Here is a 67,436-nt window from a genome sequence, read left to right as displayed (position 1 = left end):
CCCCCCCCCCCCCCCCCCCCCCCCCCGTTCCCATTCCTAGGCACCTGCTAACCTGCTTTCTGTTTTTACAGGTTGGTCTCTTCTGACAGTTTCACATAAAAGAAATCGCACAATGTGTAGCCATTGGTGATTGGCTTCTTTTACTTGGCATCATGTTTTCAACCTTCGTCGATGTGTAGCATGACCTCTGTTATCTCTTGCCACTGCCCTTTTATCTTGTCAACTTACACTTTCTCTAGTTGCAGCTTTCCTGCTTCTGACTTCACCACTGCCTATTTCTGTTAACCAGTTCCAGATTCTTTAGAGCAGTGTTCTGTGCCATAGAATTTTCTGTGATGATAAAAATGTTCTCTGCCTCTGCTATCCTGTACAGTAGCCAGTGGCCAGTCTTACTGACTTGCTCTGTGTAGCCGTAAGGAACTTGATTGGCCTGTCCTGTCCTTCTGTTTTAGGAATAGGTCTTAGATTTCTGGCTAGCCAGTAGATTAGTTTGCTGGGTTAAGATCCACCCCCTGGTCTAGTTAGCTGGGGCCAAGGGATAGGAGAAGGAGGCAGAACATCAACTCTGCCCTCCTCAGCTGGGCCTGGGGCCAGAAAGTTTTGAGCGAGCGATAGGAGAAAGAAGAGAGGGTTCAAGAATTCTGAACAAATGTGTACTTTAGAAATAAAGCTCTTTGTTTTCTCTCTCCTGTCTCCCATCTCCCAAATCGTTTCGCTCTTTTCCTGTGGCGTGTTCCATCAAGAATCAGGGTAGACAGGGCAGCCTCTGGTCCTGATCTTTCATAATTTCTCATTCTTAAATAATTTGCCAGTTGCTGCCAGGAGCAGAAACGTAAAAAGAGCTATGTTGGTGCTGTGCCTGTCCTCTAAAACACTTGCTGCCTCCTCCTCTCCCTACTTACCTCACTGCTACAGGCCCCGCTTTTCCGCTCTTCCATTCTGCTCTCAGGTCAGTACTTTCACAAAGGATAAGAGTTTCCATAGACTTGCCTCTTAGGAGTGATGGGGACAGGATAGATATTTCTCCAGAGGGCTGAATTCGTGGTTCTTGAATACGCATAATAAATACCAGTAATTGATGACCACTGACTCTGTAGAGCTCTCCATCAATGGGGAGATAAGGCACACATTTGAAAGTATTTTTAGTGACATATAGACTAAATGCCGTACATGGGTGTTGTGGGCTCCTTGCCATATCACACTGAGAGTCTTGTCCCCAGGTGACTTTTTTGTGCAATGGTGACTTTTAACTAAGGACAACATGCATACTGGAGTTATGTGTGGAAGGTTGAGGATAGGACATTGTTCTCTGACACAGTAACAGTTGATTACCCACATTTTCCTTACTCACCAATACATACACATTTCACACAGTGTCTGGCTTATATAACTAAGTGCCCAGTATTTGTTAGAGGAAGGAATAAGTCAGTGCAAAAACTCTAGTTACCTGATAGCCACGACTCTTCAACCTGGCCTAATTTGCTGTGCACTAGAAGTGTTTCTCAGATTGGTGAAGGACAGTGTTCTATGCCTGCTACCACCCAACTTATAAACCACAGTTCAAAACAGTTCAGTAGAAAAACAAACTAATAAGGTGTAAGCTTGCATTTTGTATCTTATTTATTTATTTATTTTATTTTTTTTTAAGATTTTATGTATTTATTTGACAGAGATCACAAGTAGAGAGAGGCAGGCAGAGAGAGAGGAGGAAGCAGGCTCCCTACTGAACAGAGAGCCCGATGCGGCTTGATCCCAGGACCCTGGGATCATGACCTGTGCCCAAGGCAGAGGCTTTAACCCACTGAGCCACCCAGGTGCCCCAGCATTTTGTATCTTTTTATTATCACTAGATTGAATATATATAAAATTACTTAGCTCAGTTGCTGTAGAAGTTTCTAAAAGGTTAAGTGTGAAGATTTCCCCTGGTCCTTGGGCACTTTGAATAGCCCTGGTCTAGGGGATTCTTCCAGCTAATGAAACAGTACACACGCTGAGGGGGGGAAAGGGGGGTACATGGAGTGGGTGGACATGAAGAAACGGGGAAGGATTTGGAGAGTAAAGCGAGAAAGGGAGGGCATTTATCTAGAATGCCAAGTCTCTACGATACTTTTGGATAAACCATAATTCATATATATTAACTCTGCTTATGCTTTGGCACTAAACTGAGATGTAGAAAATTTAGAAATGGCACACAAATGCAGAAGAAAGGGACAGACAGAGCTGTTGCCTCCAGTGTAATTATGAATTGATAAACCTCCACCTCTTTTCAAAAATAGTGTCAACATCATTATCATCAAAACATATTCTGAGCACCATTTGGGTTCTCAGTTAACCCTCCTTTAGAACAGAAATATGATTAAAGACCGGCAGCATTTTAATAAAATCATATTAAAGCTGGTAATTGAACTTGTTGGAGGCAAATTGTAGGGAGCGAACACCATTGTTTCATTAGTTATGGGACTTTTTTTTTTTTTTAATCATAGTAGCATGAGTTCTGTTAGAATATTGTGATTAAGCTTCTAAAAGCAACTACAAGTATATTTTTACAAAAACTTGCCTCACACAGTTTTGAATCAGTAAAGGAAAGCCAGTAAAACAGTGCATTTCAAAACACTTGGGCAAAAAAGAATATTGATCCTGCGAGAACCAAATAATCACAGGCGATACTAGCTGCTCTTTAATTTGTGAGCCCTCTTTGTGCACAACATTCATTTTTATCAGGATTAGTTGCTTAAATTCAGTGGGGAGTTATTGAGAACACGAAATTGCTCCTATGGCACATCTGAGTACTTCTTTGAACTAGGTGCTATGCCAGGGGTGGCTGCAAGAATGAATCGCAAATAAAACACTTTCTGCCTTCAAGGAACTGTCAGTCTAGTTGGGAGAGGGAGATAGCTGCCAGATGATGCTAAAAGATGGGAATATTATAATGAAGGTGGAAATGGAGTACTCTCTGAGTCCTGACGAAGCTGACTAACCTGAAAGCCGTGATAAGAGTTGCTCTATCTATGCCATTTGTCTTAGACTTTTGATATTTAGTGCTAGATTCAGTCAAGGTGTTGTGTAAATAGCCCCTGTGGGTTTTCAGTTATGAGACATTTAGGAATTAACAGGGCTCCTGGGTGGCTCAGTCATTAAGCACCTGACTTGATTTCCAGTCAGGTCGTGATCTCAGGGTAATGGGATAGAGCCCTGGGGCTCCACACTCAGTGGACAGTTTGCCCGAATTTCTCCCCTGCTTCCTCTGCCCCTCCCCCAGCACTTGGGGACGCGCTTGCCGAGTGCTCCCTCCCTCCGGCAGTCAAATCTTTTTAAAAAAGAAATACAGGAGTTAAAATATGGAGGTTGGACCCCCTGCGGAGATTCAGCCTTTTCAGGGGTTCAGATAGAGTTCAGAAGCTAGCCGTGGTGGGAGGCCGCCTGGGTGGCTCAGTTGGGTAAGCAACTGTCTTCAGCTCAGGTCACGGGATCCAGTCCCACACTGGACTCCCTGCTCAGTGGGGAGTCTGCTGCTTCCTCTAACCTTCCCCTGTCTCATGCTCTCTCTCTTTCTCAAATAAATTTTAAAAAAGAAGATAGTGGTGGAAAAGCTATTGTTTTGCTAGAAAACTAGTGTTTTATTTAGTGTTGATATTAGGACATGGCAAATTTGAATATGATGAAGCGATTTCTGGATTAAGCACACACTAACAGAATAGTTAACCATGCTGGTTGTTCGGAATTTAAGTTCCAAACTTAAATTAGTGGTTGAGATGAATGCTAAGAGTAAGATCTTGGGCAGTGGTAGGAGAAGGACTTTGATTCATTCTGGAAATATTTGTAGTCCAGGAAGGACTCTCCCTAGGTTTTTGGCAGTGGAGGGATAAAAATGAAGGTATTTTAGTAGGATCATTACAAGTTTGATGTGATAGGATTGTGACAGTCTAAAAGGCAAAGCTTTTCTTGCTTTCCTCCCTCTTCCTACTCCCCTCCCCCATTGGGTGGGGCTCAAACTCACAGCCCTGAGATCAAGAGTCACATGGTCTACTGTCGAGCCAGCCAGACGCCCCAGGCCAACATTGTTTTACTCTTTTCTTAGCTCAGGCCTTGGAAATCAAGTGCTTCTCTTCCAAAATCTACTAAAAGAAAACTTTTACCTGTCACGTATATATCGGGAGTCCTGAATCTTATCCATAATCAATAGTCCTTTCTGATTTTTATGTATATTTTAAAAAGTTTTCTTAACTGTGCTTCAAAACAATGAAAACTTGCATAGAAACTTTACCTCTTAAGTTCTGAGAATTCTCATGCTAGACAAGGAATGAGTGCTGCTTAGTTCTTTAGTTAAAACCCAGATTTCCTGATCAGAATGTGACTTTAGTTTGGGATCTAATGGAAGGCGTGGCCATGGGTGAAGGTGAGGATGGGGGAACTCTGGTATATTGAATGGAAATAGTAAAAAGGAGTAGAATTCTTTCCCCCTACTTTTTCAGAAAGTAGTTGAGATGTTTAAAGAAAAGTAACATCCCCCTGGAGAGCACTGTGAATACGTAAAAGAAGCTCTATTTTGTTTCATGCAGCTCAAAGAAAATGAACGGCACCCTGGACCACCCAGACCAACCGGATCTTGATGCTATCAAGATGTTTGTGGGCCAGGTTCCGAGGACCTGGTCTGAGAAGGATTTGAGGGAACTCTTTGAACAGTATGGTGCTGTCTATGAAATCAATGTCCTAAGGGATAGGAGCCAAAACCCTCCTCAGAGCAAAGGTAAGGGCTTTGGGTTTTATAGGTAGTTTTTTTCTTGTGCGTGCTGTCACTCATTGCCAGAATGCTCCTCTGTTCACATTCTAAAGGGAGGAAATATGTCCTTTTATAGTAGTTACATTTTCCAGACCAAACACATTTAATGGCATAAAAATAAAAAGTTAAGGTGACGTCATGAAGATAATTTGTAAATTGGATTGTAGGTGGTCCTTTGTGAGAGCTCTAAATTCAAGAGACAGACTCGTGAGTGTGTGCATGTCTCTCCTTTTTTTTTTTTTTTAATGTGAGTGTCTCTTAATCTTGGGAATGGAATGACAAAGTTGAAATAAATAACTGCGTAAGGTTTTGTTTGGTGTTTTGGCTAGACTAAGCTGAAAGAAAAGGACTGTCTACACCATACCTGTGGATTTCTGTTAGTGTTACAGAGGCCTTGCAGGATGGCTTAGCAACCAGGACGGACCTGTTTGTAGGTAACCTGTTTGTTGTAGCCTACACGATGAATGGAAAAAAGACGGAGCTACTTCCAGAAATACCTACCAGAGTGGAAGCTTTATGAAAGCAGTGGTAGAAAAGCCATTAGCTTTGCCCTGTACATGCACCTACAGTATTCCTTCCAAATAACCGATTTCAGAATAATAATCTGGGGAAGCTGTTCTGCAGTGCAGATGGGAGCAAGAAGGATTGCTATGTTTGAAGCCAGCTTAGTAACAGGATCTAGGAGCAGAGAAATTATTTTCTTTTTGTGGCATAGTTAACCGAAAATAAAAAGAATTGTAGTTTCTGAAAATGACTGGTGATATAACATGCAGTGATTTAGAATCTTAATTGCAGTGATTTTGAAAGGAATCAGTATTGTGTATCGTGGGACTAGGAACCCATATTTATAAGACGCACTTCTCCCTTCCTGTCCCTAATAAAGATACAAAGCACAAAATCTGCAGATCTCCTCAGTCCGGGCCATGTGCTGTTAGAAGCTTAATTATATTTGATTAAAACCAAGGGTCCAAAAAAGGATATTAAGAGTTTCTTGCCCTTTAGTCATTTTATAACTTAATAAATGATAATTATGTTTGAGGCATATGGTAGAAATTGGCTACAATGTAAGGAGGGATTTATTCTGAGAAAGAATGAGTTCCTGGTAGACTACAAGTCACAGGAATGCAGGGCCCTGTCTCTTTTGTTTGTTCCTGCATGTCTTGCCCAGCACACTTACCTGGTGCTCCAAGTAGGGTGGGTTGGATGACATGGTACTATGACATTGGTAAGGGAAGTTGTCTTTCCCAGAGAAGTTAGAGGAGCAGCTAAAGAATTTTAGTAGAACTCACAGACTGTAACATAAAGAAAATGCACAGAGAGTAATATAAGGGTTTTTCTGCTTCTCTCCCTCTCCCCCTTCTCTCTCTTGGAAGCAGTTGGCGGGGGGTTGCTAATTTTAATAAACCTAGCTTTCTCTTTGAAGTTCCAGCATATCCACGGAGGGGGGAGTATTCCAGGAATTGCCTGCTTTCAAAGGTGATTTGTTGAAATTTTATTTATTTCAGGGTGCTGTTTTGTTACATTTTACACCCGCAAAGCTGCATTAGAAGCGCAGAATGCTCTTCACAACATGAAGGTCCTCCCAGGGGTAAGAATTCTCCTACCAGTAAGTGGAACTGTGGAGGTTTTGACATCCGGAACATAACTTACACATGTCAGGCACATACTGAAGAACCATTTTGAGGAAAAGGTGACTGCCAGAGTCATTGATACAGAGGAGAACATAAAGGGAACATTTCAAAGAAGATAGGCTGAAAGTGGTTTAGTTCTCTCTTAGCCAAGAGAATTTTGACTTCTTGATTCTCATTCTGTCTATTTTGATATTTTGGGAAGAAATGATCATGAGGCAGATGTAAGGCCAGAGAAGATTCTTAAGGCTCTAGTTTCAGTATTGCCTTTAGAGTCCTCATTTATGTTTCTGTGCCTTCAGTGTGTACAGTGATGATATGTATGTGTTTTCCTTTTTAGATGCACCACCCTATACAGATGAAACCTGCTGACAGTGAGAAGAACAATGGTAAGCAGTTGTGTAAAGCCCTCCCCTGATTAGGTTTTTTCTAGTTTACTATTCGTTCTGATGGTATCTGGATTGTATTTGCTTTAAGCAATCATTTGTTTTTGTTTTTTTTTTTAACTGACATCTAAGTGACAAAATGTGTGCAGCATAATGATTCAGTCCTTGTTTATATTAGAAATGATCTCCCATGGTAAGTCTGGTCAGTATCTGTCACCATACAAAGTTCTAAAAATGTTTTTCTTTTGATAAGAATTTTTAAGATCTACTTTTTTTTTTTTTTAAGATTTTATTTATTTATTTGTCAGAGAGAGAGAGGAGCGAGAGCGAGCACAGGCAGACAGAGTGGCAGGCAGAGGCAGAGGGAGAAGCAGGCTCCCCGCCAAGCAAGGAGCCCAATGTGGGTCTCAATCCCAGGACGCTGGGATCATGACCTGAGCCGAAGGCAGCCGCTTAACCAACTGAGCCACCCAGGCGTCCCTAAGATCTACTTTCTAAGCAACTTTTTTTTTTTTTAATTTTTTTTTTTTTAAGATTTTATTTATTTATTTGCCAGAGAGAGAGAGCGAGCGAGCACAGGCAGACAGAATGGCAGGCAGAGGCAGAGGGAGAAGCAGGCTCCCTGATGAGCAAGGAGCCTGATGTGGGTCTCAATCCCAGGACGCTGGGATCATGACCTGAGCCAAAGGCAGCTGCTTAACCAACTGAGCCACCCAGGCGTCCCTTTCTAAGCAACTTTTAAATATACAATACAGTACTGTTAACTAGTGACCATGTTAAATTATTTTATAATGGGAAGTTTGTACCTTTTGATCCATTTTGCCCTTTTTCCCCAGTCCCTTATGCCCGAACTTTGGCAACCACTAGTCCTGTTCTGTGTATCTGTGAACTTCCGGATGTGTGTGTGTGTGTGTGTGTGTGTGTGTGTGTGTGTGTGTGTTTTGTTTTTTAAGGTTTTACTTGTAAGTGAGAGCATACAGTATCTTTCTCTGACTTATTTCATTTAGCATCATGCCCTCAGGGTCCATCCACATTGTCACAAATGACAAGATTCCATGCTTTTTTATGGCTGAATAGTATCTGCAGTGTGTGTATGTGTGTACACACATTTTCTTTATCTGTTCATCTGTTGATGGACACATTTCCATTTCTTGGCTCTTGAAAGTAATGCTGCAGTGAACATGGGTGTACAGCTTTTTTGGGTAAGATTTTATTTTTACATAATCTCTACAACCAGTGGGAGACTTGAACTCCCAACCCCACGATGGAGAGTCGCACACTCCACTGACTCGGCCAGCTAGGCGCCCTGGGGGTGCAGCTTTTTGAGTTAGTGTTTTCATTCTCTTCTATTTCTGTTCTTGTTTGCACTCGCTTTCTCCCTCTCTCAAATATTTATCTTTTTTAAAGATTTCATTTATTTAAGAGAGTGAGAGAAACAGAACGAGCAGGGGGAAAGACAGAGGGAGAGGGAGAAGCATACTCTTTGCTGACCAGGGAACCCAACCTGGGGCTTGATTTCAGGACTCCGGGATCATGACCTGAGTTGAAGGCAAATACTTAACTGATTGAGCCACCCAGGTGCCCCTAAATAAAATCTTTAAAAATGATAATAATAAATTGTTTTTTTTTTCCTTAAATACGGTAAATAATGAGATAAATAGAGTTGATAGGTAAACAGTATAAGAACATTTTAGGGTAAAATGGGATGTCTTTGATCAACATAATTTCTTAGGGACAGAAATGGGGGTGGGAGGATGGACAGACTAAGGAGGAGAACTTAGTCCTTAAGAGATGAATCAAAAAAAGAAAAATGACAATTACACTCACTGAAAGGTGTGTTGTGTTTCTCTTGTCATATTAGGTCAGTGTGAAAACTTGTCCTTTGGTGCAGTAGTACTGCTAGTAAGAACAAACATCACTAAGTGCTACACAAGATGCTGAGTGCTTTGCATTTAAAACCTAAAGCTGCCTTTTTTTCTTTTTGGTTTTTTTTTTTTTTTTTTTAAGATTTTAACTATTTATTTGACAGAGGTCACAAGTAGGCAGAGAGGCAGGCAGAGACAGAGAGAGAAGGGGAAGCAGGCCCCCTGCTGAGCAGAGAGCCCAATGCGGGGCTGGATCCCAGGACGCTGGGATCATGACCTGAGCTGAAGGCAGAGGCTTTGAGCACTGAGCCACCCAGGCACCCCTACAGCTACCTTTGAGATGAACGTCATTATCCCTATTAATCAGGTGACAATCATGGAATGGCTAAGTAACTTTGACAAGATGACAGAACTACTGTATGTCATCTAAATGCTTCCTGTTTAAATTTTAAGGTACAATTGATTATAAGAGGAGGTGCTAAATGATGAAAAAATGCTTATCTTAGAATCCAGGGAATATGATATATAGGCATAGAGCCAGGATTCAAATATAGACAGTCTGACCCCAGAGTCTGTGCTACACTACGTCTTGTAGTTATAATGTTCAAGCCTTTCGTGTTTTACTCTCTTAGCAGTGGAAGACAGGAAGCTGTTTATTGGTATGATTTCCAAGAAGTGCACTGAAAATGACATCCGAGTCATGTTCTCTTCATTTGGACAGATTGAAGAATGCCGGATATTACGAGGACCTGATGGACTGAGCCGAGGTAGGTATATTTCTAGCTTTTAAAGATACTTAAATTTGGAGTCTCTTTTAGTTGGAGCAGTGGAAACCAATGATCCCTACCCAACATGGCCTTGTCTTGATGGAGAGGTTGGGCTTGGTGTTGTAAGTCTAGGTCCCATCATGGCTCCTCCTACCAGTTGATTCCTTTAGAATTGTCCCAGCCCCCTAAAGAGTCTACATTCTGCACTATAGTTTCATGTGTTAAAATTTTCTCTTTTTGTGCTTGGAGAGGTCCTTAATGCCAAAGTGGAACACTTTCTTCTCAAGAGGAACTAGAGGATTGTGATTCCTCCTTTATCCCTTTATCGAGTTCGTTCTTTCCTGTTGTGCTTCGCAGGTTATTCATGAAAGCACATAGCACTGTTATGATGTGTCTGTCTCCTCCACTAGATCTTAAGCCCCTTGAAGGCAGGAACCATATCTGTATTGCTAGCATAGTACTTGGCACATAATAGGTGCTCACTAAATGTCTATCAGATAATTAATAAGCAAATGAATGAATGAGTTATTGACACTTCTCTTACCAGGTTGTGCATTTGTGACTTTTACAACAAGAGCCATGGCACAGACGGCTATCAAGGCAATGCACCAAGCACAGACCATGGAGGTAGGGAGCAGATGACTGAAAAGGGAAAGTTCCTTAGCCTGAGAGTACTAGGACAGTTGGCCATCAAAGCTCTGCAGCATGTACAGCATCCGATTGCCCTAAAGGTTAAGCAGGCTAAACATCTTAAATGAAAAAAAAAAAAATAATAATAATGCTCTCTTTGAAATTAACGTACTTGAAGTAGCCCTTTTAAATTTGTCTTTTGCCACTTGTGTCTATCAGGAAGAGAGTCATTTGGCAGTGAGTGAAATTAGAATGCATCCTGTGTGTCACTACAAAGGAGGATTTTTTTTTTCCTTCATGCAGAAGGAGGAATTTGACCCTTTGGCTTTGGTGTTTTCATAGGGTTGCTCATCTCCTATGGTGGTAAAATTTGCTGATACGCAGAAGGACAAGGAACAGAAGAGAATGGCCCAGCAGCTCCAGCAGCAGATGCAGCAAATCAGCGCAGCATCTGTGTGGGGAAACCTTGCTGGTCTAAATACTCTTGGACCCCAGTATTTAGCAGTGAGTCTTTGTGGTTTGCTTTCTGCAGACTGTGCAAGCTCTCAGCTGTTTCTTCTTGTGCTGTCCCTAGCTAATAATGTCAAATTTTTTCGTAAAACTTCAGGCAGTGCAATATTCTTTATGTTAGTATATCTGTTTCACCATCTCTCTCTTTTCTCTCATTACACATCTTGGGTTATATCTTGAGACTTTGCTACTATTAAAGTGAAATCCTGATTTCCTGATATAAAGATTTAGAAATACCTTGTATGTCCCTGTCCCTTTAGTTTTTTTAAAAGAAGATCTTGAGGAAATTTTAACTGCCAAATATCTTTCTCCATAGTTCTTTCTCCCAGATGTAGAGGCATCTTTAAAGTCCTTATCGAGTCCTCCCTGAAGAGTATGATAAATGTTTCTTTCCACTGACTAAGAGGTCAAGATATTGACATGGACATTATTAAATGAGTATTACAGGTGTCTATTTGAGTTGTAGACAGCATTGTAAATAGGTAGATCCTTTAATTTGATCTTGCTTTTGTTAGTTTGAGTCGTGTAGTCCAAAGGCTCCAGTTTGTTATTTAGATTCTCTAGATCTACGGTACATATTACAGGGGATCACCACTGCTTTAACCCTTAAAAGAATAGCAGACAGTGCAAGACGCTTAAAACTGTCTCATCTGTGAAGCTGTCACCGAAGGAAAATCGGTGGTGAAACCATTAGATGTGTATGTATAGTCCCAAAAATATACACATAAGAATAATTACAGTCTTTCATTCCTCATCCTTTAAAACGTTCTGTATAGGAACAGAAGAAAGGTAATGATTTCTGTTGCTAAGTACTGAGTTTTGGCTAATTTGATACCAAATAATGGCCTTCATATCTCTAAAATGTTAGAAGAAATCCCAGCTAGTATTTCTCTGAAGTCAAAAAGTGTAGGTGGGGAGGTGCCTGGATGGCTCAGTTGGTTAAGCGTCTGCCTTCAGCTCAGGTCATGATCCTTGAGTCCCAGGATCAAGTCCTGCATCAGGCTTCCTGCCCAGCGGGTGATCTGCTGCTCCCTCTGATCCTCCCCGCCCCGCCATGCTCTCTCTGACTCTCACTCTCTCATTCTCTCTCAAGTAAATAAAATCTTCTTTGAAAAAAATCACACATCTTTTTTTTTAAATGAAGATGCTTAGTATATCTCAACAGATTAAATTGTTTCTTAATGCAAGAACATAGCTTGTAAGTTCAGAAAATTCAGAGAGATTTTTAGTCTTTTGCCAAAATGATAATATGTTTAAAATTATCTCCATGATATGCATTTGCTTTTCTTAGAGAGTTTTGAAGCTCTTTTTAGGGAAGACCCCCTTTTTATTGCCATTGCCACACCCAATAGTGCGTGGTGGTGTTTGTTGAGAGCTGTGGTCTCTTTATTTTAGTTAGACATGATCCCTGTCCTCAGAGCTGTTCTCATTTAGGGAGGAAATGAAGGTGCCAGGTATAGTATGCACAGTCCACCAGCTGGAATTGAGCACATTGCCTGAGGTATTTCAGACAAAAATAAAGACATATGGGTATATAAATGGTATATTATCATTAATTATGAGGTTCTTTGTGGAATAGGTGGACTTGAACCTGATCTCTTTTGGACTAGAGCAATAGTTCTTAAACTTTGTGGGGTGTGGACCCCTCTGAAAGGCTGATAAAAATTATGTGCGTGTACATTTTTTCATTCTATGTTGGAGGTTTGCGGACCTCCTGAAACCTTTCTGGACTAATGGGGTTCATGATGACAGAGGAACTAGGTCAGGTGTTTATGGGAATGAGCAACCAGGTTGAATACAGGATCCAGAAACAGGAATATCCGTTGTCCATAAGGAAAAGTGATTGGCTTTGAATGGATCAGAGGTTTTCAGCAGGTTTGTTAGACAAAGGTTGCTGTATCCTAAGATAGTGAATAAGGTCACGAAGATCCATAAGCTCATGGACAGGCCCTCTTGTTGTATTTGTTAGGTGACAACCATTGTAAGAATATACACTGAACTGATTGATCTGTCAGTCATTTGGTTATCTGCAACAGTGGAGACCAATTTGGGATGGAGGAGATAAGTGGGGCTGGAGGGATGTGTGGAGAGCCTGGAAAGACTGATTAGTCATGGGTCTGTTGTGATCAGCAAAGAATGACTCCAAGAAAGAACCCTAAAATGGTTAGACTTGATATTTAAAATATTTGAAGTAGGAATTGGGTATTTAGATGGAAATAGTCTGCAAGATAAGATGTGAGGCCCAGACTAAGGAGAGCTTGGGAGAGAGGTACTAGAAGTGGCAGTCATCCATGTGCAGATGCTCATTGCAGTGGATTGCACAGCTGCTTGAGTTGAGCTTAGTTCTCTGCCCTCCTCCTGTCCTTTGCTGTGCTGCCTTCTGTTTCCCAGGGACTGGAGCCTGGCTCAGTACTCAGTGAATGGAACTGTCTTCTGGGCCAGGGCTTTAGCTCTTGTCGTATTGTCCCGTGCTGTCATAAGCCTCATGTTTCTGTTGTGTTGGCTTGGGTTCTTGTCTTCAACTCTCTTCTCTCTGGGGTCCTCTGCACTCTCGCTTTGCTGTGCTGTAGAGTTATCCCAGATGCAGAACCAGCCCTCACTCTCACTCTTGTTCTGTTTTTTGGTGTAATGTCTAGCTTTATTTGCAGCTCCTTCAGCAGACTGCCTCCTCTGGGAACCTCAACACCCTGAGCAGCCTCCATCCAATGGGAGGTAAGTGTTTCACGGCTGTGGAGGAGCAGCAGCAACCAGGCCACCAGACCCAGCTAACAACAGTCTGAGAGTTTTGCACCGTTTGTACAGAAAACAAATTTTTCCCACCTGTTCATAAACCTGACGTAAGATGAACATCCCACGTCTCAACTGCTTTGTCTCTGGAAGGTGGTTCTTCTAGTTGCTATGCAGGATAGCTCTGGGGTTGTCTGGTCCCCACCCCTTTAAATCTCTGTTGAGGAGGAAAATGGAGAAGAGTTGTTAGCATGAGTAGACTATCTGAGGCCATTTTGATAAGGAGGAAATTGCAGGAACTCTTTTTATTTCCCCAGTAAAGTGATTTTTCCAGTGACTCTTTGAAGCCTAAGAAGGCATCCATGCAAAATGGCCAGAAGCTGCTAGAAACTAGGCAGTTTTTCTGTGTGTCTTATGCATGTTATCTCTTAGGTGAATTACCTTTTATTGCTGTTAATGCTGTTAACATACATGGAAAACTTGGGGCACCTGGGTGGCTCAGTGGGTTAAAGCCTCTGCCTTCGGCTCAGGTCACGATCCCAGCATCCTGGGATCGAGCCCTTCATAGGGCTCTCTGTTCAGCAGGGAGCCTGCTTCCCTCTCTCTCTGTCTCTCTGCCTGCCTCTCTGCCTACTTGTGATCTCTCTCTCTGTGTCAAATAAATTAAATAAAATCTTTAAAAAAAAATACATGGAAAACTTAATTGAAAGATACTTGAGTGATGACAAAATGGGGCTCCACAGACAAATTTGAAGGTGGGGCCATCAGACAAGTTAGTGGAGGTGGGGAATGAAGTATTTCCAGAGTCCCTTGCTGCTTCCCCTTCTGCAGTGGATAAAGGCTCAGCAGGTACATTTGAGAAAGGGGTAGTTAGTGTCAGGTGAACTGCATTTTGGTATTTGAAAATTTTTGATAGTGGTTCACTTTGTATCAGGTACTTGGAGTTTGCTGTGTTTTTGGAAATTTGCTAGATTATAAATCTGTGTTGTAGTTCAGTTTTTATTTTCGCTAACTCTCCCCTGAACCACCACCACCCATCTGCTTTTCCATCATCCGGCAAATGGTTTGCAACAGTCAGTGCAGTTCAGATTCTTGCTCCTTTTAACTGTTGCTTGGAGGTTTTTCCCCTCAGTGTTTTTTTTCTGCTCCTTCTGATGAGTAATCTGTTCAAGGAGTGGTTTTTCTTTAGTCTTTCTCCTTACTGCTTTTCTCACATGCATCCTCCTCTGTTACAACCCCCCTCGGTCACCTGGATCCTGCTGTGTTTTCTGCCTGTAAACCTCCACTGGAAGGAGCAAATCCCCTATGCAGTAGGAGTGAGGGGCTCAGATACAGTTCTGTGCCACGAGTTTTGTCGTTTGTTCTCTTGGTCGCTTGGCTTCGTGGTGGACCACAGATCTAACCCTCTCTTGGTTTCCTAATTGCCAGTCCCTGTTAGGAATATTCACTTGGGGTGGCATGCTGTTGGATTATATATCTCTTCTCTTGAGGAAATGATGTCAAGTTTCTTGAGGAGTTGAGTGATATCTGAATCTTTTTAGAGCCTTGTAGTGTTGCTTGTAAGGCTTATCGAGAATAGTTCCTCTTTGGGACCAGCCTTTACCAGTGTGTGCTGTCATTGCTGGAACGGATACAAGGAACCCGTATGTGCTGGCTGATCTCTTGCTTTGGATGTTGCAGGGTTAAATGCAATGCAGTTACAGAATCTGGCTGCTCTAGCCGCTGCAGCTAGTGCAGCTCAGAACACACCAAGTGGTACCAATGCTCTTACTACATCCAGCAGTCCCCTCAGCGTACTCACCAGTTCAGGTAAGTGTGTCATTAGAACTAGTATTCCCTTGTGTGCCTTGGGCAGAATCCCCAGAGAGGGTTCTGTCATTCTGGAGAGTAGTTAACGTCTATTTCCAAAGGGGTCAGACTGTGAACAATTAATTTTCAAATGTCATCTTCTGACTTAAGAGAAATCTCATAATTTTTAGTTTGTTACAACTGTCTTTGACTCTGTGTCCTACAGCGACAATTATTGGAGTCAGTAACTGAAAACCTCTTTACGAAGAGAATGCTTGAGTAGTATCAGTCTCGTGTTTTGGTTCCTGTTGACATGCGAAGCATGTGTTGGCTCGAGTTTTAACCCTGGCTTTCTGATCACAGGGTCCTCACCGAGCTCCAGCAGCAGCAGCTCTGTCAACCCCATCGCCTCCCTTGGAGCCCTGCAGACGTTAGCTGGAGCCACGGCAGGCCTCAATGTCAGCTCTTTGGCAGGTGAGGGACAGCTCCTGATGTGATCGGGCTGTTCATTGTGCAGGTAGCACCTTTAAACAACCCTGGTAGGTCACCATTAGACTGAATGGGGTGGCCTGGTAAAGTTAGAAATAATCATGAGATTTCAAGTTAGACCTGAGTTAAATCCCACCTCTCCCCCTTAGCTAGCTGTAACATAATACCACCTTTCTAAGGTCATTTTTTCATCTGCGAAGTGGGAAGAGGACACTTTAAGGGTTGTTAAGTAAATGAGAACATAGGTAAAGTGCTGAGCACATGACTTAGTACGGTGTCAGGCATGTAGAATGTGTTTAAATAAATATTAGCTGTTATTTTGACGATAGGGTTTACTCACATCTTGTCTGAGACCACACACGCACCTTTTCAGCACCCAAACCTGGGATGCTTATTTTACCACATTCCATCTCTAAGTGAGAAAGTGACAGAAAAGTCAGAGAAAATGGAGCAAGTCAGATGTAAGTGGTATCACTTCTTGCACAGGTTGGAAAAAGGTAATAGGAAGAGCCATATGTGGGTGTGGCATTTTTTAATGTTCCTGTGAGCAATAAGGTCTGATGAGTGTCCTCAGATTTGACCATTCCGATGGGTGGTCCTCCTCAGGGAGAAGCTGAGAGAGAGAGAAATGGGAGAACTTTGGAGTTTGTTTTGGTGCCACTCAAGTCTTTCCCATATGTTAATCCTGCTCTTCCCACCGCGAAGGGATGGCTGCTTTAAATGGTGGCCTGGGGAGCAGTGGCCTTTCCAACGGCACCGGGAGCACCATGGAGGCCCTCACGCAGGCCTACTCGGGAATCCAGCAATACGCTGCTGCAGCACTCCCCACTCTGTACAACCAGAACCTGTTGACACAGCAGAGTATTGGCGCTGCTGGAAGCCAGAAGGAAGGTGAGTAGAGCTGAGAGGCTACAGTTAGGGATGGGGAGGAGGGGGCAGGGGGGAGATGACTCCACCTACAGCAGAGGTGAAGGCAGGGCAAAGGCCAGGAGGACCAGTCAGGCAGTCAGGCTGATGCTTTTCTTTGGCACTGTCAGACATAGACTCTGTAAGCTGTAAAGCTCTGTAAACTGTAGTCTCCTTTTGGAATGTTTTCTGGTTGTAGCTCAGATCAGAACCTCTGCCCTCCTGTGATCAGGCTTCAGGTTTTAGGTGAAGAAACGTACTGACCTTACTGTGTGATAGCATTTCACAGTCCTTTTTTATTTGTTAGGAAGTCGTCTTTGTGGATTACAGATCTGTCAGAGGGTATTTTCTGTCTAGGTGTCCCTTTTAAGCTCTTTTATTTGGCATTTTCCTCATTTTTTGATCTCCGTTTTTCCTGATTGAGGACAGGCTGAAGTTATGGGGCAGAAAGAGTTAATGGCCCACGTTGGTGAATTAGGAAATGTGTGCTTTGACATAAATGATACTAAGTGCAGGAGAGACTTTATAGGCAGAAAGAGGCCTGACAATGGTTCGCATGAATACACGGTCCTGCCGACACCTTTGTGTTCCTAGTTGACTGGATTTCTGTAGCCAGAAGCTGGCAAGGTTTAAGCACTAATGTGGGGGAAAGACACATATCCTCTCTTGCCATGCCAGCGAGGATTCCTGGGATAGTGCATCCTCACCTGTTCTGAGTCAAGATGCTTCTGTGCCCTAGGAGGTCATAGTGGGGGAACTGAAAAACTGTGGAGACAGACAGTAAAGCAGGAAGAGCATGGGGTGTACCACATGGTGCTCTGAAGACTGATGAATGGGAAAGAGGGATGGAGAGTGCCAGAGGCACAGCATTTTGTGTAGAATGGTCAGAGGCCTCTCACTTCACATCTAAGCAGAGTCCAGAGGAAGTAAGAAAGCAAGCCATGCATGTATCTAGAGGAAGAAGAGTAATGGGGGCAGAGGAACACCAAGTGCAAAGGCCCTGAGGCAGCACTGTTCTGTAATGTGTTTGGCAACAGCAGGGAGGCCTGGTGGCTGGAAAATGGCAGGACTGCAGTTCAGTAAGGCTTCTTTGGTTAGAAAGTCATTGAGTAAAGTGGTTGGAAAAGGAAAGCATATTTTATTTTTGAGCTCAGTGTTAAACATGGGCACTTTTTAAAAATGTGATTTCTTTTTAATGAGGTGCACTTTACATATGGTAAAATTCACCCTTTTGGGAATATATAGCTCTATGAGCTTTAATGAACATGTACAGTCATGTAGCCACATTTCGTAGATGGAGAATGTTTCCATCACTCCCAGAAATTCCATCATGTCCCTTTGTAGTCATTCCCTGCCCCTACCCCTGCCTTGCAGCTGCTAGTCTTTGCTCTTCCCATAGTTTCTGGCACAGTTTTGAACCTGTTTTGTTTGTAATCTCTTTCTGCCCTTTTTCTCTGTGTCTGTATAAGCCTTTAGTCTCTGGTTTTATTGCACCATACACAAGTCTGCCTACTTTATTGTTCTTGCACTCACTCCTCCCACAAGGTTGAATTCTGATACCCCTCAGTGGGAAGGAGTCTGTTTCAGTGATTGCTCTTCAGTTTCCTGTTTTGTATTTGGATAATGTTCAGTTCTCCAAAAGATTCTGTTTGTTGGGATACAGACAGGTTTTGTTTTTTTGTTTTTTAAGATTTATTTATTTGAGAGTGAGGGGGAGAGAGAAAGAGGAAGAATTGGGGGAAGGGCAGAGGGAGGGAATCCTTAAGCAGACTCCCCATAGAGCCTGATGCGGGGCTCGATCCCAGGACCCAGGACCTGAGCCGAAATCAAGAGTTGGCTGCTTAACTGACCAAGCCACCCAGGGGTGCCAGGATATAGACAGTTTAACTCAGGTAGAAATGAGAAACAGTGGTACCAGGGTGGGGGCGGGTGGAGTGGGGGGTGAGCTTGACACTGATGCCTTTTCAATTGATGGGTATTTTGAAGGTCCAGAGGGAGCCAACCTGTTCATCTACCACCTGCCCCAGGAGTTTGGAGATCAGGACTTGCTGCAGATGTTTATGCCCTTTGGGAATGTCGTGTCTGCCAAGGTTTTCATAGACAAGCAGACAAACCTGAGCAAGTGTTTTGGTATGTTGGCTTCTTTACTGGTGTTGGGAGGGTTAAGTGTCATTACCACTGAGAATGAGAAGGGGCTGATAGCAGGAAGAACTGGGTTTATGTTTGGGTTACTGTTTAACTCAGCCTTGGGCAAGACATCATGACCTCTTGTTGAGCCTCAGTTTTTTTTCATTTCTGTAGCAGGACGGTGGGTTTCTATCCACACTGTTGTTCCAGAGGTTAAAAAAAAAAAAGGTATGGAAATAGCTTGGTCCAAAAACTTAAAAGCGCTTTGTAGATGTCAAGTGGTATAGTCAGGAACCTAATCTTATCTCGTGTGATATAATTTCCAGACTTCTCATCCCTGCTGAGAAATTTGGACTATCAGACTATGCTCATAAGCTGTCTTCTGTGTAGGGAGGACTCAGAATCTCCTTGCTTCATCATGCCCCTCACCCAGGGTTCTGCTTGGACACACAGGTTTTGTAAGTTACGACAATCCTGTTTCGGCTCAAGCTGCCATCCAGTCCATGAACGGCTTTCAGATTGGCATGAAGCGGCTTAAAGTGCAGCTCAAACGTTCGAAGAATGACAGCAAGCCCTACTGAGCGTGCTCCCCTCTGAGACTGGAGTGAGAGGGTCTTCTGGTAAGTGGGGGAGGAGCACCCTTAATGATTCGAAGCCCTAAGGCTGTGTGTTGACAGCCCTGGACCCTGATCCCTGCCACTCTCGCAGGCACAGCTTGCCCTGAAGACTCGGCTACTGCCTTCTGTGGGAGTTTCGCTTCGTACAGAGGACGAGTTTGTGCTTTGGTTTCCAGTGTTTTACTTTGGAGTTTAGGTGCCATATCCTGAGTTTTTTTCTTTATTTAAAGTTTGCTGTGTTTGTAACCAGTGTGTGTTGAGAAGGACCAACATCAAACCGCCCTGGGGGAGGAGGGGGAATGGAGAAACATTAAAAAAGAAGATCAGAGCTTTCCCCAAACTGCCCCGAGAGAGAGGACTGAGTGAAACCAAAAACTGACCCCAGAATCTACCTTAGTGCAAGAGTGGGTGAAATGAGAACTGGCACCCAAGAGCCTTCGGGGGTGGAAGCAGGGCTGCCTTTGGAGGTGAGGAGAGTTGACCCACACCCAGTGGCCCCGGGAGCTGGAGGCTGAAGCACTTCCCTTGCTGCCTGCTGAGTTCTTGCCACCTATTTTTCAGATTCTTGTGCAAGATTCCTGCTCCTTTTTCCCAAGAAGGGGATGACAGTTCTTTGGGAATAAAGGACCTGTTAAATTAGCCTGACATGCAAAAAGCAGGGAGACATCACGCATTACCAGCTTTGCCAGCTGCCCATTGGTGTTGGATCGGCTCTGCCCGGCTGGTGGCTGTTAGGAAGAAGAGAGTCTAGTCAGAGAGGTCGTTTTTAGTTTATTTCAACACCACACGGCCCGTTTCTAACAGGCCCTTTAAACAAGGCCTCTAGAGAAGACACTGTCTGGTTTCCTTCCTTGTAGTTGACCACAGCAGAGTGTTACTTCCATCCCAAGGCAGTTTTCTCCTGAGGGTAAATCCAAGAAGGGCTTATGGTATGTAGCTGAAGGGGGCTCCTCTCCTGAGCAGAGTGATCAGAAGCCATTGCCTTAGGGGAGGAGGGGGAGCCTGCTTCTTGGTGGACCTGAATCGGAAGGGCTCTTTAAGCCAGAGTGCTGCATTCCTCTGTGGCCAGCACTCAACTACTTAGGAGGATGAGAAATCTGCACTTGCTTCCTTCGTTGAGGGGTCCCAACTGTAGTACTCCCCGCAAGGCAGGCCTCTCTACTAACCACTGCAGCCCCTTCTGCTCTTGGGGACAGAGGAGACCGCAGGACATTTGCAGCCTCCAGATGGATTTCGTGTTCATTTACCTCAGTATTACCATGTTCATTTTTGTCCTCGTGCTTACAGTTAGCTCCCTGCTGCCTCCCACAGGTCTTACTCCAGCTCTTACCTGTGACCCACACAGCCTCTGGGCCCTGCCTCTGCTCCAAGAAATGCTGTGGGGGTGGAGAGCCAGAAAGGACGTGCTGTTGGGAATGTGCACTTGGGCAGAGGTAGCCCTGTTGGGATCTGACTCTTAGCCAAGGCCGGGGACTGGGTCCTTGCAATCTTCAACCTCACAAACATCAGTCCTGACCCCTAGCAGTAGAGATGAGACTAAAGGGGTTGGTTTGGTATTAAGTCAGATGGGGGGCTCTCTCCTTGTCATGCTGTCCATTTGGGTCACAGACAGGGATTGACCATCTTGCTGTTGTACAGGTAGTTTGGTGGTGTTGGATTATCCCATTGAAGCAGGGACAGCTGTTCCCTTCTCATAGTGATATCTTGGGTCTGTTGTCCTCTAAGAGACGTGAAACATACTTCTTAAGCTGAACCACGTAAACTTGAATTCCGCGCACTGGGAGAAATGTGTCCTGTGTTTCAAGGATAAAACTGTTCCAAAGGCTTCCAGGGTCATGATGGGATTTTTTAAATAAATGCAAAAAATAAAAATAAAAAAGAAAAAAGAAAAAAAGAAAAAAATGCTAGGTTGGGGAGGCGCTGTTCTGAATCCCAACCGGCTGGAACCAAGAATGTCGTTTCTATTTTTATAGAAGTTTTATACAGCTCCGGGGTGGAGAATATTTATTACCTAAATTATATCTCTGGAAAAGGCCAGGATTTTGTAGAATCCAGAATGTGATTGTTGTACACACAGGGTGCTGTGTATGATTGAAACTACTGACTCTCCGTGGCCCGTTTGCAGCCCAGCTAATAATCTGCCAGAGGGGAAGGAGTTAATGCTGTGAATTGGCAGAGGAGAGAGCTGTGCTCCCCAGGGTGCTGCCGGTGCTGCCATAGCTGACCTTCTGTTCTGTCTTCCTCCTTGGCCATCGTGGGGTTTTCCAAAGCCCAGAATTCCACTCCCATCCCCCTCCTCCCCCATTCCACTATTATTTGTCCTGGGCTCTGGGATCTTATGAAACGGCTTTTCGAATAACATGAAAGGCAAAGGTGCAATCAGCCTGCCTTTGATAGCAAACCCAGAGGTTTCCTACCTGTTTGTGGGGTTCTCTTTTCTAAAAGGAGTGTGTGCCGCAGCAGGGCCCTGGGCTGCCGTAGCGGCCAGCTGGTGAGACCAGGCACTTCTCTGTGTTCTCCTTTCCCCTGCCCCGTGAGTGAGCATAGTAGCACTGCCCTCGAGCACAGTTCTCTCCCCAGGCCAAAGATGGTTTGTGAAGAAGCTGCTGCCCTGCAAGTCTCCTGGTGTGGAAGGGTTCGGCTCGGAGAGTGGAGACTAGCAGTCAGGTCTTAAGCAATCCTTTCCTGTTGTGTGGGGGTTTCACTTACAGAAATGTGTTTTCTGCCTATAGTTTTGTTTCTTACTTGGGTTTCATCATGAAATTGATTTGCCTTGAATGCAGCCAGATACTGTCTCCTGGGTCCCACATGAGTGGCCAGGGCCTGCATGGAAGCTAAGAGCTTGGATTTCTGGAAACAAAAGGCCATCCCCATAGAACAGAGGAGAAATCCTGGCCCTCTCCCCTAGAGAGTTTCCCCCACCCCAGCCATTGTCTTCTACTTTCTCCTGGGTTTGAGGAGGGGAGAGGCTGGAGCTCTGCTCCACCAGAGACCTATCTTCTCCCCCTACGGACTTGTTTGGGCGCCTCAGGGGAAATCCAAGCCTTAGGTTCCCTTCTGTCTCTGGCAGTTGGATGTTTTCTTGGTGTCCTCCATGTCCTTTTTGACTTTCCCTGTGTCCATTGTTAGCATGTGCAAAAGTTCCCTGTCATTACCCAGCCCCCGCCCCGCCCGCCTCCTCATTTCAGGGCTGTACACAGTGAGTGTTCCTCTTTTCTCTCTCTCTCTCTCTCTGTTTGGATGTATTGCTCTGTGTAACTCAGTGGGTCTCCCTCTTTCTGGTTTGTTTTTTTTTCTAGATTCCTGCCGTTTGTTCATCGTTGTGCCTAAAGCATGTCGATGTGGCGTCAAGTACATCGTCCAAATCCCTGTCTCTTCAGCTTCTCTGATGCTTGAACTCTCACCTTTGACCTTGTGTTGACCTTTGATGCTGACGTGTATTTTTATTATGTTTGTTTCTTTCTTTGTTATTTCTTTTTTCTTTTCCTTTTTTTTTTTTCTTTTGTGCTGCCAAATTGGTTTTGCTAGAACGACTGCTGAAGGGGAAATATTTAAACTTGCATTTGAATATAAAAAAAAATCTATTTTTCTAGAACTTCATAAGATAACCACTTGATTTTGTGATTCCAATTCTTTGTAACTGTCTTCAGAGCAGCCCTACTAGCACATACCGCGTGATGTTTGTATTTCTGTGAACACACAGCCAGTCCGTTTCTAGGCTTTGTTTCTCTGTGTGCTTAGTTTTAAAGACAACTTTGAAGTAAACAATGAAATAAAAGATGTCACTAAAACCTTTGAGGCTCCTGAGCACATTTTGCTGATACAGTTTGTGGGGCTTGAGGAGACCGCATGTGTTCTTTTGTTTTTCTGAGTTCTCAACTGCAGAAAACACCTGAACCCCCTTTCCTTTTTGACCGCAGGCTGCAGTTTGGGCCCCAGCCAGCCCTTTTTCTTTTTCTTTTGTGGTTCTTCCCTGTAGTGACCCTGCAGGGAGCCTTCAAATCCCTCTGGCCTCTTCCGGCAGCCCCTCAGCCCCGCTGTGCCCACCTCCGTGCTTGTTCCTACAGTCTCCACAGCAAAATGTGATGCTTTGATTTTTTTTGTTTTGTTTTTGTTTTTGTATGGTTTTTGTGTTTTTGTTTTTAATTTTTCCTTTCCTACTAAGATTATGCCCAGAAAAAAACAAGTTTTGCATGTTTCCTGCTGTTTCTTCACACCTTCGTATATATCACCTTCACCTCTCTGTTTTCTATAGTTTGTGCAAAAACTGACCGATTTAAAAGGGTTTCAAAGAAGCTGTTTTAAATTGTTGTGGGGTTATTTTTTTCAAAATTGTATTGTTTTATTTTGAAGTGGCAACTTTCTCCTCTATTGCCCTTAGAGTGTTTGCCTGTGCACTTAGACTGTCACCTCGTGTGGCCTCCAGGCCTCAGCGGGGGGGCCCCCCAGGAGGCTGGCTGCTCTGCTCAGAGGTGGGTGGGAAGGGGGCCTGGAGAGGCATGAGGAGCAGAGATAGAACCCAGAAGGCGGCTGCAGGGGTGGGGGTAGGGGGTGGGCAAGAGGTTTAGCACATAGGGTAGTGAGCGCCCCTCAGCCCTGAAGAAGGAGGGTGCTCTTAACCACTCGGAGGAGGCCATCCGTGCACTAAGCGGCAACCTACCTGCCAGCGCTTTTCCTGGGTGACAAGCACAATACTACAGTCTTCACACTGTTTACAGCCCTGGGCACCACCTACCCCACACTGGCTCTTCACCACAGCTCTGCTCTTGCTTAGCTAGTGGGGTGGGGGGTGAGGGCAGGGATTTCTTCTTCTTCTAATTCTTTTTTTTTTTTTTTTTTTTTTTTTTTTTTTTTTGAGTGAAGAGCCAAATAGCTACTGTCCCTGGGTGCCAGGCAAGCCAGTTCCCTGGTTCCCTGACGGGAACTTGCCCTCCTCTCTGTGGCACCATCCAGCCTCAGGGTCTTAGGGACTTTTGAGTAAGAATGTGAATGATGGAGGGAGAGGCCAGAGGAGACTAGAGGTCACAGGATGGATCTGTGGAGGTAAGAGGTTTCAGAGGGAGGAGTTTGTGATGGATTCCACCCAGACCTAAGCTGCTGGTGGGTGGGACAGCTGGGAAGTAGGATTATCCAGGGAAGGGTGAAGAAGGGGGTAGCCGGAGGGACTGGTGGGGGGAGGGGGGAGGAGGAAGGTAGAAGCACTGTTAGCATCATCCACGCAGGGGTTGATGAAGGAAGGGATCGTGGCAGAATTTCTGCTCTGGGACCCGCAGGTTGCCTAGTAGTATGCTTGAGGCCACTCCTACTAGGAAGAAAGGGCGGCCAGTGGAGGCCCAGTGTATGGTAGGCCGCTTAATTTCCTGGAAGGGGTGATTGGGTGGAAAGAGGCCAGGAACCCCAGCCTGAGCAAGACTGCCGTGCACCCCACAGTCTGACTGCACAGAGCCGCCTCTGTTGGCAGAAGGCGCTGAGGCTCCCCTTCCTGTGTATTCAGAATCCGTGTTTGCCAATATATTTTGCTTTCAATTCCAAGAGGAGCTCTGGGAAAACCTGTGGATAAAACCAAATGCCAAACGTCGGACGTTGTTTCCTTTTTCTTTTCTCTCTCTGATTGTTTTAATTGTTCTGTGGTGGTTTTAATGGATTTGAGACCCTGGAGCGGCAGCTGCCTTTCTGATTTCCAGCTGCTTTTTGTGAATAATTTAAAAAGAAAAAAAAAAAAGAAACTTTACATTTTGGAGACAAACCTGTGTGAGTTTTTTATTGGTACAAACGTTGTATTTAACACTAGGGGTTTTGTACAGTTTTTTGCCTTTTCTACTAGAAAACAATGTAAAGTGATTTCACAATGTGAAGAGAAAAAAAATTGCCACTATGACCAAACGCACAGTCTGTTCTGCAGCAACAACGGGATTCAATCAACTCAAAAGTCGTGATTCAGCCGTAGAAATGCTTTTCCTTTACCTTGTTTGAGCTTTTCCTTTCTTTCCTGTTTTGATTTGCAAAAGAAAATGTCTTTTTTGTGTGAACTTGTGTTGTACTATGTAGAAAATTATGGATTTTACTTTAATGGTTTAAAAAAAAAAAAAAGGCAAGAAGAGCCTTTGTCGCTTTTCTGACCTGATCACAGAGTTTGTGTAGTGGATTAAAAAAGAAAAAAAAAATGTTACAAGTTTGGAGCAAGGGAGTATGTGTTTAAAAGGAATCTCCTTCCTTTTTTGTGTGTTTTTCCTTTTGTCCCAATGGGGAACCTAAATCTGTTTTAATTGCACAGACACACGGACAAAAAGTCATTTTGTATCTGCCAAGTGTGGTACCTTCCTTTGTTTATTTGCTATTAAACTGTTTGAGAAGAACTGATGTTGTCTTCAGAGTTGTTACTGATTTGTTGGGGTGGTCAGTGGGGTCCATGGGGCTGGGGGGGTTGGTGGCATCCCTGAGGAAGGGGTAGGAGATCCTGGTAAGATTTCATCTTGATGTGCCGGTTTCATGAAACTAAACTCGCCTAAGGCTCCTGCAAGAACAGAATTTCTCCCAGAAAACTACCTTCTTCGTTGTCCTCCATTCTTCTAACAGTGTCCCTGCTGACACAGGAGCACCTTCAAACTTTTTTGGCAACCTTAATTTTTGTGGTTCTTCCATTTCTAGTATAGTGGCTACCACACTGCAGAATTGGCCAAACTTGTGAGTGCAAATCCCTTCTCTGGGCCTTTCATGCTCCACCCCAAAGTGGTTCAGCACGTTTCCCCCCTCATCCTGAACTCAAAACAAGGTCACAGAAGGGCATTTCTAAGATTTAGTTTACTACTCAAATTCTAGATCAGGCTCCTAAGTGAAGCCCAACAAATGAGCCTCCTCAGGCATCCGAGAACCGCAGGCTCAGCCCCGGACTGACAGCGTAGGGGCTTGCAACCAGCACGTGGGCTGTGGGGTGGGCGGTGCCTCAGCCTCCTCAGAGTCCCTCTTTGTGGAGGTGACTGGAGGAGCATTTCTCAGTGGCTGTTGCACTGAGTACTAGCCCATGAAATGTTCTATGAAGAGTTCCGAATGCAAATACATTCTGGAGTAGTGCTTTCTCATTTGCATCCATTAAAAATAAGTTTAAAAGAGGGGTGCCTGGGGCGCCTGGGTGGCTCAGTGGGTTAAAGCCTCTGCCTTCGGCTCGGGTCATGATCCCAGGGTCCTGGGATCGAGCCCCACATCGGGCTTTCTGCTTGGTGGGGAGCCTGCTTCCCCCTCTCTGCCTCTCTGCCTACTTGTGATCTCTCTCTCTCTGTGTCAAGTAAATCTTAAAAAAAATAAAAGAGGGGTGCCTGGGTGGCTTAGTTGGTTAAGTGTCTGCCTTCCCCTCAGGTCATGATCCCAGAGTCCTGGGATCCAACCCACCATCGGGCTCCCTGCTCAGCAGGGGAGCCTGCTTCTCCCTCTCCCTACCCCTGTTTGCGCCCTTGTCTCACTAGAGCTCTCTCTCAAATAAAATCTTTAAAAAATGTTTAAAAGTGACAACTTTGTATTACTCTGTGGTAATTATCCTAGCTAATGTTAATTGTTTGCCACAGTCCAAGTGCTATGGGAACACTTGATACATGTTATATGTTTTAATTTTTAGAACATCCCTGGGAAGGAGCTACTGTTCCCATTCCCATTTTGTAGATGAGCAAACTGAGGTTAAAAGAAATTGGATTGGGGCACCTGGGTTGTGCAGTCGGTTAAGTGTCCAACTCTTGGTTTCAGCTCAGGTTGTGATCTCAGTCAGGGTCATGAGGTTGGGCTCTGTGCTGAGTGTGGAGTCTGCCTGAGATTCTCTTTCCTTTCTCTGCTCCTCCTACTGGTGTGCACACGCACGCATACTCGCTCGCGCTCTCTCTCTTCCCCTTAAATAGAAAAAAAAAGTGTTGCCCGCTAGAAAGTGGTGTGCGCTAAGAATCAAACCAGGTCTGCCCATCTCCCAAACCCTTTCTCTTAACCACGACTGAGGAGAAATAACTCCAGAAAAGCAAATAAATATGCTTTAGTTAATCTAAAATGTCTTCTTGCTACACGATTGCACAGTCTTCTAGGCTCTAGTGAAGGGAACCTGGGGAGCCTCTAGCTCTGTGGCTCCCCCAGGTGGTGGGTGAACCATTGCAGCCTGGCCCTCCTTAGAGCCGACGTCTTGGTGTGGAGGGATTTATTGGTAACTCACTGCTCCCAGAGAGGTGGTCAGCACGATCCAGGAAGGGTCACTTCCCGTGAGGAATGGAGTGCTTCCTGCATTATTCCTGCCACTCAGGTCTCTCCTGGATCTGGTGCCACCTAAACTATTCTTTACCTAATTTTTTTTCTGCTGTAGCAAAATACATATAATGCAAAATTTTCTTCTTAAACAATTCCCCCAAGTAGATCATTCAGTGGTATTCAGCACATTCACGGTCTTTTTTTTTTTTTTTTAAAGACTTTATTTATTTGACAGATAGCACAAGTAAGCAGAGCAGCAGGTAGAGGGAGAGAGAGAAGCAGGCCCTCTGCCGAGCAGGGAGCCCAATGCGGGGCTCGATCCCAGGACCCTGGAATCACGACCTGAGGCGGAGGCAGCCGCCCAACCTATTGAGCCACCCAGGCGCCCCTCACAGTCTTGTATAGTCCTCGCCACCTGATGTTTTAAATCAGCTTGAAATGCACCTATTCAACTTCACCTCATTCTGACCGTTAATATTTACGAAATCACAAGGTTTTGTTTTTAAATGTCCACTAATTATATGTGTTTAAATACACATTAAACTACATAACCAATATGTATGAAGTGCCCATAAGGCGCTTTCTCAAAGAGGGCGTGCCACACGCTGCAAAATGGGACCAAGATGGAGAGTCGGGCTTGGAGGGCACCTTTCCTGACCTGTTTCTTCTGTAAGGACAAGGTGGTGGAACCTGAAGTTCTCTCCATCCAGCACAGTTCTCCTGTCACTCAAGATCCAGGTGGCAGATCTTGTCTTGAAGTCTTTGCCTTAGGACTCTTGTTCTCCTGAGATAGAACTTGATATAAAAATAGAATGTGACGTACGACATCTTTCAGTGTGACATCGTACTTAGGCTGTTGTTTCTCTTTAAAATTTACCAAAAAGAGTGTGCCCGCAGTACTATTTTTAACCTTTTTTAAAAATGTAGGCTTGTGCACCTTTATAGCTTGGTCTGCAACTGTATTCCTTTTTAAAACCCACACGCAGTCCCCTTTTATGTTTGAATAGATTCCTCAGCACCTAATTGTTGCCACAGCCCTGGTTCCCGGCTCTCCACAGAGGCAGCCTCTGCGTCGGCTGCCCTGACCCTCCCAGCTCTTCCACACACTGTGTTCCCCTGAGCCTCTCAGTCCCTGACGAAGAAAGGCATCGGGAAGGAAACGGGATCAGGTTTGTGACTTCACCGCTGGGAATGTCACGCTTGTGTCTGACAGCGTTGCCCTTCCAGGAGGGATTGTAGATGGCTTTTTCTTGCACCTTCTGCCTTTCTCAAGCATCTTCCTTCTCTCTCAGGAGTCCTTTCCAACCCCCACCATCTGGTGTTTAATTTCTTCTGCATACATTGACTTTTCTCTTTCCTGGTAAAGGCTTCAGCTCTAGGGATGGCTCTTGCTTTTTTAAATCGAAGTCAGAGTCTCGGGAGGGGAAATGGAACATTTCAGCTGGGAAGAGCCATCCTGACACTCCGGCCACCGAGGCTCCAGGGCTCCAGGGCTTCCTGTGTGCCCACCAACACCGCCTCTGCCCCCGAGGGCATCCCACTGTCCTGACGCCTCCTGAGGCTTTAGTGTTTTTAAACCTCTACGATTCACCCACTTACCGGGGACAAGTCCTTGGATCTTAGCATTGTGCAACCATCACCACAACCTAATTTTAGAACATTTTCATCACCCCGAAAAGAAACCCCGTACTCATTAGCAGTCACTCCCCTTCTCAGCTCCCCCTCATTCCCAGCCCCTGGCAACCGCGAAACTGCTCTATAGATTTGCTTATTCTGGACGTGTCCTATAAATGCTGTCATAGGATCTGTGCCTTTTGTGTCTGGCTTTCACTTAGCCTACCTCTCAAGGCATGCTCTTTCCTCCCCCTCCTTGAAAGCAACTCAGAGCCCTAGGCTTGCGCCACCTGCTTCTGCCATTCCTGGTCTTTCTGAGCCTGCCTCCTCGAGAGCCAGCCATGGTCCCGCAGCCACTGTCCCTTCCGCTTCTCCAGCTCCTCCTGTTTACCTGCCACGCCGTCTGCCTCACCCTGCATCTGGCTGTCCTCGGGACCTGTCCGCGCTGTGCAGTTCTACTAGCCACCAGCCACTGTAGCTGTTAAGAGCTCTCATTCCTCACTTTGGCTATGAAGCTCCATGTGACCGGGGCACTGTACTGGCCAGTGCGGGGCCTAGAAATTTCCATCATGGCAGTCTGTTACAGCGGTCAGAACTCTTCTAGAGGTTACTCTGCAGTGAAGAAGACAAAAGAGGGGCACCTGGGTGGCTCAGTCGGCTAAGCGTCCGACTCGATCTCAATTCAGGTCTCAATCTCAGGGTTCTGAGTTCAAGCCCCATGTTGGAGCTGTTCTGCCCATCCTCCCAGCACCTGGCAGCATAGGAAGGTAGAGACTGAGGCACAAAGAAGCTACAGTCCTTGTCACATAGCTGTAAGTAGGAGAGTTGGGTTTTTAACCCATGTCAACCTCTGAAGTCCTGGTAGAGCATATTCCTTTGGGAGGGTCTGAGGTGGGCCCCGGTTTCAACCCCCCTCTAGAACGGAGCTTTGTGCAACAGGGACTGTGCATGTCTTGTTCCTTGCTGGAGCCCTAGGGCCTGGCAGGCAAGTATTCAGGAAACATTTAATGAATAAGTGAACAGATACCAAAAAATGATCATTGCTTCTGTTCAAGAGCTTCCTGATGTGCTTCCCCCCACCCCACTACATTAGAGTTTGATTCAGACATTTCCACCCACTCCGGGGGCACCTGGGGGGTTCAGTCGTTAAGTGGCTGCCTTCGGCTCAGGTCATGATCCCAGCCCTGCATCAGGTGGATGGGGAGTCTCCCTCTGCCTCTCCAGCTCTCCCTGCTTGTGTTCCCTCTCTCGCTGTCTCTCTCAAATAAATAAATGAAACCTTAAAAAGAAAAAGAAATTTCCACCCACTCAGAAGAAAGAGAATAATTTCATACCTTGTTTATGGATTGCCAGCTGCCAACCAATACCCGAGTTCTCCATAGGCCCTCAGTGGCCGTGTAACGAATGACAGCCCCCGTCCCTTAGAGCCACTTTACCGGAGTTCTAATACAATTGCCGAGACAGCCGCCAGGGGCGCCATCCGAGAGGAAGTTGGTGCCAGCCCCTGCTTGGCCATCTGCTGCTGGACAGTCCCTTTGGCAGTCTGGGAACTCCCCAGAGAGAGGCAACTACCTGCGGTCCTCTGGCCTTGAGGGTGTCACCAACCCAGTCATCCTTAAAGTCAAGTGTGCCCAGAGGCTTACTTGACACCACGCCACGACCTTTTAAAAAATCATTTTAGGGCACCTGGTGGCTCAGTCAGTCAAGCATCTCGCTTTTTTTTTTTTTTTTAAGATTGTATTTATTTGTCAGACAGCGCACAAGCAGGAGGAGTGGCAGGCAGAGGGAGAGGGAGAAGCAGTCTCCCCAATGAGCAAGGAACCTGACACGGGGCTCCATCCCAAGACCCTGGGATCATGACTTGAACCAAAGGGAGACACTTAACCAACTAAGCCACAGAGGCGTCCCAGCATCCAACTCTTGATTTCGGCTCAGGTCATGATCTCCGTTTGTGGGATTGAGCCCCCCCCCACAGCGGGGAGTCTGCTTCTCTCCCTTTCCCGCTCCTCTCCCCACACGCACTAGCAGTGTCTCAAAAAAAGCTTAAAAAATTCATTTTAGGGTTTGAGGGTTTTTTTAAGGCAAAACATTAATACAGTTATATAGAAGAGACTTTAGAGTATGGTGGGAAAAGCTTTGTTCAGGAGTCTCTTAATCTGGTTATACCATCATCCCTGTGACCTTGGGCAGGTGACTTAATTCTGTCTGCCTCAGATACCTCATCTGCCAAATGGAAGTGAAAAAACCCACCCAGCAGAGCTGGGAAGATGAGAGATTGGCTCAGGGCCACGCCTGGCAGACACTTGTTCAACTTGCTAACAGCCCTAAGTATATAAAAGTTAAAAGGGAGCATTTCCCCATCCCACAGCCCATTGATAACTGTTAAACAGATGGGGTAAGTATGCTTCCAGAATTTTTCTCTCTATATACAAAAAACTATGTACATATATAATTTCTGTTAATAAAAATGAGATCGTGCCGTAATGTACAGAATGTTCTGCTATGTGCATTTTTTCAGTTACTATGTCCCGGGTACCCTTCCATCTGGGTATGTACACCAGGATCTACAACTTTCATTTTTAGAGGCTATAGAGCATGTCATGATTTCTTAACCACTTTCCTCCTGGACATAGAGGATTTCTAGTTTTTCCACTATTGTAGACAGTAAAAGCCAATTCGAGGAAGGTTCAGGAGGCCCATTATAGGGGCATTAGTTCCACAACTTGTTTTCAAAGCAAGTTCTTGTTTTATCTCTTCATTTGATTTTCATAGAAACCTTACCAAAGAGGCGATAATCCCATTTACAGCCAGGAAAATGAATTCATCGAGAAGGACAAACTGAGGATCCCACAAATCGTGGCAGAGGGGGCCTGGGACGGTCCCCTTGGGTTAATGTTTGTCGTGCTTCTGGAACAGGTGATGCAAGTGAATGGAAGGAGGTCTAAGATGACAAGTGTCATTCTCGCCTCAGTGTCAAGGCGAGAATAGTGGGAGCAAGATGGGGTCTGTCCCATGCGGAATCCCAGGGCCTGGTTTGCCTGAGCCCCTGGTCTCCAGGAGAAGCAAGAAATACAGAGTTTTGTTTGAACTCTCCCAGGTAACAGATGGAGCTCAACCGACACAGACCTCTTCAGCGCTCACATGCCAGATGGAGACGAGAGACCCCTGCTTCAGGCCCAAACTTAGATTTTCTACTTTTGATTAGAAAGCAGGGGTCTAACCTGGGAGGCCTGTAGCTGGTGCCTGACACAGATGGCACTTGGTAGAAGGCTCTGCGCCCCTGTGTCGTACCCCACTGGGAGGCTAAGTGGCCCAGAAAAGCCCGTTTGATTTTGTGGCTCGTCCTTCCAATCTCCAGGGGCCATATGTCTGCTTCACTGCTGGGCATGGGTGAGTAGGCTTGACGTTAGAGCTTCTCCCTAGCCTTCTCCATATACCTCTCTTTCAGCTGCCCTGACCAGAGCCTTGGCTAAGGTTCCCAGGGAGCTTGTTGTGTGTCAGGTAAAGATCACCGTGATTTCCGAAAAACGGTCTCCCGTTCCCCTTTACTTTTCTCCCTCTCCCTCCTCCTTGTCAGGAATAGTGTCATGGTTAAGAGTGGGACCCCTAAGTCACATCGCTCAGATCCAGTCTGAGTGATGTCAGTTGTCATCTGCCAGTCTCTCACTTTTCCAGGGAGTGTGCGGGGGCTCAGGATACAAAGACAAATCACAGCCCTTGTCCTAACAGAGCATGACCTTGACATAAGTGTATGCAGTAGTCAGCGAAGGGCAGACTCTGGGGCAGAGGAAACCTTCCTCCTGTCAGATTTTCAAGTTTTAGGATCCTTTGAGTTGCCAGGTACCCAAGAAGCTCCCAGACTCCTTTGGGGCACAGATGCAGGCTGCCCACGTCCTTTCCTTCCCGCCAAACTCGGGTCTGGACTAGTGAGTGGGAGAAAATCTGCAAGCCCTTCAGCACTTTCCGTGTGGGCCCAGCTTCCTTCCCCTCCGGGGGTTAACTTTCACTGAGGACCCACCTTCCCAGATGAGAAGAAGAGCCCAGCCAACTCTCACTCCCTCTTGCCTCCTTTCCTAGCTTCCTGGGGTGGGGATTCCAGAGAACTTCCCCCTGGGGAGTCCTGGTGGCCTTGCCTAGTCCCCTCCACCTCCGCTGGGCTGTGACCCTGGGGCACAGACCCCTATGCCAGTGATGTGCCTACTGCTCCAGATTGCCCTTCTCTGGACCTGCTTTGCTCACAGTAAACAGGAAGCCATCTCTGTCCCGGGCTGGGGCAGGAACATGGCAGATCGTCTGTGAAGCCTGCAACAGTTGCTTTACCTTTAAAATCAGACTTTTTTCCTCCCCCTTTCCCCATTCATTCATTCATTCAGCACATTTACTGAGTAATCCGTGTGTGCCTGACCTTGCTCTAGAGATAGTCAGTGGTTGCTGAGACATCATTGCCCACACATCTGAGTCGGAGAAACAGATGATGAGCAAATGACCTTATTGATGACTGTAAAATTATAGAGAGAAGTCTTGTATCAGAATGGAATGTAATTCTCCATGAGAGCGTAACAAGCTGACTCACCCTAACTAGAATGTCACTAGGCAGAACGTTGGGGTGGGGAGGAGGAAAAGAATCAAGATGTACAAAGGTCCTGGGGCAAACAGTTTGGCAATTCTTCAGAAGCTAAAGAAATCAACACAATGAACATAGGAAGATTCGTACACGAATGTTCATAGCGCCATTGCTCTTTACCAAAGCCAAAAAAGTGAAACAACCCCCCAAATGTCCACCAGCTAATGAATGGCTAAATAAAATGGCAGGTCCATACAATGAATACTACTCAGCCATAAAAAGAAATGAAGTACTGATTTCCAGCACCGATGAACCTTGAAAACGTGAAGCTAAGTGAAAGAAGCCAGTCACCAAAGGCCACGGATTGTATGATTGCATTTACATGAAATGGCCAGATTAGACAGTTCCATGGAAAGTAGATAGAGGCTGCGGGGTGCATGGGTTTGCTCAGGCTCCCATAGTGAGCTACCAACGGGGTGCCTGGCTTCTCATGGAGCGTGCGGCTCTTGATCTCGGGGCCTTGAGTTTTGAGCCCCACAATGGATGTAGAGATTATTTAAATAAATAAACCTAAACATCAAAGCGCCACAGACTGAGCGGCTTAAACAATGGAAATTTATTTTCTCACAGTTCTAGGGGCCAGAAGTCAGCGATCAGGTGGTTGAGAGGGTGGCTTCCTTCTGAGGCCTCTCTCCTTCGCTTGTAGATGGCCTTTTTCCCGTGTCTTCACTTGGTCTTACGTTGTGTGTCCGTGTCCTGATCTGTCACTAGTCAACCTGGATTAGGGCCCACCCTAATGACCTCACTTTAACTTTGTTAGAGATGGTGTCTCCAAGTACATCCCATTTGGGGGTTAAGAACTCAACATATGAGCCTGGGTTCTTCAGTCGGTTAAGGATCTGCCTCTGGCTCAGGTCGTGATCTCAGGGTCTTGGGATCGAGTCCCATGTTGGGCTCCCTGCTCCGATTTGGTTCTCTCTCTCTCTCTCCGCCTGCCTCTCCCCCTGCTTGTGCTCTCTCTCTGTCAAGTAAATAAATAAAATCTTAAAATACACACACACACACACACACACACACACACTCAGAGGAGTCTCTGAAGTTTTAAAAACAAACAAACAAAAGAATTCAATTTATGAGCCTGGGTGGCTCAGTCGGTTCAATGTCTGACTCTTGATTTCGGCTCTGGTCGTGATCTCAGGACAGTGAGATTGAGCCCCGAGCACTGGGCTCCGTGCTCAGCATGGAATGTGCTTGAGATTCTCTCTCTCCCTCTTCCTCTGCCCCTTCCCTGGGTCCATGTGTGCACACTCTCTCGCACCCTCTCCCTCTCTCTCAAATAACTAAATAAATCTTTAAAAAATAAAAAAAGAATTGGGGCACCTGGGTGGCTCAGCCAGTTAAGCATCTGCCTTCAGTTCAGGTCATGATCTTGGGGTCCTGGGATCGAGCCCTGTGTCGGGCTCGCTGCTCGGTGGGGAGCCTGCTTCTCCCTCTGCCTCTTTCCCTGTGCATTCTTTCTCTCTCTCTCTTTCTCTCTCAAATAAATAAAGAGGATTTTTAAAAAGAGAATTCAGCAGATGAGTCAGGGAGGACACAATTCCACTATAACTGGGGGAATGGAGTGGCTGGTCATCAGTGTGGGCTTCTTTTGAACATGGTGAAAACGTTCTGGAATTAGTGGTGATCAATGCACAAATTTGTGAATGTACTAAAAACTGTCCACGCTGAAAGGATGAACTTTGCCCCGGAGCAAGAAGGAGCCTGGTGTGCAGAGAGGAAGGAGAAAAATGGGGGGAGGCGAGCTGGTGGCCTCTCAGTACTAGGAGCCCCCACATTTCAAGAGTCTCCTCCCTGAATAAGACATTGCCCTTCTCCACAGTGTCTGGCGTTAGAGCTCAATATTAGGGACCTTTCAAACTGGGATGGGGATTGGGATTGGGACACTTCTTAACCCTCCAGGGGTCAACTCCTGTCCCTGGTAGGCGGTGTGCCATGGAGCAGACAGACACAGCTTGGGATGACCTCCTGCTCTTCTACGTCCTCGTCAACGAATAAGTCATCAGTTCCAGCAGTCCACTGCGGTGGGTAGTGGTACACTCTGGCCCAAAGTCACATGGTCCACACGGCTAATAAATGGCAGAGTCAGCCTGAGTCCAGGGGCCCCGCTGTTCCCCACCACCCTGTGCTGCTCAAACAACCCCTGAGTCAGGGTTTATGAGGTCATGATTACCCTCATTTGACAGATGAGGAAACTGAGGCACAGAGGGGTGAATGACTTGGCTTGGGCCATACTGTGAGCTAGGACGAGATGTTGGGTATGGTGTGGGCATGCCTATGGATTAGAGCCGTCGGTGCCCAGCAAATCCCAGAAACAAAGCCGGAGGGAGGGTAGTTCTAGGGAGAGCGCTATGATGGGGAGAGGCAGGTCTCAGGGCTGGCCACCTGCCTCACTGCATCCCTGCTTCCTCCAGGCCCTCAGCCCGTCCCTGGAGGCGGCTTCTTGGCCAGACTGCCTGGAGGGCCCACTCTGCCAGGGAAGTCGGGGTTAGTGTCAGAGGAGCTGAAGAGACACCAAAGGGGGTGCCTGGGGAACAGAGTGCCTGGATCCCTGGGCAACCACCTCCCAACTTGGGGGTGGGTGCAGCCGAGGCCCGCGTGACATTGTGGCTGACATTCCTCAGCGGCCACGTGGCCCCAACTGGCAGGGACAGCTGCGGACAGGGGCCGGACCAGCTTTGTTCCCAGGGTGGCGCCCGCTCTCCATCCAGGCCCTGCTCGGCTCCTGCCTGGCGCGGCTCTCCTTCCTGGGGCTCCGTGGGCAACTGGCACTGGGGTCCCCGCCATGAACGCCTAGAAGCCCAGAGCCGCCAGGGTCTCTCCGTCCTCCTGTGGCCCAGGGCTCTGGAAGGATGGGGCAGGACCAGACAAAGCAGCAGATCGAGAAGGGGCTCCAGCTGTACCAGTCTAACCAGACAGAGAAGGCACTGCACGTGTGGATGAAGGTGCTGGAGAAGAGCGCGGACCTCATGGGGCGTTTCCGCGTGCTGGGCTGCCTGGTCACAGCACACTCGGAGATGGGCCGCTACAAGGAGATGTTGAAGGTGGGCCCAGGCTAGCTATCCCCAGGCTTTCGACCCTCCCGCCTCCTCAGACACCCCCTGTCCCCCAGGCTAGCCGCCCCCACGGGGGCTCGGAGTCTAGTCTAACCCCCTGCGGCCTTGAACTTCACCCTGAGACTGAGGCAGAGCTTCTCCACTTCAGGGTTTGGCAATCTCCAGGCTGGGTCTGGCAGCTAGGTTTCAGCCTTCCCGTTTGGGATTCTGAATTGGAGCCTGGGGCAGTGCCTAGGCTCCAGGTTTGGGGCTGGGGGTAGGAGGGTGGGTGGGTGGCCCAGGTAGGCTGGGGCCGGAAAGTGAGGGCTATGGGTCTGAGTGTGGCTCCAAGTCTGGCGCATCCAGCCCATGGCCAGAGAGCAGAGGACTCACCCGAGGCCTTGGCTGTGAGGCAGGGAGGAGGCCCCGGTGTGAGGCTCGGAGGCCAGGCTGACCGCCCCGCCCCCACCCGCGGTCAGTTCGCTGTGGTGCAGATCGACACCGCTCGGGAGCTGGAGGATGCTGACTTCCTTCTGGAGAGCTACCTGAACCTGGCACGCAGCAACGAGAAGCTCTGCGAGTTCCACAAGACCATCTCCTACTGCAAGACCTGCCTCGGCCTGCCGGGCACCAGGGCCGGCGCCCAGCTTGGTGGCCAGGTCAGCCTGAGCATGGGCAACGCCTTCCTGGGCCTCAGCCTCTTTCAGAAGGCCCTGGAGAGCTTCGAGAAGGCCCTGCGCTATGCCCACAACAATGACGACGCCATGCTCGAGTGCCGCGTCTGCTGCAGCCTGGGCAGCTTCTACGCCCAGGTCAAGGTGGGCCTGGGCGCAGGGGCCGGGCGGGGGCGGGCTCGGGTCCCCCGACACCCTCTTGTGAGCCGCACTCCCCATTCAGGACCTTCCTCAGTCCTCCCACGCAGGAGAGTCTGAGAGGGAAGTCTCACCCAGGAAGGTGGGGACTTAGCAGGAAAGGCAGGGCCGGGATTCAAACCTTGGTCTGTCTGCCTTCCTGGGGGAACGGGAGGCTCCTTTTGAGGACTGGCCATGAACCCATACTGCCCTGTGTCTGCTCTGTGGTCTTGGCATCTCTCATCTCTGAACCGTGGTAGGGACATCTATAAAACCAGGGAGGATAGGGCCCACCCTCCAGCGCCGTTGTAAGGACTCATTCCTCAAGTATTTATTGACTGTTTGCTCTGTGCCTGGCTCTGTGGGCTTGGGATGCAAGCAGTGAAGACAACAGCAAGGCCCCTGGCCTTGTGAAGCTTGCATTCCAGAAAAAGTCAAATAAATACAAACAGTACATCAATCATGCAGCGTGCCAGAAAGTGCTTAAGAGAAAGGAAAGCAGGAAAGGAGGTGGGACATGCCGAGAATGGGGTGTTGCAAATTTCAAATAGGGTGATTGGAAGGCCTCATAAGGGTGCTATCAGTCTGATGACTGGAAGCACATGAGAGGGTTAACCATGACAGCGAAAGCAAAACCCTGCCCTGGGTTGGGACAGTGTGGGTGCATAGCTGGCCTGGTTCCAGGGACGGTGGAGGCCAGCATGGCTGCTACATGTGTGTGAGAAGGATGGAGCAGGTGGTGAGAACCAAGAGGTAAGGGGGGTAGGGGAGAAGGCAGGTTGGGATGAACTGATGGCTCCAGGGACCCATGGCTTGTCTCTGGTCAAGTGCGTGTTCTCCTGGGACCCCTAGGCATCCAGGCTGCACTTGACCCATGGGGCATGTTGGTGCCGGGCACACAGTAGATGCTTAATAAATCTTGGGGCCAATGGCTGTGTAAATGTTGATGAATCAGAGGTGGGGTACGAGGAAACGAGGCTCATCTGGGACCAGCCCGAGGATTTTGTTTTTAGCAACCAGACATAGAAAGAACCCACTCAGATTCACTAGATGGGAGAGGGATGGGGTGTTTTAAAACCTTTTTTATTATGAAGACAATTAACTATACAGGAAAATCGAGAGAATGATATACGGAGACTCCACAGCCCCACCACGTAGACTGAACAATGATTAATTACTATGATGTCATATTTGATTTACACTTTTTAACTGAAGCGTTGTGACAGGAAATTATAGACATCATGATATTTTACCCCAAAGTAGTTCAGTATGCATCTGTGAAAGAAAAAAAGAGAGACATTTTCTTATATAAGGGCACTTTCTTACATAATCCCAATTATCTCTTGAGTTTCTCTGCTTATCCTGAAAACACGCTTCTACGCTCGGCTTCTATAAATTGGAACACAGACCCGAGGCATGCGAGCAGTGGGCATTATGTCTCCTAAGTCTATTCCAGTGGAAGATTTCTCCCTTCCCCTTCGTTTTCCAGGATTTGTCTAACAAGGCAAACTGCCCTGTAACAGCTTTCATTTCATCGTCCCATCGCTTCTGCGAGGAGTCACGTGACTGTGATTTGTCTCTTTTTTTCCCTCCCCTTTGCTCCCTGCAAACTAGAGCTTAGTGACCAGGGAAGACTTGGGTCACACCTTTTTGGTGAGAAGACTGTAAGCGTTGTTGCGTCTTTTATCACATCCGGTAGCAGCGGGGCGACAACCCCATCCCTCTGTTTTAGGGTTAACGTTTTTTCCCTTTGTGACCAGCAGGTGAACTGGCGGGGGCGGGGGGGCGGTGACACTCTGGCCCCCTGGGAGAAAATTCAGTTCTGCGGTCACAGTTTCCATAATGGATTTAACATCCAGTGATGTTTCTTGCCTGAATTAGTTCTCTTATTTCAACTGAAAGGAAATGCCGATCTCCAAGTTCGACCTATCCTTCCACAGTTGTTGGGGTTTTTTCTAAGGAAGAACTCTCCCCCATCAGTTAGGACTAGTTGGCTCCTCTGAAAGGCAGTTCCTACAGGAAAGACGGAATAAATACTTTCTCCTTTCCTTTAGTTCCTACTTCGATGAGGAGGCGTCAAAGTCATAGCTGCCTTCAGTGACCACACTCATTTGTTTTGCTTTTTGGAGTACTGTTATGAAATCCTGGATTTAAAAAAAAATATTCAGTCTTCTTCAGTTAATAGCAATATTGTGCTTTGTGATGCTCAAATTATTGTGACTTTAGGTAATGGAATTCCTTCAATAAGGCTCCTGTGTCCTTTTGGAGAGACTTAATTTAAACACTGAAAGTGTTTTTGTTTTCTGGAACAATAAACTGTCCCAGGCTCAATTTGTATATTCCCTGCCCCAGACCTGGAATCAGTCATTTCTCTGGGTTGTTTTTGGTAGGAAATTGTATTAAAGACCAAATGTGGGTTCTAAGGTGCTCATTGCTACTGGGTTGTGGTGGCTTCAAAGTCTGTGTAGTTGCCAAGACCCCTGAAGTTTACGCTAATATTTGCAATTCAAATCTAATGTTTCAGGATTTTCCTTAATTCATTTTAATGTGGACTCTCTTTTTCCTTAGACTGAAAATGTTGGCTTTTAGCAACACGACTGCATATTTATTTTATCCTACAAAATACACAAAATACTTCCCAAAGATAATACCAATATTACTTTTTAAGATTTTTTATTTATTTATTTGACAGACAGAGATGACAAGTAGGCAGAGAGGCAGGCAGAGAGAGAGAGAGAGGAGGAAGCAGGCTCCCTGCGGAGCAGAGAGCCCGATGCGGGGCTCGATCCCAGGAAGCTGGGATCATGACCTGAGCCGAAGGCAGAGGCTTTAACCTACTGAGCCACCCAGGCACCCCCCAATATTACTTTTTAAAAAAGAGACAACTGAAGGAAGTTTAAGATTTCTTTGCCCTTCTTTTGTCTTTGTCAAATATCCCACTTTGGATGAACATACATTCCAAGGTCATTTGAAATAATTATCTTTTTCTGTGTGTTTATATTACTATAATGCAATATAATACTTTGTAATGTAATAATATCTTATTTTAATGGTATATGGTATTATTATATTATAGTAATTCTATAATTAAACATTATTATAATTAATGAATTATGTTAATAAGATGATACACAGTTAAGATATTTATTTCCATTTTCTATTTTTTTGGTTTAAAAAAAATTAAATTAAAAACTTCTGAAGCTATAAAACACTTACATGCCTTCAAATTTAAAAGGTGCCCCATAAGGGACACTGGGCTGGCTTGGTTGGTGGAGCGTGGAACTCTTGATCTCAGGGTCATGAGGTCCTGCCGCATGTTGGACACAATGATTACTTACATAAATAAAATTTTTTTTAAAAGTACGTAACAAAATTTGTGAGGAACAGGCCTTTGTTGGGGTTATCAAGAGTTCTCTTTTGGTCATATGAACTTGGAGATGCTTGTTAGATATGAAGTGAAAGATCAAATAGATTTCCCACGAGAAAGAGCAGAGCTATGGGGCTGTAGCTGAAGGGACATGAGGTCAAAAGAGTTGTTTGATTTTGAATTTTTTTTTAAGATTTTATTTATTTATTTGACAGACAGAGATCACAAGTAGGCAGAGAATCAGGCGAGAGAGAGAGGAGGAAGCAGGCTCCCTGCTGAGCAGAGAGCGATGCAGGGCTCCATCCCAGGACCCTGGGATCATGACCCGAGCCGAAGGCAGAGGCTTTAACCCACTGAGCCACCCAGGTGCCCCTGATTTTTTTTTTTTTTTAATGAGGTAAGAAATGCCAGAATGCATTTGTACACTGATGGGAATGACTGAGTCGAAAGAGATGGAGGCTTGGTTCCAGAGCCCCGTGGAGGAACTCACTTCTGTAGGAGCCAGGGGGTCCTTCTCTAGAGTGGCAGGAAGGAGACAGAGTGGTCCATCTCAAGGATTTGGTGGAGAAGGGAGTCCTCTCCGACTTTCTTCTGTTTTCCCTGTGGAGTATGAAGCAAGGGCATTAGCTGATAACAGACAGGTAGAAAGAGTATTTGGAGGTTTGAGGAGAAAGAAAGGATGATTTCACTGCCTCAGTGAGTCTGTTCCACGTTCTTTGGCGCCGACGGCGCTGGCAAGCGGACACTGAGCCGTTGGTGAGCACCCACTGCTGGGTACTGGAGGACAAACACGAGTGGGGGGCCTGGTACTCCCCCTTTGTGTGAGAGGAGATGCCAGCTGTATTTTCATGCCTTCTCATTCTTTCATTCAACAAATATTCATTGTGCCAAGAACTAAGTGCCAAGAACTGTGCTAGGCTCTTGGGATGCATCCACAAACAGATGAGAATTCCTTCGTTCATGGAGCGCACACGTTTCCGGTGGGTTCCCTCTGCCTGGACCACTCGCTCCTGGGAACCCGAGTGAGTGAGTGAACACCAGCGGGGCCTCTGAGCTGATGGAGAAGGCAGGCCCTAGAACCCTCGACTTCAGGGCAGCTCTGGCCATTCAGTGTGCCCCATTCTTGCCCCACCTCCTCCCTGTGTCCCCCGCAGGACTACGAGAAAGCCCTGTTCTTCCCCTGCAAGGCCGCAGAGCTCGTTAGCGACTACGGCAAAGGCTGGAGCCTCAAGTACCGGGCCATGAGCCAGTACCACATGGCTGTGGCCTACCGCCTGCTGGGCCACCTGGGCAGCGCCATGGAGTGTTGTGAGGTGGGGCAGGAGGGAAGATGGGCAGGTGGAGGGTGGTGGTGTGGGCTAGGATGTCCCCCTTCCCTATCAGCCCTCTTAGGGCCCCAAGATCTCCCCTGGACCCCCTTCTCCATGAGTCCCTGGAGGATGTGTTTGTTCTGCCTAACTACCCTCCACCACCCCCACCACCCCCACCCCTGCTTCTGGCCGCAAAACTTCACTCCCTTCCAGTCCATTCTCAGGGGAGGGAGTTTCCCTCTGCTCGCCCCCCACACATCCCCTCTGTGGGGCACTTTAAGCAAAGTGCCCCACAGAGGGGATGTGTGGGGGGAGAGCAGAGGAATGCCACAGACCTGGGTTCAAATCCTGTGTTGCAACTTACCAGCCAGGTGCCCTCGATCAAGTCACTTCTGTCCACTTCCCTGGATGTCGTGAGGCCTCAGTGGGGCCATAAGTGGGGCCACAGCACCGTGCTAGGTGTACTGGGCTCCAAGGATGTTGGCGATCCTTGGACTGCCCTGTCAGAGGGGCCCACTGAGTAATGACACCCCAGCTTTGGGGGGAGGGCAAGTGTGCAGGCCTGAGCCTCCAGCCTCCCTTCACAGGAATCTATGAAGATTGCTCTACAGCACGGGGACCGGCCGCTACAGGCGCTTTGCCTACTCTGCTTTGCTGACATCCACCGGAGCCGCGGGGACCTGGAGGTGAGGTCCCTGAGGTGCACAGGGAGGGGTGGCAGGCCTGGCCCAGTCTGACTGCACCCTCCCCTTGGCTGTGCAGACAGCCTTCCCCAGGTACGACTCTGCCATGAGCATCATGACTGAGATTGGAAACCGCCTGGGACAGGTGCAGGTGCTACTGGGCGTGGCCAAATGCTGGATAGCCAGGAAGGCGCTGGACAAGGTGAGGCGGGCCCGTTTCCTGCAGCCCCTGGCTCTCCCCAGTGCTCCCATTTGGAGCCAGTAGGTCACCCTACAATCTGTGGGGCTGGTCCTGGGCAGGACTCTTTCAGACATTTTGTCTAACATCAGCCTCACCTGAACCCCATGAGGTGAGTCCATTCCAAGTCATTTTCCAGACTCAGAGAAGTCCCATGATGTGCCCAGGCCCACAGCTAGCAAAGGGCCAGAGCTGGGTTGCAACTCAGGATGCTTTAACGGCTTTCACGATTTCACGACACTCAATAAGATAGGAATATTCTTCCCATTCTGTATCTGAGTAAACTGAGGCAGCAGGTAACTTGACCACACAGCTCTGTGACTGGGCTCCAGCCTGCTTTTGCTACGTTCATAAGCAGGGCAGCCGGCCAGCGATGCTGCCCTCCCCAGGCCCGCCCCTCTCGGCCCCTTCCTTTCCTGGGAGCCAAGGCCTCTGTCACACAGCTCTGCCTGCAGCCCTGGCCTGTGCTTGCCTTTCAGGCTCTGGATGCCATCGAGAAAGCCCAGGACCTGGCCGAGGAAGTGGGAAACAAGGTCAGACCTGATTCTGTCTCCTGGGTCGGAGTCAAGAGCCCAATGGGACCTGGGGTGTGTGGAGAGGGCTTCCCTGAACCCTTCTGGATCTCCAGGAGCTGCCCCCCACCCATTCCCAGACCCTGGCTCTTTCTCTTTCACCTACAGAGCACTTTAGAGGGCAGGGCAAGAATTCCACAGCTCAGAGGACATCAGAATTCCTCAGAGCTTCTTGGTGGTCATTAAAACCTCCAACAGTGGGTCTGCTAAGAGCTGGGCACACACAGGCTCTTCTAGGTATTGGTCCCATCTTCACTGTCTACCGGCAAGGTGGGCACTCCAAGCCACATTTTACAGGTAAGGATATTGAGGCTCAGGGAAGGTGCTCCAGGTCCCACACTTTGTACCTGGTCTGTCTTAACTCCAAAGTCCGTGCTCCTCCTGTAGTGTATGTGGCCTCTCAAATTTAATGTTTGTATCCAAACCTTTAAATGTCGAAAACAGGCTCAGTATCTAAAAGATACGAATTTCTTTGAGATCTGGTGCAGAGCCCAACTAAAATGCCAAAGATCTTTGTTTTTGGATAGGTTATAGCGACTCAGTTTTACCCAAGTATCTCAGGTCGGTCAGAAATGCTGACCTGATGTTGTGTGTATTTAATTAACAAAAACAGGAGAGCAGATGGAGTCAATGCAGCGGATCTGGTCAATAAAGTCCTTCATAAACATGGGGTTCCTGGCGAGTTTTAGGGGTTTGGACCTCCTGCCTCACCTATCCCGTCATTCTGCATGAGGGGAAACCGAGGCCTGGAGAGGGCAGGACTGGTTTCCTAGTCCCATCCGCGAGGCAAGAACGCCGCTGGGACCAGACCCTGTGTGTCCTGACCGCTGGGTGGGGCCCCGGGGACAGCTTCTTGGGCTGGGCAAGGGGGTGGTGCTCACCAGTACTGACCTGGTCCCCGCTGGCCCCAGCTGAGCCAGCTCAAGCTGCACTGCCTGAGCGAGAGCATCTGCCGCAGCAAGGGGCTGCAGCGCGAGCTGCGGGCGCACGTGGTGCGCTTCCACGAGTGCGTGGAGGAGACCGAGCTCTACTGCGGCCTGTGCGGTGAGTCCATCGGTGAGAGGAACAGTCGGCTGCAGGCCCTGCCGTGCTCCCACATCTTCCACCTCAGGTGAGGGCTCCCAGCCAGGGGGCAGGTATCTTTGGGGTACGCTGGGGCCCCCGCTGGCCTGACCACAGTAGTAACACTGAATGTAGCCCCCTCTGCATTCCAAGCGTGTTCTAAAAGCTTCCCCTGTAATAACTCATTGAATCCTTCCAGCAGCCCTAGGAGGTGGCCACCACGATTCTCCCCAAAGAGAATTCAGAGAGGCCTCTCAAAGGCCACGGGACTCACACACCCAGGGCTAGACCTGCCTCAGGGCTGTGACAGCTACTGGCCTCCATGCCGACCTCCTGACTCCTGACTTCCTGGAAGCCCCAGGACTGAGTGCCAGGGGCAAGCAGGGCCGCCAGGAGGAGCCTGGGGGCCGTCCCAGCTCCTGCAGAGGGGAGGGAAGGAGAGAGAGCCCAGGCCCAGGACAGAAGCCTGGGTTCAGTGAATGGACAGAACTCCTTTGCCTCCCAAGGTGCCTGCAGAACAACGGGACACGGAGCTGCCCCAACTGCCGCCGCTCCTCCATGAAGCCTGGCTTTGTGTGAGTCCCACCAGCAGCCTTGGGCTTCTGCCTCATCTCCCCCGGCTCCTTGTCCATCATCCTGCTGGAGGCCCCTGATTGGTCACGCCTTAGACCCTGTTTAGCCCTGGGGCAGCGGCCTCCTCCAACCTGCCAGGGTCCAGGGCCTGCCCACTGTTGCTCCTCCAGGCTCGGCTGCCCTCCCTGCCTCTTTGTACTTTGCTCTTTATAGAAAAATAAACGGTTTGTACCTAAGCCCAGCGATTCTGACTCTTTCTGTGGGTGTGCTGGGGCAGTGCAGACAGGACAGCTTCTTCCTCATCTCCTCTTCTTGACTCCCGTCAGACAGCTCTGACAAGTGTGAATTTGGGGTCAGCAGCTTCTGGGCGGACTCACTGAACAACCTTGGGCAAGTCACTTCACCTTTAGCAAATGCTGTTATTTAAAGAAATTTCTGCTTTCAGCTGCTTCCAAGAAAACCACTAGACGGATTCCCACCAAGTTTAGGGGTTCTTTGCGAAGGCTTGGCTGAAAATATATGTCATGTGGCTTACATGAAGTTCATTTTAGGGGTGCCCTGGGTCTTGCCTTAGAATCATAAGCAGAGATCCTCCAGAGCAACGGGACACAGATACAACAAAAATGAGTCCTATATGACCCAGAGATCTGCCCTAAGCCTTGGGATGACAAGAAACGATTATGGATGTGAGTCATAATGTTTTTTAATTGTAGAGGTTGTTGTCAATTCCGCTCTTCCCACGTGGGCAGTTCTGGGGCACCTGCTCAGAAGTTAGAAGCAGCAGCGATTTCTCTTTAAAACTGGATAATGATTCTCTCTGGTAACTTTGGGCATGCCTTTTTTTGGCTCTCTGAACACCGCTGGCGTATGTTGTCTATGGTTTGTGAGGCTGAGCCAGCTCCCCAATCCCCGAATTCCTAGCTGCACCAGATTCTGAGGTCGAATCATCCCCTTGCAAAGCGCCCTTTCAGGTACTGGCTAGATTAAGACTACATTTCCCAAGGGCCCTCGAGGTCCCATCCCTTCTTCCTCCCCTTCCGGTTTTGCATCCAGGCTCCGCCCACTGCGCGCACAGACCAATAGCAAATCCACCTGTCCCTCCCGGCTTAAAACAGGACGAGGGTGGTTACGTTTCAAGAGTGGTGGGGGAGTGGGGGGCGGGTCCTGGGTCCCGGGTTTTGTCTTTTGAATTGGAGAAGCAGATTCGTTGCGGTAGTGGCAGCGGGAACTAATTCAATCAGGAGTCAGGAATTGGAGAGAGAGGTCTGTCCCTGGTCAGGAGCAGGCGTTCGGAAAGATAGTATTAATCTCTGGCTGAAATTTCTGTCCAGTCCTATTTTCGGTCTTCTCCTTCAGGATATGAATCTGCTGCCTAAACTCGAGAGTCCAGTGACTCGGCAGGAGAAGATGGCGACCGTGTGGGATGAGGCTGAGGTACGAGCTGGGAGAGTTGGGGGTCCTGGAGCCGGGGCCAGCGGGAAGACGCCTTTGGTGGGAGGGTGGGAAGTGGCTTGGAGGGTCAAGGTCTGGCCTGGTCCCGGGGTCGGGGCCGCTTGGGATATGGGCAAGGGTCTCGACTCCTTCGATTTGGTTTTATTGGCGGGGAAGTAGAGGCTGTGAGTGGGCTCGGAGGATGCGGAATCCCCGACCTGAGTTAAATATATATGTGTATGTATGTATATATATGTATAAATATGTATATATGTGTGTGCGCGCGCGCGCGTGTGTGTATATGTGTATATGTGGGTGTGTGTGTGTGTATATATACATATATATATATATTTTCTTTTTAAACAGCAAGATGGAATCGGGGAGGAGGTGCTCAAGATGTCCACAGAAGAGATTATCCAGCGCACACGGCTGCTGGACAGTGAGATCAAGGTGGGCTCACAGACCCAGTGGCGGGCAGCGAAGCCCCCACAGGGCAGGCCCTGGAGATCCCAGCGGCTTCTTTCATATTCTCGGCCTTTCCAGGAAGACATAGGGCCCCAGATTAGAAAAAGAGAAAAAACTAAACCTTAAGAGGGACCCGAAGAGAGACAGGATGGTGGAAGGGCAGGTCTGAGAGGATTCATCGGACTGCCTTTTCTGGCGAGGTGTTTAAATATTCCTCTTGAGAATCTTTTAGAAAGTCCTTTATAGATGAGGAAACAGAGGTTTTTGCTGTGAAGTACCCAGGCCTTAATTAGAAGCAGAAGCTAAAACCTGGATTTGCTTGATTCGGGGCCCTGCTCTTTTCCCTCTGCTACAACTACTTCAGGAGGTTTCCAGACTGGCCCGTTTTGCCCTCTGCTGGAGCTGGACGCAGTCAGGTTCACCCTTCAGAGAGCCTTAGAGCTGAGTGAATGGATGCGGGAAGGTCCCCTGGGCAGCCTGGGCCTCACCCGTTACAGGGCCCTAGGATAAGCTGAGCCAAGGCTGAACATTTGCTTCCACTCGCCCTCATCCCAGATCATGAAGAGTGAAGTATTGCGAGTTACCCACGAACTCCAAGCCATGAAGGACAAGATCAAAGAGAACAGTGAGAAAATCAAAGTGAACAAGACCCTGCCATACCTGGTGTCCAACGTTATCGAGGTGTGTGTGTATGTGGAGGGGAAGAGAAAGGGTCAGCCGAGCTTGGAGGCAGCCTGCTATGGGGCCATTGGAAAAAGAGTGGGTGGAAGTTTTGAGGCCCAAGTTGCATATTAGAACTACACCTCCAGGGGCCACCTCCCTAGTGTGCATTTCTAGGGTGCTATACACACACACACACACACACACATAACCTGCAGAGGCCTCAGAAACACATGTTTCCTCTTTACTTGGGGAATAGAGAGCTCTTGGGGGCAGAAAAGCAACCGCTAAAGGGTTCTTATCAATCTCCTGGCTTATTAGCCACACCTTTGCTAGGGCTGGGGCAAGTCTGAGGAAGGGGATGGATTGTTTTGGCCTGGGAAACACTAGGCCCTGAGGAGTTCAGGGGGCTGAGCAGGGCTTCTTGACTGAGCTTTTTCCTTTCCCAGCTTCTAGATGTTGATCCCAATGACCAAGAAGAGGATGGTGCCAATATTGACCTGGATTCCCAGAGGAAGGGTAAATGTGCAGTGATCAAAACCTCTACACGGCAGGTGAGGCTAGCTCAGGGATAGAACTAAGGAGGGTGAGGGGTGGATATGGGAAAGGACTAGGGTGCTTTTATTGAGGGCAGTAACTGAGATTGAGCCTAGAATTTTTCCTACAGACATACTTCTTGCCCGTGATTGGGTTGGTGGATGCTGAAAAGCTAAAGCCAGGAGACTTGGTGGTGAGTGGTGTTCCTCAGCCTGGGCAGGGCTTATCCAGTGAGGTTTCTCCCATTGGCTAGTTGAGCCTCTGCCTCAGGCCCAGGTCACTGTTGGCCCTGAATCTTGGCAGAGAGCCCAGCAAGTCTGAGCTCATCAGCTTCCTCTTTGGTTCTTGTCTTTCCTAGTCCTGTATTTTCTTTTTTTTTTTTTTTTTTTTTTTTTTTTTTTTTTTAAGATTTTATTTATTTATTTGACAGAGAGAGATCACAAGTAGACAGAGAGGCAGGCAGAGAGAGAGAGAGAGAGAAGCAGGCTCCCTGCTGAGCAGAGAGCCCGATGCGGGACTTGATCCCAGGACCCTGAGATCATGACCTGAGCCGAAGGCAGCGGCTTAACCCACTGGGCCACCCAGGCGCCCCATAGTCCTGTATTTTCTTTTCACTCTACAGACACCTGCCACCCAGCCAGTTAGTTAGGTCTTGAGCTGGGACAAACCTGAAGGCTTTCATGCTCTGTCCCCAGGGTGTGAACAAAGACTCCTATCTGATCCTGGAGACCCTGCCCACAGAGTATGACTCTCGGGTGAAGGCCATGGAGGTGGATGAGAGGCCCACAGAACAATATAGTGACATCGGGGGCCTGGACAAGCAGATTCAGGAGGTGAGGGAGGCCCTGGTTGCTCGTAGCAGCCTTGCCCGCCTTTTGAGTTTTTCTTCTTCATTGACCAGAGCACTTATTGCCAACATGCCTCTTATCATAGCATCCCAGGGAGGTAAGAGGGTGCCATGCAACAGTTTAGGAGACGGAGGTCCAGAGAGATTAAGTGAGTTGTTAAAGGTCACAGAGGTTTAGGACCAGAGTCAGGACTGGAACTCAGGCTCCTGGTTCTTACCCTGGTGCCTCTCTACCACATCCTGCTGTTCCTGGAGCAGCTGTAGCCAGCCTTCGTGGGAGTGAGCATTCTGTGTGCTGACGCAGGGGAAGGAGAGGCAATGTCCCTGAATTGGCGTTAGGAGGGTTGAGGGTTGGGGTTGAAGTCATTAAGTGTCAGGCCATAGGAGCCCTCCAGACTTCACTGTCCTCACCCAGGACTTCTTCCTGGCAGCTGGTGGAGGCCATTGTCCTGCCAATGAACCACAAGGAGAAGTTTGAGAACTTGGGGATCCAGCCTCCGAAAGGGGTGTTGATGTATGGCCCCCCAGGTACGGGGAAGACCCTGCTGGCCCGGGCCTGTGCTGCACAGACCAAGGTAAGTGCTTTGGGGACAAATGAAGAAGGAAAGGTCAGAAGCTAAAGCTCTGCCAAGCGGGCTCAGAGGGACCTCTCTTAGTGCCTTTGGCCTGACTCTTGTCACCATGCCACCTCACCAGGCTACCTTCCTGAAGTTGGCTGGCCCCCAGCTGGTGCAGATGTTCATTGGGGATGGTGCCAAGCTGGTCCGGGATGCCTTTGCCCTGGCCAAGGAGAAAGCTCCGTCCATTATCTTCATCGATGAGCTGGATGCCATCGGCACTAAGCGGTAAGGGGGTGCTGAGTGCCACAAAGGAGATTGTTGTAAATTCCAACTATTTCCCACCCTGTTCGCTCCCTCCCCTGGAATAGTGGCAGCGCTGCTCTTGTGGTTTTACATCCTGAATTCTGTTCTAACTAGCTTCCTTGCTTTTTCCCTGACCATCCATGCTCCTCACGGTGGCCAGCATGTTCCTTTCATACCTGCTTGCTTTCTTCACGTGTACCCACACTCCCTCCCACAAACTTCCTACTTGAAACCCTTCATGGGCCCCTATTGCTCCTTGGGATCAATGCTGTACTTAGCATGGCCTGCCTAGTCCCCTGTGTGGCTCTCCCTGCTCCCCTCCACTTCATTCTGGACTTGTCCCCACCCCAATTTCTTCTCACTATCCATTTTTTTTTTTAAGATTTTTTATTTATTTATTAAGGCCATTTGTTAGAGGGAGAGAGCAAGTGAGCAGTTGAGCACATGAGGTGGGGTGGGGCAGAGGGGAAAGGAGAAGAAGAGAGTAAGAATCCCAAGTAGACTCGACCCCTGAATGCAGAGCAAGAGGTGGGGCTCAACCTCATGACCCTGAGATTATGACCTGAGCCAAAACTGAGGGTCGGACACTTAGCCAGCTGTGCCACCCAGACGCCCCAGCATCCCTTTGGTTTATAGGTCCCCTCTATAATCAGTGTCCATCTGGCCCTGGTGAGAGAGATTTTGCATCTGTTGTTCCTTTTCTAGAACGTACTTTTCCCATTCTTTATTGGTTGCCTAGCCTGTGTTCTCAGCCTGAGGGATACTTCTCAGGGATGCCTGCCTGGGCTCCCACTTATGCTCCAAGTCTGGATCCCATATTTCTAAGCTTTAGTTTGCAGTGGCACATGCACTGGGGGATAGCCCGGGCCGTGGCTGGTTTTGCTAACTGTTTTATCCTCAGCCTGGCTGATCCCAGGAGCCTCTCCAGTCTCTGACACCTGTTCTGTGTTAGTCCTGGTCTGGGGGCCTCAGGTTGAGCGAGACCTTTACCTGTCCTGGACAGTTGGGTTAGGCTTTTGGTGGCTGGAGAAGGGGAAGGCTCTGGCCAAGTTGTGGCCTCACCAGTGTCTCGGGCTTCTTGTGTGCTCCAGCTTTGACAGTGAGAAGGCTGGAGACCGGGAGGTGCAGAGGACGATGTTGGAACTTCTGAACCAGCTGGATGGGTTCCAACCCAACACTCAAGTAAAGGTGAGTATTGTCATCACAGATTAAGAAAACGGAGTTTAGAGGGAAGGGCACCTTCTCGGTTACCCAGCTAGTGCAGCTAGAATTACAATTGAGATTGTTTTTTAACACCCTTGCTGTTTGATCTGGACCCTGGGCTGCCTATCTGCCTGTCGTGGCCTTGACGGTTGTCTGTCTGGGAGTCCCATCTTCCTCATTTCCCGTTGCGCTTCTCCCCTTGCTCAGGTGATTGCAGCCACCAACAGGGTGGATATCCTGGACCCCGCACTGCTCCGCTCAGGCCGCCTGGACCGGAAGATTGAATTCCCGATGCCCAATGAGGAGGCCCGGGCCAGAATCATGCAGATCCACTCCCGCAAGATGAACGTCAGGTGAGCAAGGACATGAGCAAGGCGCCGAGACCCGAAGGGGCAGCAGCGGAGCACTCTCTGTTGCCCTTCGTACTGCGCATCCCCATCCCCTGGTCTCTGCCCACCCCTTCTCCCTCCCTGTCCACACAGAACTATTCTACATGCCTCCTCCGTTTCTTCCCAGAAGCCTGAGGTAGAGTCTTGCTGGGGTCCAGGCCCTGATTCTGGGTGCTCTGCTCCTTAGAATCACCCTGCCCCTTCCTCCCCTGTGGGAGGCCCTCAGTTTCCTTGACTCCTCCACCCCAGCAGATGAGCACAGCCCAGCATGGCTCTGGGGAACCTACCCAGGGACTAGATGGACTTGGATTTGGATCTGTGTGACCTCCAGTAGGTGGTATTACCCGTTGAAGCCCGAGTTTTCTTGTCTGGTGCTTAGGGTTAATGCCACTGACCTCATGGGGTCATGGCACCATCAAGGGAAGTGCTTGGCACATGAGAGCAAGACAGCTCTGTGCTGATGCAGGGCCTGCGCTCCTCGAAAGAAGGGGAGACAGCCATCTTCTTGCTCCCCCACTCCAGGCTGAATCAGTCCCTGGCATCTTACGTGCAGATTTCTAGAAGGCTAGAGCTCAAGAGACACAAAAATAATAATAATAAAAAAATAACCTGGTGTCTGCTTTGACCTACCTGCCCTTCGTCCTTGTACTGAGAAGGGAACAAGGCATAGCAGGGAAGGGGGGGGATTAGCCGAAGTCCTAGGGCAAGTGGACCTCACTGCTGATGGGGAGTTTGGGCGGACGTCATCTCCCACCGTTCCCCGTAACCATAAATAACTGAGTCCTGTGGTGTTCTCTCTCCCCCTCCCCCCGCCCTTCAGTCCCGATGTGAACTATGAGGAACTGGCCCGCTGTACGGATGACTTCAATGGGGCCCAGTGCAAGGCCGTGTGTGTGGAGGCGGTGAGTGGTGGTGTGAGGGAGTGGGTTACTTCATGCCTTCTTGCTCCTCTTCGCTGCACAGGATGGGGCATTTGGCTGGTGGAGACTGCTGGTCTGGGGGAAGAGGCTCAGAAGGCCGAGGCCTCTGGGATCCGGGCCAGGGGTGCAGGAAGGCACCCTAGAGCCTGTTTGTCCTTGGTGCAGGGCATGATCGCACTGCGCAGGGGCGCCACGGAGCTCACGCATGAGGACTACATGGAGGGCATCCTGGAGGTGCAGGCCAAGAAGAAAGCCAACCTGCAGTACTATGCCTAGGAGGTTGCCCACCACACCTGCTCCCTGGTCTGGTGCTGGTTAAAATTCATAATAAAAGATGGTTTCAGGTCCCTGCCACCTGTCTGTTGCACCTTGCCTGGCTGCAAGAGTGGGACCAGTGCAGGAGGCTCCGTCCCCAGGTGCTGCTGCCTGGAACCCCCTGAAACCACTGCGGGCCTCAAAGCAGTTGTCAGGCGAGGCCCTCCAGGCGGTACGGGCGCTTGTCACAGCTGCTGCCTGGCGCCCTCCAGCCTCCCGCCACCGCATCCCTGCCGGACCCTTTCCTGCTCCCTGCCCCACCCTTCCGCTTTAGAGGTCCGGGTCCCTGCAGCTCCAGAACCAAGAATAGAAGCCAGCCTTTCCCCTTTGTGCATTTTTGGTCCCCTCATCCTTGGTTCCCTGTAAAGCCAGGCTCTGGGTTTTTGCTCCTTGAAATTCCTCCTGTTTCCTGTCCCCTGAGCCTCCTGTTTCTCCACGTGTTCCCATTCGTTCTCTTGGCTCATTTCCTTCTGCTGAGAAATGAACCTTGAGCAAGAGCACTGAGAGCCCTTCTGAGCCTAACCTTCGGTCACGGTGTGTTCTCCCCCTCGCTCCCCCCAGTTCCGCCGTCAGCCCCACTCTAAATCAGGCCCCATGTCCTGTGTGTTTCCTTGAGGATCTCGTTGGTCCTCTGTCTACTCAACCTTCCAGCCCCACCCCACCCCCCAACATCATAGCTGGTGACGTGTGGTTCACTGAGGGCCTGTTCTGGGCCCCATGCCCGACGGATCTGTGCATAATTTGGTCTACTCATTCCAATAGCCCCCATTGGGGTACCCATTTCCAAGATGTGTGTGAGCAGCTGGGCTACGATTGCTCTCAGGTGGCCTAGCTGGGATTTAAACCCAAGACAGTAAAACACGTCTGGGTTCCATGTCTGTGCTCTTAGCAGCAACTTTCATGGGCCAGGGAATACTTCTAGAGTAAAAGACCCTCAGAACTCCTGTCAGCTCTTACTTGACCCCCTAGTAAAAGCCCCTCCACACTTTTTCCTGCCTTCTCCCCAAGTGGACATGCCCACAATGAGCTACTGACCAAAACAGCCTATCTGGAGGGCTTGGCTGCTGGCTAGCTTTCCAACCCAGGAGTCCTGTCACCTCCAGATTGCCTTCTAGAGTGTGCTGTTGCTCACAGGGGCAGTCCCCTTGCAAATCCCGTTGACTTCCAAGCCCTGCCCAAGGCACTCCCAGCACAACCTCCGAGAGCTTCTGGTTTCTGTCCGCTGGTGGGGACAGACCTGGCTGCTGTTGCTTCTGTGTTCTCTGTTCCCCCGCCTGACCAGTCCGGGCATTCACCTCCTGGCCATGGCACTGCAGTGAACCCCCAGTCCCTTCTTCATAAATGGCATCACTGCCTCTCCCGGGCAGGCTGAGCCCTGTGATTGCCTGTGTACCTGTCACCTGGAAGGGGTCAACATAGGTAAGAGCCCCAGTGCCACTCCGGAGAGGTGGGGATGGGGGACAGCCCTGGATTCCTTCTTTGGCACCATCAGGCCTGGGCTTCCAGACCTTGGACTGTCACAGCCAGGTGGGGTGGCTCCCTTTTTGCCAACACGCCACTGGGTCAGAGCCAGGCACTCCCAGCTGAGCATGCCGCTGAGTGGGGCTCCAGGACGGACAGATGGGACAGTTCTTATCCTGTGGGCTCCTGAAGGCCGGCCGGCCAGCCTGGTTGACTCAGCACAGTGGGATCCCACTGTTCCCTCCCTGCTCTCCTGGGCTAGCCCTGTGGGGAAGCAGCCTTGACATTCAGAGGAGTGAGAATCCGTAGAGTAAGAAGAACCCCATGATCTTTTTAATTTCATTGAAGCAAAGCTGGAGACGACTTGGTGGATAGACCTCCCTTCCTCCATTTACTCGGGACAGGCTGGGGAGAAGCCCCTGGCTCTTAAGTCTGTAAAAAGAGGACGACCACCCGGGGGTGATGTCGGCTCCGGTGGCACAGTGCCAGGCTTGTGGGACTGGGCTCCAGAGCTAACACGCCAGGTTTAGCACGAACGGCTGTGCCCTGTTCTGAGCAGCACTCTGAGGGTAACTGTTCACAGATGAGCGTGGAGGGGGGCTGGGGATGACAAGATGGGCAGCACGGCCAGCTGAGCCTGGGGGTGGGGACCCACACAGCCACCAGCCTGGCTGGAGCAAGGGGAGCCCAGGAAAGCCCTGCCTGACCAGGGACTGTGGTGTGCAGAAGAAAGGCAGCCAGTTTGTATATAATATTTATTTGCATTGTCTATAGAATAGTTATTTACAGATAGAAATGGACCCACAGCAAAACTGCTGTAAACCCATTCAGACCCTCTTGATGGCCACTTCTCAGAATGTCCACGGTTGAGCAGCAGGGCTGAGCCTGGCTGTGGAGGGAGCCAGCTGAGTACCTGGGTGTCCGCCAAGGGAAATAGCTGGGGATTATGGCTTCAGCATTCTCCCAGAGCACATTCCTGAGTGCTGACAAGGCGGAGCCCTCACCTCCCCCAATCTACCCTCAGGCGCAATGGGACAGGGAAAAGGGCCTGGGCAGGGAGGGGCGGCTATGGCCCATTCTTCCTGCCCCCAGGGTATCTCTATCTGCACCCTGGCCTGGCACCAGCATCCCTGGGCTGAACCAGGAGGCCTGTGTGGCCCAGGGCTGCTCACTGCCCTGCAGGCTGCTGTTTGGCAGCTGGAGGTGGTGAAAGCTGCTGGCGCCGCCAGGGAGCATTTACTAGGGGAACAGGAGCTGGCCCAGGGCTGGCAGCCACGAGGAAAAGGTCTTGGAAAGCATCTAGCTCCATCCCAGGCTGGGGAGGACCATCAGTGCTGAGTGGGGCGAGGGGCTACACGAGCACCTGCCTCTCCTTTCTTTGGCCTTAGAACTGGCAAAGGAAGGGCCCGGACAAGAGACACAGCAGAGAGAAGGCTTCCCAGCCTCAGCCTTCAGGCTGCCAGGGCTCGGAGCCCGAGTAGGTCAGGAACCCCAGTGCTCCAGAGGGAGATGGCTTTGGCTACCCGAAGCCCTGGGCTCCTGGGGCTGTTCTCACTCCCCGTATGGTCTTTCTTGGCCAAGAGAGGCCTCCACCTGGGACCAGGGCTGCTATTCCTCACTGCTCACTGCGGGAAGTGCGGGATGACAGGGGTAACAGGACCACAGCACGGCTGGGGGCAGGCGCTGGGATCAGGCCCCGGGCCCAGCGCGCTATCACAGTGTCGGTCTCACACATATCTCTGGTCACGGTCAGACACACACACACGCACGCACGCACGCACACCACCCTCTCATCTGGTCAGAGGTGCGCTCTCAGGCACTTGCCCTCTGCCTCACACACAGTCAGAGTGAATCCGAGTCTCTTATTGCTGTGTGGGGGGTGGCAGGGACGGTCACTCCACGAAAAGTGAGAAGAGCACCATCACCACGATGCCCGTGCACAGCAGCAGCACCTGCTGCAGGGAGCGCCTGCGGGGAAAGGGGCCAGGCTCAGGCTGGGGCTGAGGATGGGCCGCAGCCCGGAAGCACCACCGCGCCCCCGCCCCCGGCCCCCGAGCTCCCAGGGGCCCCGTGAGTGATGGCGGCAAGGGGCACTCACCACGGGTCATCTTCCTCCAAGAGGTCAGGCAGCACGTTCACCAGGGCGATGTAGAGAAAGCCGCCAGAGGTGAAGGGCAGGATCCAGGCCACAGTCTCTTCTGCAGTGGGAGGAGAAGTCCCGATGGCTGGGAGCCCAGGGGAGCTGTGTGCACCACACCCACTCCCACAGGGGAGACTTGGGGCAGATCTGGCCTGGACACTGGGATGGGGCAGCTATGCCCTCTGGCTGGGGCCCCTCCGCTGACCACCACCTGCCACCGCCACCCACCACGCCCGTACCTACTCCCTTGGGGGACTGCGTACAGATGGCGAAGCAGGCGCCCAGCAGGCCCCCCAGTGCCGTCGAGAGCTGCAGCTTGGCTGCGCTCCATCGGTCAAAGCCGGCCCGGAGCAGGATGGCAAAGTCGCCCACCTGAGGGGAGGTCCAGATGATCACTCTGGGCCCCAAGGGGTCGGGTACGGACCTGCACACCGAGCCCCCTGCACCAGCCCTGCTGCTGGGCCCCCCAGCCCGCATCCCCTAGGCTGGGACCCCATTCCCTGCCCCCCTGCCCCAGAGGCCAGAGCACAGCTGAGATGGTGGCTGCAGCGTGGTGGGCTAAGCAGCTCTAGGCCTCCAAAGCCCAGCCCCCAAGGCTGCCACTCGGGGTTTCCCGGCCCAAATCCCTCTCTGAAGCCCCACGCCCACACTGCCGCCGTGGGAACCCTCCGGCACACACCTCATGGGGGATCTCGTGCAGAAGGATGGCCATGGTGGTCAGGAGCCCAATCTGCAGGGAAGGGAGTCTGTGGGGTTCTGGGCCAAGGGCCAGGCACCCACTTGTCCACTCAGTCTACAAATATTTACTCTGCTGGGTGCTCTGGCTGGATACCGTTCAGCTACTAGAAACACAGCAGACAAGGAACCTGTCTTCACAGAGCTAACAGTCTGGAGGGGGGAGGCGAGGACTGAATGAACACACAAAGAACCACAAGATTACACAGTGCCAGGTGCTGTGGGGGAAGAGATGGACCACGTGGCATGGGAACAAGTGACAGGGGCCTCCTTTAGAGGAGGGGTTAGCAGAGGCCTCTCTGAGGATGTGCATGTCAGCCGAGGCCTGAAGGATAAGGAGCCAGGATTTCAAAGACTGGGAAGAGGAACATTCCAGGTAGACGGAATAGTGTGAGGTGGAGGTCAGGAGAGGGGAAAGAGCGAGGCCAGCTCAAGAGGAGGCAGAGAGGGCAGAGGGAAGAAGTGGGTGAGAAGCATCTAGAAGCAGGCAGGGCCCAAGCCTAGCAGCTTGGCAGAGGCATGTAATCCCAACAAGGAGCGTTTGCAAAGAACAGCCCGGTGGCTCGGACAGAAGGCAGCCACGTGCAGCCCTCAGGGCCTGGATGAGGGTGTTGGTGATGGAGTGGGAAGTGCATGGACTGGAGACCTGTTTTGGAGGCCGAGCCAACTGGTTAACACAGGCACCATCATTCCCACCACAAATGCGTGGGGCCCACCTCTCCCTACCCCCACTCACCTTCTTGCTCACAAGGAAGCTGGCAGCTACAGCCAGCCCGTGAGTGAAGTTGTCTATGGTGTTGGCCAGCAGGTTGAGATAGCCACTGACCTGCGCAAGGGAAGAGGAAGCCAGGCTGACCCAGGCGGGCAGGGTTCAGCTGGGCCTGCTGGTTGGGGGGTGGGGAACCACTGCAGGAGGAAGGGGCCCTGAGTGGGCCACTCACTTTGATGGTCCGGACCACGGCACTCACGCCGGGCTCTGCAGCCGGCTGGGCCAGAGAGTGGCCTCCACTGAGCACGGCAGCAGCAGCGGGGTCTTTGCTGGGGGCCTAGGGCCAGGAGAAGGAGGGAGAGGGGACATTAGATGTTCCCCCACTCGGCCAGGGTAGACACAGAAGGGGAGTGAGAGATGGAGAGACAGAGGGAGGGAACAGTACTTCAGCCTGGCTAGACTTCTCTCCTGCCCAGTCAGCTGTGTGCCCCAACTCAACTGACCACCTTCCACGCTGCTGTTGCTCCCAGTTTATGAGAACAAGCCACAGCAGGCGCCAACGTCATCACTCCCCGGATCTTCCCAGTTGGCCTGGCCTCCCAGAGCCCCAAGGGAATGGGGAAGAGACCCTCTTTTCAGGGCTCAACTCAGAACCTGGGTCTCCAGGTTCCCACACCACCACATAACAGAGGCTGACCTGTCCAGGCCCCGGGGCTTGGGGCTCACCTGGCTGGTCCCCTCCTTCTCCTTGCTGTCCAGGAACATCTTCTCCAATGCCAGAAAGGTCAGGAAGCCAGCAATGACCCACAGTCCCAGCTGCTGTTGCTGCTGCAGGCTCTGGCCCTCACCACCTGCAGGGGGCAGCACTGACAGGCCAGGCCAAGCCAGGGCCACAGAAGGGGGGGGCATTTGGAATGGGACCTCGTCAGGGGCAGTGACAGGGGAAGTGGGACAGGACTGGCTGGTGGGGAAGGTGGGCCCCAGAGACTCCCACAGGGGCCGGGGAACTGGACCGGGGCAAGTTCCCTGCCATATGCGCAGATCCCCCCTCCCTGTCATTCTGGTGGAGCAGGAGGGCCTAGGTAACCTGAAGCGTGGGCACCAGCTCCCTCTGCCCTCCTGCCCCCTGACTGTGGCCTCACTCACCAGGGCTGGCACTGCATGTGTAGGCCCATGCCTCGGGCAGCAGGTGGAGAAACACATTGCCCAAAAGTCCCCCCAAGGCAAAGCTGAGCAGCTGCTTCAGGCGGCGGGCCCCAGCTACAAAAGGGAGATGTGGAGATGCGGGGCTTGTGGGCTGGCCTATCAGAGCCCCTGGCCAGACCTCTGCCCCACCCAGCTTACTGGGCGCTGTGTTTTTCCAACCAGACTGCAAGCTTCCAGAAGGCTGGACTTGGCCTGCGGCCCTTCCTGGATCACCCCCACCACCCCAGGCCCAGCACCAGCTGGGTGCTCAGCAGGAAATACATCATGGCCCGCTGGACGGCTGTGGAACCACTGCGACTTCGTAGTTAAGAGACAGGGCTTGGGAGCCCGACGGACCCCAGCCCCCCAACCGACCAGCTGGTGACCCTGGGCAGGTTACTTCTGGGACTCAGTTTCCCCATCTCTAAACCTGGGATGACTGTTATATGATAGGGACCTTGTGGGAATTAAATGACAATACACACAGCAAGCCCTCTTTTAGGGGGAGTTTCTCTCTTCTCAGCCGCTGTTACTCTCAGAAAGGTGGCAGAGACTGGGGGGCTTTTGCAGAATCGCAGCATCAAGAGTTGGAAGTGCCCGAAGGAGGCTATCCAGAGAAATGGGCGCAGAAGGCAGAGGCCACTTGTGTGGTCCAGTGGGATCCCAGGGGAAGCTGCCGCTTCCAGGCTGTGTGACCTCAGCCTGGTCAAAGAACTCCTTGGTGCCTTTGTTTCCCCATTTGTGAAATGGAGCTAACTCCCCGAGGCTGACCTCGCAGGGGCACTCTAAGAGGGGTTGAGATGATGCACAGGCCATGACGGCAGGCCCCACGAGGGCTCTCTTCACAGCTGTGGCGCCAGCCCTCAGCCTGCCGTGGGCCACAGATGTGCTCATAACCATCTGCTGAACGAACAGTTCCCTGGCCTAGCAGGCAGCAGAAATACCAGATTCCTGGAGCCCGGGGCCAGACCTGCTACGCTGCACTCCTGGGAGGGGCAGCAGGCACCTGCATTTTTAGGACCTACCCATCTAGTCTTTAGTTTTCGTTACGACATGGCATTTGTGCCCCATCAGTGCACAGACACACCTGCGGTGCAAAAGGGGAGCCTCTGCCCTGGCCTGGGCAAACCCCCTCACCCCCCAGGTCCCCTCCCCAGAGGGGGGCACCACCAGCCTCGCATGTATTCCAGGAAGGCTGACCCAGGGGCCTTGGTGGAAAAGCTTTTCTGCACTAAGGGTGAGGCAGGGCTCTGTTCCAGCATACAGCCAGCCCCGGGCCTTCAGACCTGCCGCCCTTCCCCCAGCACGAGGCAGCCTTCTAAGTGCTCCAGCAGTATGAGCTCCTCCCCTTTCCCCAGTAGCACGTATGAGGCACGTACCAGTATGATCCCCATTTTTAAGGCTGGGAGCCTAAAGTGAAGTTAACTTGCCCAATGCCAGCCAGCTGGTGAGTGGCAGAGCCAGGCATGGAACCCAAGGAAACCCACGTTTCCAACCACAATCTATATTGTTTCTTGATGAATGTTTGCCGACTTTTATTCTTTGAGAACAAATAAATACAGAAATGAAGGAACAAATGAGCCTGGTCCACCCTGGTCTCAACAAGGGGAGAAACTGTGTGCTCTGTCCCTGCCCTCCACTCCAGAAGGCTGCGTCCTGCGACGTGCGACCCCACTCTCCCGGGAAGAGCAGCCCTGTTTTCCACGCCACTGGCTGCCCTGGGCACCAGAGGAGGGTCACCTACCTTCTGAGCGCAGCACTGTCCCCATCTCCAAGGGAATCACCAGCAGTGGGAAGACCCCACTGAGCCCCACCATGAGGGAGCCCAGGAGGGAGCAGATCCAGGTGTCCAGCCTCTCCCCGCTCAGCAGGGCCCCCCAGGATTCGCTTTCCTTGTTGTCCAGGCGACAGGCAGCTGCAGGCCCCCGGCTCCGGAGGGCCGGCTGGGAACCCCCAGCCCCTCCCAGGAGCTCTAGGGCAAGAACAGTGAAGAAGAGGAGCCTTTGGCCCGCCATGCCACCGCCAGGACAGGGACATCCAGGCATGCCACGTGCTGAAAAACACAAAGGCCTCTTACGTGAGCTGCCACCCTTGGCCACACACCTGCTTAGCAAACGTGGCATCTTAACCCTCCCCACAGACAAGCGGCCACAGCATCCATTCTCCTGCCTGCCTTGCCCCGGGCCTCTGAGGACCCCAGTGATGGGTGCACAGAGCAAAGGGGCTCTACTCTTCCACACCCCACTCCCAAGGACCACACATTTTTTCCTCCTGAGCCTGCTCCAGACTGTGTGTCAGCGTGTCTGCCCGGGGCTAAACTTTCCCTAATGACGGGGTGAGGTGCTGGCTGGGTTCCCTTCAGCCACCGGCAGGCCCAGCCCAGTCGGGTGTCTCTAGCTGCCAGGGGAGGCTCTGCCGCCAGGATGTGCTCCAGTGAGGACACCCAGGGGACGGGGGCTGCCACTGTCTAGCCTGATGGGCAACACTGGATGGTGCAGGCGGGGAAAGCAAGCAGCAGAGCTAGAGCAGAACCATCAGAGCTTCTTCCTCAGCTGTGAGCCCGCTGTCTCCAGGAGACAGGACAGGAGGCAGACAGACAGACAGGAGGCAGAACTGAAGAGAAGGATCCTTCAGTCGGGAGCTGCCTCACCGATGTGCAGAGCACGGGCTTTGGAGACGGGGCCCAAACTCTGCTCTGCACCTACAGCTCTTTGAGAGTGGCCAAGTCCCCGAAGCCCCTCTCTGGGCCTCAGTTTCCTCTCTAGGCCTCAGTTTTCTAGTCTGTAGGGTGGGAGAACTGCCTCCCCCCAGGCTGTGAAGATGAGAAGAGCTTGCTAAGGCAGGTGACCTGGCCTGGCAATGGGGGCAGCGCGGGAAAGCCCTCCTTACACTGCAGGCAGCCTGGGACACCGGTGGCAGGAAGGTTCCCAGCCGCTGGATCACAGGACAGCGATGTGAGTCAACCAACAGAGAAGTTCGATCTGGAAACTCCGGCATGAGATTTAAATGTGGTCTGCCCTGCCTCATCTGGCCGTGACCTTGAACCAGCGATGTCCCTGCCTCAGTTTCCTCATCCCCTGATGGAGGTGGGAGGGATGCCCGCGTCCAGGACCTCCCGGCCTTTACGGGAGACCTTGACGAACCCCGCCGGGGCTCCCCGGGGACCAAAGGCAGGACTGGGCCAGGCCAGGCTTGGAGGCCAAGGCGATGCACGCAGAGGTGCGGGGACCGCAGTCTGGGGAGAGAGGAACAGGGTACGGAGAGTGAGAGAGGGGAGGGAAAGAAGAAAGCAAGAGAAAGTCAGGAGTGAGCGAGCCAGAGAGAGTGGGAGATGGACGCGGAGGGGGAAAGCGAGGGAGCGATGGGCAGCGACGTGCGGGGCGACGGGGGAGAAGAGGAGCCCAAGGAAGTTGAACTCCTCAGCTCTGGGCCAGAAGGGGGGCCAGAGGCCCGGGTCTGTCCGGGGCCGGTGGGGCCGGGGGTCGGGGGGATCGGTCCGGGCGCGGGTCCCCGAGGGTCGGGCGGTCACTCACCGTGCGGCGGCGGCTGCGCTCCGGGAGGCCCCGGCCATCCAGCAGCGGCGCCGCGCCCCGCCCCGGGTCTGCCCCGCCCGACTCGGCCTCCCGGCCCCCAGCCCGGAGCCGCCCCCGGCGCGCGGCCACGTCACACGGGACCTGTCCGGAACCCGACGCGCCGCGCGCCGCGGGGTCGGGGGAAGCGGCGGTCGCAGCGCGCTTCCGCCTCTCGGCCGTGGGGGACCCGGGAGGCCAGCGCACTTCCGCCCGGGCGGCCGCGGGGCGGCGCGGAGGGCCGGGCGGAAGTGGGAGCCCCAGAGGCTAGGCGCTCAGCCCCTCTGAGGAGGGCGGGGGCGGTGGCCCCGCAGGGACCGCGAGCGGCTGGGCAGCTGGGCTTGCGGGTCTGGCCGCCGCTTCCTCTCTCGGGCCGCAGTTCCGCCCGCGGCCGCACGGGGGCGCGCTCGGCTGCCGGCCGGGTTCGGGTGGGTTCCTGGCTGGAGCGCTCCAGCTCTGAGTCAACCAGCCTGGCTCCTCCATGAGCAAGGGAAAGGGGAAGTGCCTGCCGCAGGGAGGGGCCTGGCCCCGGGAACCTCAGAAGAGGGAATTTTATTCTTACTCATCGAATTATTTTTATGCTTTGGTTTTTCACTGGGAACCTCAGGCCTTTGTCTCCAGGGCTTGTAACCCTTTGGGGTCCAATGCATGGTGTCTTGACACTGCTGCTCGGAACCCCAAACTTGGGGGAGCTCTCGCTCGGGCTTTCCTCAGCAGGAGGGAGCTAGGCCTGACCTGAGACTAGGGCAGCATTATTTACCGAGCACTACTATGTGCCATTCACTCCGTTTGCACTGTCTCGCTGAATCCTTTGATCCCACCGAGAGGCGTACCGTTAGCCCAGGGCCACACAGTGGCACAGAGGACAGAGCCATGTTTGAATCTGGGTGTCCCTGAACCCAGAGCATGTGACAGCACCTGTCACTTTTAGGGGGTGGGAGTCTGACTTGGAGGTTCCATTTTGCATCTTTCTCTGGAAATCAGGCAAGACTGTATAATATTCAGGATGGGGCATGTGGGGACTTGGGCAGAGATTGCCTCGGGATGGGAGTCTCCAAGCCTCTGACCTTCCTGTGTCTCCCATGGTAGCTCCCTTCAACTGTCCTGGGGGCTCTGTGGGCACCCTAGGCTCTCACATACTGCACCTGCTTCCCTGTTCCACTTCACACTCCAGTGTCTGCCGTTCTTAGACCGCCCCACCCAAGTCCCTCCAGGTGGGATCAGTTTTCCTCTGGAAGCCTCATGTCTGCCTCAGCACACCTGGCCCATAGGTCTGCCAGAACGCCCTCCTGGGCTTGAAGGGTTCTGAAGTGGAAGCCCTGGGTTGGATTCTTTGCAAAGGGAGGAAGACAATCAGGGATACTGCTCTGGGATCTCAAAGATGCTACCCCTCCAACCCTGTATGCAAATCACTCCATGGTATGCAAAGCACTTCACAATATACAAATGATTTCACAATAACACAGTCAGCATTCCTGCCTCTGGGGGCTGGGGGCTGAGGGCTGTGGGCCACCCACAAGAGGGTAGGCAAGACCCAGCCTGAAATGTCACTGGCTGTCTTCTCACTGTCCTTTCCTCTCACCTGCCCTGGAATTTCCACCGTCAGATTCCAATGGAGTCAAAAAAGGGGCATATCAGGGGGCTCTAGAAGAGGACCTCGAGCAGGGAGGACCAGATAGAAAGACATGGTGGGTGGCCTGGTGTGTGGCTGTTAGGAACAGTGAATTAGTTCTGCCAAGGGCTTCCAAGTCAAGATGAATGAGAAAAGAAATGTGCAGAAATGATTTATTTAACATGATCTACTATTTTTAAAAAATATTTTATTTATTTGACAGAGAGAGAGAGAGAGAGAGAGCACAAGTAGGCAGAGGGGGAGAGAGAGAGAGAGAGCAGGCTCCCTGCAGAGCAGATGTGGGGCTCCATCCCAGGACTCTGAGATCATGACCTGAGCTGAAGGCAGACACCCAACCGACTGAGCCACCCAGGTGCCCCAATCTATTATTTTAAAACAATAACAAAAGGGGGTGTTTGGTTGGCTCAGTCAGTTGAGTGTTTGACTCTTGATCTTAGCTCTGGTCTTGATCTCAGGGTTGTGAGTTCAAGTCCCACGTTGGGCTCCACATTGGGCATGAAGCCTACTTAAAAAAAAATGACAAAAGAAACCATGTATAAGTACATGTGATTACAGGTATCAGTATATATAAGTATAAATAAGTACATAAGTAGAAATAAAAGATGTAGAAAATCATACATTGGGTGATAACATGGATTCCATGGTTGGGGGAGGAAAAAAATTTATTTTTTTAAAAGATTTTATTTATTTGAGAGAGACAGAGATAGTGACAGACAGAGAGTAAGAGTGGGGAGGAGAAGGAGAAGCAGGCTCCCTGCCGAGCAGAGAGCCTGACATGGGTCTCTATCCCAGGACCCCAGGATCATGACTTGAGCCAAAGGCAGACACTTAACTGCCTGAGCCACCCAGGCACCTGGGGCAGGAGAAAATTTTAAAGGAAGAATTTAAAATATGTATATGAGCACATTTATACAATTGTGCAAATTTATATATAAATTAAATTTGTGTGTATATAAAATCTCATATGTGTAGGTGTATGTTATGGCCTCCTAGCTTTTTTGTTAAGACAATCAGATTCTGGCACCAGACTTCCTGGAGCAAATTATTTGACTTCCTGGGACATTTGGGTGGCTTAGTCGGTGGATGGTCTGAGTGGGTTTCGGCTTAGGTCATGATCTCAGGGTCGTGAGATCAAGCCCCACATTGGGCTCCATGCTCAGCTAAGAGTCTGCTTCAGATTTTTTCCCCCTTTTCTCTTCTTCCCTCTCTGCCTCTCCCCCTGCTCATGCATGTGCACACGTGCGCACAAGCTCTGTCTCTCAAATAAATAAAACTCTTTTAAAAAAATTACTTGACTTCCTATGCCTCAGTTTCCTCATTTGTAAAATGGATTACTGTATCAGATTGTTGTGAGGAGTAAATGAATGAATACATACAGAGCACTTAGAACTATGCCTTAGAACTATGAGAATTTCTACTTCGGCGTTAGATATTGTTATTATTTATAGGTGTGAATACATGGGTATAAAGAATATGTTAGGAAAAAAAAAAGGAAAGAAAACGTTATAGGGGCACTTAGATGGCTCAGTTGGTTAAGCGTCTGACTCTTGATTTCAGCTCAGGTCATGATCTCAGGGTCATGAGATCGAGCCCTGAGTGGGGCTCTGCGCTAGGTGTGGAGCCTGCTTCGAATGCTCGCTCTCTCTCCTTCTGCCCCTCCCGCCCCTCTAAAAAAACAAAAAGGAAAAGAAAAAGAAAATACTACAGTAATGGACAGATAGAGACACATGATGGGGACCGTCCTCTCTCCTCTCCTTGCTGAGCACAGATAAGCGTTTTCCAATGCATTTATCAAGTGGTGTGGGGGCCTCAGGGACATTCTGGGTTGAGGCACTGAGCAGAAAAGCTTTAGCAGGCCAGATGAGCCTAAACAGTGCTTGGATATGAGTAGCAGGGAGGCGTCTGAATTGGGGGGGGCTGCAGACCCATTTCTCTGACTTCACTGGGTCTGAATTTAACACATTCTTCCTGGCTCTGGTCTCTTTAGTGGGGGCTTTTCAGCCACCAGGTCTCAGCCCTCTATTTCCAGAAGGTAGGATTGCCCCTGGGCCCGGGCCTGAGGAGGAGCCGGTCACTGCAAGACCATCACGGCTGGGCATTGCCAATGTTATGACAACCTTACCCCTCCTCCGGGAGTGCAGTGCTAGATGCGCTAGGCTGGGGGTTGATGCACATTTTCTCTGCTTCCAGAATGTGGGCCTCCTTCTCAGGGCTTTTCATGGAGTCCACTGGCGGGCAGCAACCTCTGTAAAAAGGCATCTGAGGCTCAGGGCCGGGATGACCTTGCCCAAAGTCACAGCCGAAATGAGGATGCTCTTACAATGGATTCAGGCTCCACCTCTCCATACCAAGCCTCCCCCTGGGGTACCCCTGACCTTAACCCTCTCTCAAGTCATTCTTCCTAGAGTAGCCTTAGCTCTCCTCCAAATACTGAGCCCTGGCCAGATGAGGCCCCAGCAACTCCATAGCAACCCCCCTTTCCCCTAGCAACCCTTCCCAGGCAGCCCATGTGCAGCCAAGTCTCACTACTTTCTGTCCGGCCTCTCTGCCTTTATAACCCCCTTTACAACCCCTTTCCCATCCCCTGGCAGGCCTGGCATGTTCTTCCTCTTCTGCTGTCTATTGATTGAAATCTAGCACGTTTACAAGCCTGCCCCTCCCTGAAGCTTTCTGAATCTGTCCAGGCTGAAGGCCCTCAGTGTTGTGTGTCTTTGGGGTTCTTAGCCCTGTCTCCTGCATTCCTGCCTGCCCTGTGGGCTTCTGGAAGGAAAGACAAGTTTGGCTTATTGACTGATTTTTAAAGAATTTATTTACTTATTTATTTATTTTTAAGATTTTATTTATTTATTTGACAGAGAGAAACACAGCAAGAGAGGGAACACAAGCAGGGGGCATGGGAGAGGGAGAGGCAGGCTTCCCGCTGAGCCCAGAACCATGGGATCATGACCCCAGCCGAAGGCAGACATTTAACAACTGAGCCACACAGGCATCCTAAAGATTATATTTTTAAG

The 67,436-nt window shown here is 50.0% G+C and overlaps 4 protein-coding genes and 1 long non-coding RNA gene across 23 annotated transcripts in view; 3 read left to right on the top strand and 2 right to left on the bottom strand.

The window, feature by feature from the left end:
• Positions 1–25,577, top strand: part of CELF1 (CUGBP Elav-like family member 1) — a 71,848-nt gene extending 46,271 nt beyond the window's left edge. For 6 of the 11 annotated variants that reach the window (XM_032844578.1, XM_032844575.1, XM_032844574.1 and 3 more), the window contains 12 exons: positions 4,560–4,747; positions 6,286–6,368; positions 6,749–6,797; positions 9,292–9,426; positions 9,974–10,053; positions 10,399–10,560; positions 13,203–13,278; positions 14,974–15,102; positions 15,445–15,555; positions 16,276–16,461; positions 18,463–18,606; positions 19,057–19,925. In XM_032844578.1, the coding sequence (XP_032700469.1) occupies positions 4,570–4,747; positions 6,286–6,368; positions 6,749–6,797; positions 9,292–9,426; positions 9,974–10,053; positions 10,399–10,560; positions 13,203–13,278; positions 14,974–15,102; positions 15,445–15,555; positions 16,276–16,461; positions 18,463–18,606; positions 19,057–19,184 (1,461 nt within the window). In that variant the 5' untranslated portion in view covers positions 4,560–4,569 and the 3' untranslated portion in view covers positions 19,185–19,925. Of the gene's footprint in view, positions 1–4,559; positions 4,748–6,285; positions 6,369–6,748; positions 6,798–9,291; positions 9,427–9,973; positions 10,054–10,398; positions 10,561–13,202; positions 13,279–14,973; positions 15,103–15,444; positions 15,556–16,275; positions 16,462–18,462; positions 18,607–19,056; positions 19,927–22,519 lie in introns of those variants that run through there. The other 5 variants (XM_032844572.1, XM_032844571.1, XM_032844569.1 and 2 more) reach the window with 4 other exon arrangements.
• A 10,774-nt stretch (positions 25,578–36,351) lies between these two features.
• RAPSN (receptor associated protein of the synapse) lies at positions 36,352–45,591 on the top strand. The gene is made up of 8 exons (XM_032844651.1): positions 36,352–36,716; positions 37,187–37,525; positions 42,080–42,238; positions 42,823–42,921; positions 42,998–43,120; positions 43,636–43,689; positions 44,640–44,839; positions 45,297–45,591. The coding sequence occupies exons 1-8, from the start codon at positions 36,525–36,527 to the stop codon at positions 45,367–45,369; spliced, it is 1,239 nt and encodes a 412-aa protein (XP_032700542.1). The 5' UTR covers positions 36,352–36,524; the 3' UTR covers positions 45,370–45,591.
• A 1,092-nt stretch (positions 45,592–46,683) lies between these two features.
• Positions 46,684–53,032, top strand: PSMC3 (proteasome 26S subunit, ATPase 3). Its single transcript, XM_032844564.1, has 12 exons — positions 46,684–46,797; positions 47,161–47,244; positions 47,815–47,940; positions 48,369–48,473; positions 48,587–48,649; positions 49,152–49,289; positions 49,735–49,878; positions 50,000–50,148; positions 51,258–51,354; positions 51,577–51,722; positions 52,579–52,660; positions 52,844–53,032. Exons 1-12 carry the CDS (start codon positions 46,723–46,725, stop codon positions 52,952–52,954), a joined length of 1,320 nt encoding a protein of 439 aa, XP_032700455.1. The 5' UTR covers positions 46,684–46,722; the 3' UTR covers positions 52,955–53,032.
• A 3,194-nt stretch (positions 53,033–56,226) lies between these two features.
• SLC39A13 (solute carrier family 39 member 13) lies at positions 56,227–62,956 on the bottom strand. 7 transcript variants are annotated; one of them, XM_032844550.1, is made up of 10 exons: positions 62,757–62,953; positions 60,968–61,276; positions 59,185–59,298; positions 58,765–58,904; positions 58,271–58,375; positions 58,066–58,155; positions 57,274–57,324; positions 56,838–56,966; positions 56,553–56,652; positions 56,227–56,422 (listed from the first exon to the last, which is right to left on the bottom strand). In XM_032844550.1, exons 2-9 carry the CDS (start codon positions 61,266–61,268, stop codon positions 56,590–56,592), a joined length of 993 nt encoding a protein of 330 aa, XP_032700441.1. In that variant the 5' UTR covers positions 61,269–61,276; positions 62,757–62,953; the 3' UTR covers positions 56,227–56,422; positions 56,553–56,589. The 7 variants fall into 7 exon arrangements, with proteins under 7 accessions (XP_032700441.1, XP_032700444.1, XP_032700438.1 ...); XM_032844553.1 differs by having other exon boundaries at positions 58,765–58,889; positions 62,757–62,950; XM_032844547.1 differs by having other exon boundaries at positions 56,834–56,966; positions 62,757–62,944.
• A 1,932-nt stretch (positions 62,957–64,888) lies between these two features.
• Positions 64,889–67,208, bottom strand: LOC116859334. Of its 3 annotated transcripts, none has more exons than XR_004381134.1 (3): positions 67,072–67,208; positions 66,548–66,670; positions 64,889–64,927 (listed from the first exon to the last, which is right to left on the bottom strand). It is a non-coding gene; the product is annotated as an uncharacterized LOC116859334 (long non-coding RNA). The 3 variants fall into 3 exon arrangements; XR_004381135.1 differs by having other exon boundaries at positions 64,896–64,930; XR_004381136.1 differs by lacking the exon at positions 64,889–64,927 and adding an exon at positions 65,247–65,278.
• Positions 67,209–67,436: the final 228 nt, after the last annotated feature.

The sequence above is a fragment of the Lontra canadensis genome, unplaced genomic scaffold (assembly GCF_010015895.1).
Source record: "Lontra canadensis isolate GAN:19392208 unplaced genomic scaffold, GSC_riverotter_1.0 scaffold154, whole genome shotgun sequence".
NCBI lineage: Eukaryota > Metazoa > Chordata > Mammalia > Carnivora > Mustelidae > Lontra > Lontra canadensis.
Note: the sequence above shows the minus strand (reverse complement) of the source record. Positions and strands in the feature narration are given on the sequence as shown.

Bases quoted from the DNA above. Each gene is read 5' to 3' on its own strand.
- RAPSN (XM_032844651.1), top strand. From the start codon at position 36,525: ATGGGGCAGGACCAGACAAAGCAGCAGATCGAGAAGGGGCTCCAGCTG. The intron at 42,239-42,822 runs GTGGGGCAGGAG...CTCCCTTCACAG, and splicing joins GCGCCATGGAGTGTTGTGAG to GAATCTATGAAGATTGCTCT. The intron at 43,690-44,639 runs GTCAGACCTGAT...CGCTGGCCCCAG, and splicing joins CCGAGGAAGTGGGAAACAAG to CTGAGCCAGCTCAAGCTGCA.
- PSMC3 (XM_032844564.1), top strand. From the start codon at position 46,723: ATGAATCTGCTGCCTAAACTCGAGAGTCCAGTGACTCGGCAGGAGAAG. The intron at 46,798-47,160 runs GTACGAGCTGGG...CTTTTTAAACAG, and splicing joins CCGTGTGGGATGAGGCTGAG to CAAGATGGAATCGGGGAGGA. The intron at 47,941-48,368 runs GTGTGTGTGTAT...TTCCTTTCCCAG, and splicing joins TGGTGTCCAACGTTATCGAG to CTTCTAGATGTTGATCCCAA.
- SLC39A13 (XM_032844547.1), bottom strand. From the start codon at position 61,268: ATGCCTGGATGTCCCTGTCCTGGCGGTGGCATGGCGGGCCAAAGGCTC. The intron at 58,156-58,270 runs GTGAGTGGCCCA...TCCCTTGCGCAG, and splicing joins CCGTGGTCCGGACCATCAAA to GTCAGTGGCTATCTCAACCT. The intron at 56,653-56,833 runs GTACGGGCGTGG...CTCCCACTGCAG, and splicing joins GCAGTCCCCCAAGGGAGTAG to AAGAGACTGTGGCCTGGATC.